Source organism: Scyliorhinus torazame, chromosome 25 (assembly GCF_047496885.1).
Source record: "Scyliorhinus torazame isolate Kashiwa2021f chromosome 25, sScyTor2.1, whole genome shotgun sequence".
Classification (NCBI taxonomy): Eukaryota; Metazoa; Chordata; class Chondrichthyes; order Carcharhiniformes; family Scyliorhinidae; genus Scyliorhinus; species Scyliorhinus torazame.
This window is the reverse complement of record NC_092731.1, coordinates 19,655,965-19,727,788: the sequence shown is the minus strand read 5'-3', so window position 1 is coordinate 19,727,788 and position 71,824 is coordinate 19,655,965. Positions and strand designations below refer to the sequence as shown.

General features: G+C 51.8%; 1 protein-coding gene across 1 annotated transcript; it reads left to right on the top strand.

The window, feature by feature from the left end:
• Nucleotides 1-16,482: 16,482 nt before the first annotated feature.
• On the top strand, nt 16,483-60,204 carry LOC140402386 (RNA-binding protein Nova-1-like). The gene is made up of 2 exons (XM_072490126.1): nt 16,483-16,650; nt 58,919-60,204. Exons 1-2 carry the CDS (start codon nt 16,570-16,572, stop codon nt 59,921-59,923), a joined length of 1,086 nt encoding a protein of 361 aa, XP_072346227.1. The 5' UTR covers nt 16,483-16,569; the 3' UTR covers nt 59,924-60,204.
• The last annotated feature ends 11,620 nt before the right edge of the window (nt 60,205-71,824 follow it).

Here is a 71,824-nt window from a genome sequence, read left to right as displayed (position 1 = left end):
AGAGTCCCAATATATCAAGCCCTCTCCTATTCTATAGAATCCCAATATATCAAACCCTCTCCCATTCTATAGCATCCCAATATATCAAACCCTCTCCCATTCTATAGCATCCCAATATATCAAACCCTCTCCCATTCTATAGCATCCCAATATATCAAACCCTCTCCTATTCTATAGAATCCCAATATATCAAACCCTCTCCTATTCTATAGAATCCCAATATATCAAACCCTCTCCCATTCTATAGCATCCCAATATATCAAACCCTCTCCCATTCTATAGCATCCCAATATATCAAACCCTCTCCCATTCTATAGAATCCCAATATATCAAACCCTCTCCCATTCTATAGCATCCCGATATATCAAACCCTCTCCCATTCTATAGCATCCTGATATATCAAACCCTCTCCCATTCTATAGCATCCCAATATATCAAACCCTCTCCCATTCTATAGCATCCTGATATATCAAACCCTCTCCCATTCTATAGCATCCCAATATATCATACCCCCCCCCCATTCTATAGCATCCCAATATATCAAACCCTCTCCCATTCTATAGCATCCCAATATATCAAACCCTCTCCCATTCTATAGCATCCCAATATATCATACCCCCTCCCATTCTATAGCATCCCAATATATCATACCCCCTCCCATTCTATAGCACCCCAATATATCAAACCCCTCCTATTATGTAGCATCCCAATATATCAAACCCCCTCCCATTCTATAGCATCCCAATATATCAAACCCCTCCCATTCTATAGCATCCCAATATATCAAACCCCCTCCCATTCTATAGCATCCCAATATATCAAACCCCTCCCATTCTATAGCATCCCAATATATCAAACCCCCTCCCATTCTATAGCATCCCAATATATCATACCCCCTCCCATTCTATAGCATCCCAATATATCATACCCCCTCCCATTCTATAGCATCCCAATATATCAAACCCCCTCCCATTCTATAGCATCCCAATATATCAAACCCCCTCCCATTCTATAGCATCCCAATATATCATACCCCCTCCCATTCTATAGCATCCCAATATATCATACCCCCTCCCATTCTATAGCACCCCAATATATCAAACCCCTCCTATTATGTAGCATCCCAATATATCAAACCCCCTCCCATTCTATAGCATCCCAATATATCAAACCCCTCCCATTCTATAGCATCCCATTATATCAAACCCTACCCATGCACAGCCTACCCATATAGCCTACCCATGCCCTCGCTCTCTGCAGGCTGGTTGGCCATGTGCTTGAAGTCCATTAACCGCATCCCAAAGCATACCTGAAGCTGCAGAAGAAGAGTCGGTGGTGGTGTTGGAGGGGATGGGGGGGGGGGATATTAAAGAAATGGGGAGGAGGAAATTGGAACAAATTGTGAGGGGCCAGAAATATGATGTCTGGGAGGGAAAGGGTTAAATAAATGATGGTACAATTTTCATTTATAGAGCAATGTATGAAACTGCAAAGCATTGCCAATGATGTACCTTTAACGTGCAGTCACCGTTGGAATACACAAAACACGCCAGCTAATTTGTGCATGGTGAGATCCCACAACTAGAATCATGACAGTGAGCAACGAGTTTGCACTTTCTCCCCGTGTCTGCGGGGTTTCCTCCGAGTGCTCCTGTTTCCTCCCAGGGTCCAAAGATCTACAGGTTGGGTGGATTGGCCAATGAGCGGGGCTACGGGGGTGGGGACGGTGAGATGAACCCCCCCTGCGCATGCGCTGGGATGACGCCAGCGCACGCTAGCGCTCCCTCGTATGCGCCAACTCATGCCGATCGGCGGAGGCCCTTCGGCACCGGTTGGTGTGGCGCCAAGCCCCTTCCCCGCCGGCTGGCACGGCGCAAACCACCCTGGTGTGGCCTAGCGCCTGAAGGTGCGGAAGGGGGCGGTCCGACGCCAGTGTGGTTCACGCCACTCCCCGGCGCCGGAGTTTCCCGGGGCCGCCGATTCCCATGATGTCTTTGGCTGGGTAGGTGACTATTTCTCTCACAAGAACCTCTCGGGTCAAGAGTGGGACCTACTGAGCCACAGCTAACTCCAGCTTAATGCAGGAACTCAACTGAATTCACCAGACCACTGGATAATCGCCCGGGAGAAGGGGGCTGCAGAGTCTCCCATTCAGGGGCAAAACCTTAGCTCATGGGCTTGTAACAGGGAACCACAGGAGAGATAAAGAGTTTCTATTCTTGCTTGGAGGTTCGTTGAGCATTGTTCGGCCTGGAGGACAATCTTTATGACACAGAAAGGAGGCCACACAAATGCAGAATATGACTAATAATGCTCGATTTTCCATGAGGGTTCTCGGGTGTCTTTAATAGCGAAGCCATAAGAAGCTTTCACAAACCAACAAAAGAGACAGAGCTTTGATTTTAAGATGGAATAAAGGAAATATAGCGACAGAAACCTTTTAAGGTCAATGTGAGCCTGAGGTGGAATGATACTTTATGCCACTCGTTTGTGGCTTGATGCTATCCGCCACTGCTTAAATCAGCCCGAAACATAAACTGTAACTGTCGTTAGACCAAGTAAGATGGAGAATGCAGATCGCTCTCTCTTTCCCCTCCACATCATTCCTGCTCCCGCACCTCCCTTCGGCCTAGTGTCCAGACCAACAAAACCTCCTTGTCCATCACTGCGGGAACCATGCCAGCTCGTCATTTATTCCTTTACTCTTTTTCTCCGCCAGGTGGGTCTTCACGATGCCCTTGAAGCTCGTACCCCAGTGAGAGTCAGTGGGCGGGGTTCTCCGACCCCCCACCGGGTCGGAGAATCGCCGGGGGGCAGCGTGAATCCCGCCCCGCCGCTCCGACGCCGGCTGCAGAATTCTCCGGCGCCGGTGTTTTGGCGGGGGCGGGGATCAGGTCACGCCGGTCGGGGGCCGTTGGCAGTGGCCCTCCCGCCGATTTCTCCGGGCCCTGATGGGCCGAGCGGCCGCCTGTTTTTGGCTGCTCCCGCTGGCGTGAAATACACAAGGTCCATACCGGCGGGACATGGCTTGGAGGGCGGTTAGTGGGGTCCTCGGGGTGATCGGGGGGGGGGCCACGGTGGCCTGGCCCGCGATTGGGGCCCTCCGATCTGCGGGCGCGCCTGTGCCGTGGGGGCACTCTTTCCCTCCGCGCCGACCTCTGTAAGGCTCGGCCATGGCCGGCACGGAGAAGAAACCCCCTGTGCATGCGCCAGAACATGCTGGCGCTCCCGGCTATGCGCCAACCACTCCAGCGCCGGCCTTGCCCCCGGAAATGTGGAGGATTCCGTAACTCTATCTACCTATCTATTCTGTATCTATCCGTGCCCCTATCACCCCCTGAGCTCGCTGACCTACAACTGACTCCCGGTCAGAAAACATCCTGGGCGGGATTCTCCACTCCCGCGCCGAAGTGGCCGCGCCGTCGTGAACACCGTCGAGGTTCATGACGGCGCGAAACGGCCCCGATCCCGACCGATTCAGGCCCTGACAGTGGGCCAGGATCGGGGCCGCGTCGTCTACACGCGCCAGGCATTGACGCCCACGTAAAGGCGGCGCCGCATAGATGACGCGGCCGGCGCCGCATAACTGGCGTCATCCGCGCATGCGCGGGTTGCCGTCCTCTCTAAGTCCGCCCCGCGAGAAGATGGCGGACGGATCTTGCGGGGCCGCGGAAGGAAGGAGGTCCTCCTTCAGAGAGGACAGCCTGACGATCGGTGGGCACCAATCGCGGGCCATGCCACATTTGAGGTACCCCCCGGTGCAGGATCCCCCCTCGCCCCTCCGCAGGCCGCCCCCCCCCAGCGTTCCCACGCTGTTCCCGACGGCAGCGACCAGGTGTGGACGGCGCCGGGGGGGAACCCGCCGTTTTGGCCTGGCCGCTCGGCCCATCCGGGCCTCACAATAGCGGGGGTGCTGGAGAATCGCCATTTTGTGTGCCTCCGGCGATTCTGCGGCCCGCGGAGCACGACGGGGCCGTTCCCGCCGCTTGGGAGAATCGCGGGAGGGCGTCGGACCGACGTCCCGGGAAACTTTGGCGGCCCAGGCGATTCTCCCAACCGGCGTGGGAGTGGAGAATCTCGCCCCCTGAATTTAAACTTCTCGCCCTTTTTTCCATCCCTGCGCTCCCTGGCCTCGCTCCCTCCCTATCTCTGCACTCTCCTCCAGCCCCTCCGAGATCTCTGCACTCCTCCAATTTTGGCATCTCTCCCGATTACAATGGCTCCGCCGTTGGCTGCCGTGCGTTCAGCTGCCGACGCTCCCCGCTCTGGAATTCCCTCCCCTCAACCTCGCCGCCTCTCCAACGCACTCTCCTCCTTCCAGACCCAAATCCCACCTATTTGACCAATCGCTGGGTCGCTGACTCTCAATCTCGTCATGTGTCTCGGTGTCACACTTTGTTTTGTGACACTCTGTGAAGGACCCCAGGATGTTCCATTACATTGACGGTGCCACATAAAGATATCTTTGCCACTTCTTATCCCAATTGGCTTTGCGGGAGGAAACCGGAGCGCCCGGAGGAAACCCACGCAGACAAGGGGAGAACGTGCAGACTCCGCACAGACAGTGACCCAATCCGGGAATCGAACCCGGGACCCTGGAGCTGTGAAGCAACTGTGCTACAGTGCTACTCTCTCTGCCTCAATCTTTCCTGGGTTTCCTCCGGGGGCTCCAGTTTCCTCCCAAAAAACGTGCTTGTTAGGTGAATTGGACATTCTGAATTCTCCCTCTGTATACCTGAACAGGCGCCGGAATGTGGCGACTAGGGGCTTTTCACAGTATCTTCATTGCAGTGTTAATGTAAGCCTACTTGTGACACTAATAAAGATTATTATTATATTATTTCTCTTTCCTCCCTCCCTGTCTCTCTTACTTTCTCCCTATCTCTCTCTCTCTCCATGTCTCTCTCACTCTTTCTACCCCTGTCTTTCTCTCTCTCCTCTCTCTATCTCTTCCTGTGTCTGTCCCCCCATCTCTATCTCTCTCCTCTCTCTCTCTCTCTCTCTCTCTCCCTCTTGCTCCCTGTCTCTCTCTCTCCCTTTGTCGCTCTCTGTCTCTCCCTCTCTCTTTTCCTGTGTGTCTCTCACCCTGTCTATCTCCCTGCGTCTAACCCTCCTCTCTGTCTGTCTGTTTCTCTCTCTCTCTCTCTTCCTCTCTCTCTTCCTCTCTCTCTATCTCTCTCCCTGTCTTTCTGTCTCTCCTCAATCTTTTCCAGTGTGTCTCTCTCTCTGCCTTTCGCTCTCTCTATTCCTGTCGCTCTCGCTCTCCGTCTCTCTCTCTCTCTCTCTATCCCTCTCTCTCTCTCTTTGTCTCTCTCTCCTCTGTCTCTTCCAGTGTCTCTCTCTCTCTCCCTTTCGCTCTCTCTATCCCTGTCGCGCTTGCTCTCCCTGCCTCTCTCTCTCTTTCCTTCTCTCACTCTCTGTCCCTGTCTGTCTCTCTGTCCTCTCGCCTCTCTCTCTCTCCCCACTTCTCTCTCTCTCCCCCCCACCCTCTCTCTCCTCATCTCTTTCTCTTCCTGTGTCCCTCCCTCTCTCCCTCTATCTCTCTCACTCTTTCTGTCTCTCCCCCCCGCCTTCAAGCTCGCTCTCTCTTTTCCCCTCTCTCTCTCTATCTCTCTAGGGGCTGGTTTAGCACAGGGCTAAAGAGCTGGCTTTTAAAGCAGACAAGGCAGGCCAGCAGCACGGTTCAATTCCTGTACCAGCCTCCCCGAACAGGCGCCAGAATGTGGCGACTAGGGGCTTTTCACAGTAACTTCATTTGAAGCCTACTTGTGACAATAAGTGATTTTCATTTCATTTCATTTCTCCTCGTCTTTCCCTCTCTAACTCTTCCCGTGTCTCTCTCTCCCCATTTCGCTCTCTATCCCTGTCACGCTTGCTCTCCCTGTCTCTCTCTCTCTCTCTCTCTGTCCGACTCTCTCTTCTTGCCTTTCTCTCTCTCTCTCCCCTCTCTTTCTCTCCGTGTCCCTCCCTATCTCGCTCCCTCCATCCCTCTCACTCTCTCTGTCTCCCTCCCCCTTCCTTTCTCTCTCTTCCCGTGTCTCTCTCTCCCTGTCTCTCTCCTTGTCTTTCTCTCTCTCTGCCTCACTCTCCCCCTCCCCCCCCCGCCTGTCTCTCCCAGTACACCCTCTCTCCCTGCCTCATTCCCCCCCTCCCCCGCCAGTCTCTCCCAGTCCACCCTCTCTCTCTGCCTCACTCCCCTCCCCCCCGCCTGTCTCTCCCAGTCCGCCCTCTCTCTCTGCCTCACTCCCCCCTCCCCCCCCCGCCTGTCTCTCCCAGTCCGCCCTCTCTCTCTGCCTCACTCCCCCCTCCCCCGCCTGTCTCTCCCAGTCCGCCCTCTCTCTCTGCCTCACTCCAACCCCTCCCCCCGCCTGTCTCTCCCAGTCCGCCCTCTCTCTCTGCCTCACTCCCCCCCCTCCCCCGCCTGTCTCTCCCAGTCCACCCTCTCTCTCTGCCTCACTTTCCCCCCTCCCCCCGCCTGTCTCTCCCAGTCCGCCCTCTCGCTCTGCCTCACTCCCCCCCCTCACCCCGCCTGTCTCTCCCAGTTCACCCTCTCTCCCTGCCTCCCCCCCCCCCCCCCCCCCGCCTGTCTCTCCCAGTCCGCCCTCTCTCTCTGCCTCACTCCCCCCCCCGCCTGTCTCTCCCAGTCCGCCCTCGCTCTCTGCCTCACTCCCCCCTTCCCCCGCCTGTCTCTCCCAGTCCGCCCTCTCTCTCTGCCTCACTCCCCCCCCTCCTCCGCCTGTCTCTCCCAGTCCGCCCACTCTCTCTGCCTCACTCCCCCCCCTCCCCCCGCCTGTCTCTCCCAGTCCGCCCTCTCTCTCTGCCTCACTTCCCCCCCTCCCCCCGCCTGTCTCTCCCAGTCCGCCCTCTCTCTCTGCCTCACTCCCCCCCCTTCCCCCGCCTGTCTCTCCCAGTCCGCCCTCTCTCTCTGCCTCACTCCCCCCCTTCCCCCGCCTGTCTCTCCCAGTTCACCCTCTCTCCCTGCCCCCCCCCCCCCGCCCACCCACCCCCCCGCCTGTCTCTCCCAGTCCGCCCTCTCTCTCTGCCTCACTCCCCCCCCCCTCCTCCGCCTGTCTCTCCCAGTCCGCCCACTCTCTCTGCCTCACTCCCCCCCCCCCTCCCCCCGCCTGTCTCTCCCAATCCGCCCTCTCTCTCTGCCTCACTCCCCCCCTCACCCCGCCTGTCTCTCCCAGTTCACCCTCTCTCCCTGCCTCCCCCCCCCGCCTGTCTCTCCCAGTCCGCCGTCTCTCTCTGCCTCTGTTCAAAGTGCCACTTGTGGGCTGAGAGTTTAACGTGCTTCTTAACTCAATGGACTGTCTCTCTCCCCCACCCCCCTCCTCAAAGAGCTTTTAACAAACACTTTGAGATTGCATTACAAAACAATGATTCAGCTAAGTATTCCCCAGATGCTTGTTCCTGAGCAGCCTGGCAGGGCTCCGTGACAGATGGTGTCCCAGAGGAACTGGATGGCGATCGAGGGGAGGTGTGAGAAGGCGGGGGGGGGGGGGGGTGGAGTGGAGATGGGGAAGAGAATGCTGACACGATCAGAAAGCAGGGTTTTGGCTGCCGTTGTTTACCTGAGGGGACGGAATCCCGGAAGTCTGTCAGGAAGATCTCTTCAACTCCTTGAGAATCTACAGCGAGAGGAAGCGGGCCTAAATTGAAAATAATCTGAGAATAGATCTGCTCCTTAAATCTCTGAACATATCTGGATCTGGGATCGAATGTTCCCATCGGGACGATGGCTCTTTACATGACCGGCGCTAGATAAATGCAGTGTCATTCATGTGGTAAACCACTGTGTTCCTATATTAAGGGTTGTACGGTAGAACCTGCACTACAGGTTCACCTGGGCCCCTGCATGCTAGCTCCGCCCAGGAGCCGGGTTATAAATATGCGTGTCCTCCAGCTCGCAGCCATTTCGCTAGCTGCTGTGGGAGGCCACACATCTGAGACTAATAAAGCCTCAGTTTGGATTCAACTTCGTCTCCAGCCAAATTGATCGTGCCGCAATTCATTCATGGGATGTGGGCGTCGCCGGGCCGGGCCAGCATGTGTTAGCCATCCCTAATTGCCCTTAAACTGAGTGCCTCAATTCCGGCCTTGGGCGACTGGCCGCGCGGAGTCTGCACGTTCTCCCCGTGTCCGCGTGGGTTTCCTCCGGGTGCTCCGGTTTCCTCCCACAGTCCCAAAGATGCGCAGGTTAAGTGGATTGGCCGTGATAAATTGTCCCTTAGTGCCCAACGGTTAGTCACGGCTACGGATTTAAGTGGGAGATTGGGCCTTGGTCGGGTATTTGTTGAAGGGGTGCTGCAGACTGGATCGGCCGAATGACCTCCTTCTCACTGTAGGGATTCTGAGATAAGGGGGCCAATCATTTCGGACCGAGTTGAGAAATTCCTTCACTCTTCAGTGTTGTAAATCTTGGGAATTCTCAACCCCAGAGCACTGTGGATTCTCCGTCATTGAATATATTTAATGGGCGGGATTCTCCCATCCCGCGGCAGAGTTTCAACGTGGTCGCGTTTTACGACGGCGTGAACGGGCCGGTGCCAGGAGTAATTCTGGCCCCTACGGGGGGCCAGCACGGCGCTGGAGCGGTTCATGCCGCTCCAGCTGCCGATCCCGGCACCAACTGTGCGCCGCGGGATCCGCGCATGCGCTGTGGCGCCAGCGCCAACACGCGCATGCGCAGTGGCTGCCTTCAACGCGCCGGCCCCGACGCAACATGGGGCAGGGCTACAGGGGCCGGCGCGTAGGAAAGGAGGCCCCCAGCCAGAGAGGCCGGCCCGCCGATCGGTGGGCCCCAATCGCGGGCCAGGCCACATCAGAGACCCCCCCCACCCTCCCCACAGGCGGCGCCCGACTCTTCAGCGCCGAGGTCCCGCCGACTCAGAGCAGGTTAAACGGCGCCGGCGGGACTCGGCATAGAGCGGCCCGCGACCGGCGCCGCGCCAACCGCGCCTGCACCGACGGCGGGGAGAACCGCGTGCCGACGTCGGGGCCCGTCGCGGGGATTCGCCGGCCCGACCCAGGGCTGGGAGAATCCCGCCCAAGATCTTTGCTCTCTCACCGTTATGCCGTTAATTTATTTGGAAAGAACTAATTGTTAGGAGAATGGGGATGAGAAAAATATCAGCCATGATTGAATGGCGGAGCAGGCTCGATGGGCCGAGTGGCCTAATTCTGCTCCTACGTCTTATGGTCTTATTACGACCCCATACCAGGGGCTAGAACACTAGACCAAAACCCTAATATTTTAGTTAATTTGCAAGACTGTGGAAAGAATGATTCACTCCAGGAGTGAGTGCATGAAGAAATAGGGCATTGGTATTTCAATACTAAATTTTATTATGAATACAATATTAAACTCTTTAACTTTACACCTAAAAATAACAGCTTATAATTACCTCTTAAACACTCCTACTCAATTCCCCATTAAACAACAAGAAAGGAAACATACAGCTCCCAATCTATCTTAAAATTAGCATGGCTGTGGGCGGCATGTGGCGCAGTGGCTAGCACAGGGACTGTGGCGCTGATGACCCAGGTTCAAATCCCGGCCCTGGGTCACTGCCCGTGTGGAGTTTGCACATTCTCCCCCGTGTCTGCGTGGGTTTCGCCCCCACAACCCAAAGCTGTGCTGGGTAGGTGGATTGGCCACGCTAAATTGCTCCTTAATTGGAAACAAAAATATTTGGCCGCTCTAAATTTCCTAGAAAAGAAAAATTAGCATGGCCTAGAGTAATTCTTGCTTTGTCAAATAGATTTGGCTGAGTTTGGAACCCCTTCAGACTCTGGCTGAATATCTTCAAATAGGTTTGAACTGGGTTGTTTTAGCCTCTTCCTTGTCTGGTCCGCTTTAAAATATTATTACTCTTTTTTAAACTATCCTACTGGGAAAGAGAACTGCCTTTACTTGTGGACTCTGCTGTAACCAGATCAGACGTCTTCAAAAGCTTTCTCAAAAAAAAAAAAAATCTCTCCCTCTCTTAGCTCCACCCAGCACTGACAACATCTCCCCAAACTGAAAACAAATTAACTTTCCGGGGACTGGAAGCACATTTACCACCCCCCCCCCCCCCTAACCCCCCCCCCCCCCAACACACCCCAGGGAATATCCCCAGTCAAACCACAGTGCATTAGCCCAGACTGAAAAACACCTTCCTCTGGTCAATTCCACAATCTGGCTGCTGAAAGCTCCCAAGCCCTGTAAAACAGAATTATTTTTGGAGAAGGAAACATGACCACAGCAGTCAAACACACTCTAACCCCAGACGAGTAGCAACGCGCCAGCTTACCCGCCCACTGGCCTCATGGAGAGCAGCACAAAATATGCTCGCGGGGACCTCCAGCAAATGTGAAATTATTTCTACCTCATTGGAACTCGAGGCTGAAAACCATAAGGAACAGGAACAGGAGGACGCCGTTCGGCCCCTCGAGCCTGCTCTGCCATTCAATAGGGTCATGGCTGATCCGACATTCCTCACGCCCATTTTCCTGCCGTTCTCCCTCACCCTTGACCCCCTCTCACTGATTAAGAATCTATCTCAACCTTAAATATACACGAGGCTCTGCCACCACAGCTCTCTGTGACGAGGAGTTCCAAGGACTCTCAACACTCTGAGAGAAGAAATTCATCCTCATCTCAGCCTTGAATTGGCTCCCCTTCAATCTGAGACTCTGCTCTCTGGTCCTAGACTCCCCCACGAGGGGAAACATCCCCTCAGCATTTACCCGGTCAAACCCCGTAAGAATCTGCCATGTTTCAATGAGATCATCTCTCATCCTTCTAAATTCCTATGAGTAGAGTCCCAACCTGTTTAACCTGTTGCTCATACGACAATCCCTCCATTTTGGGGTCACCCTTCTCTGAACCTCCTCTAGCGAAATAATGGACGGGATTCTCCATCCCCCCCCCCAACCCCCCAGCCACGTTTATCGGCGCGCCCCCGTCGGCAGCGGGAGTCTCCGTTCCCACAGCCGGCCAATGGCATTTCCCATTGGCTACCCCACGCCGTTGGGAAGCGCGCGGGCGTGAGTGCACCGCCAGCAGGGCGGAGGATCCCGCTGACTACCTTTTCTTAAATAAGGGGACCAAAACCGCTCGCAGTTTTCCAGATGCGGCCTCACCAGGGCCATGTACAGTTTCAGCAAGACTCTCATACTCCACCCCCCTTGAAATAAGCGCCAAGAACTGAGATGGGGAGGAACTACTTCTCGCAGAAGGTTGGTGAAGTTGTGGAACTCCCTGCCCCATAGTGCGGTGGAATCATTTCAAGGAGATAGATATGTTTTTGATCAAAAAAGGGGTTAAAGGGATATGGGGGGGGTGGACCTCCGGTGACGGCGGTTGGGAGGCAGCTGCACACTGGAGGGCTCCCGTTCGGGAACGGAATTTTCGGGGTCTTAACGCTCGGTCCCAGGGGCAACGGAGGCGGCAAAAGAGGTGACATGTCCAAGTTGGGGAAAAAACGGCCGTGAAAAAAGAGGTTAATGAAAGTCCGCTGAGGAGTGGAAAGGTCAGCGTGGGGAGTGCAAGGAAAGTGGAGGCTGGGGCACCAGGGGGAGGCCGCATTGTTCACGGCAGAAGAAATGACCAAGGTGATGGCCGTGGAACTTGAAAAACAGTTCACAAAGCACATGGAAGCGATGACGAAGGAGGTGGGGGCGGTATTGAAAGTGCTGGTGGAGGAGGCGATTGCCCCGGTGAGAGCGGCGGTATTGAGCGCAGTGGCGGAGGTGCGGGAGCAAGGTGAGCCACTGAAGGAAGTGGAAGAGGCATTATCGCAGCACAGCGATCAACTCACCTCGATGGGGAAGGAGTTGCGGAGGGTGATAGAGATCAACAAGGGTCTGCGAGCCAAAATGGAAAACCTGGAAAACAGATCCAGGCGGCAGAATCTAAGGATTCTGCGTCTGCCCGAAGGTGTGGAAGGCCCGAGGCCGACGGAGTATTTTGCCACGATGTTGGCAAAGCTATTGGGGAGGGGGACGATCCCTCCCAATATGAACTGGATCGGGCTCATCGATCGTGGAGGCCTGTACCAAAGGCGAGTGAGCCGCCAAGGGCAGTGACTCTGTGTTTCCGTAGGTACAGGGTGAAGGAGAAGGTCCTGAGCTGGGCCAAGCAGAAGCGGGTGGTGCAGTGGGCTGGAGCTGGTATACACATATACCAGGACTTTACGGTGGAGCTGGCGAGGAGGCGGGCTGCCTACAGCTGGGTGAAGAAGGCACCGTACAGCAGCAAGGTGTCGTGCGGCATTGTATATCCAGCTAAGTTGAGGGTGACCTACAAATCCAAGGACTTTTATTATGGGACGGCAGAAGCAGCGGAGGAAAAATGAAATGAAAATCGCTTATTGTCACAAGTAGGCTTCAATGAAGTTACTGTGAAAAGCCCCTAGTCACCACATTCCGGCGCCTGTTCGGGGAGGCGGGTACGGGAATTGAACCGTGCTGCTGGCCTGCCTTGGTCTGCCTTAAAAGCCAGCTATTTAGCCCAGTGTGCTAAACCAGCCCCAGGCGTTTGTGAAGGCAGAAGGACTGTGGCAGAATTGAGAAATGGTCGTGTACCGATGTAGCCTCTCATGTAACTTTAGTTTTTCACTGCGTGTTGGTGTATGGGCTAAATGAGTCAACGCCGTATATATTTGGACAAGGGAAGAGATGGGACTTTTATTTGCAATGATGGTTCTTTGGGGCTTTAGTGTGTATGTGGGGTTTGTGTGCTGAAGGGGATTTCTTGGTTTTTCTGGGACCGGAAAGGGGGAAGGAGACCCGGGCAGGGGTCTCCACGCTGGCCTGTTTAAGTCGGCCAGTGAACGGGAGCAAGGTGGGGGGAGGGGCTGCGACCATCGGAGCCTGGTAGAACAGGTCTCGAAGAGCCTAGCCGGGGTGAAAAGTTGGGGAAGGAACCGAGGTTGGGGGTAGGAGTTTACAAGAGGAAGTGGAGGGGAGGAGTCTGGGATGGGGTGGGGGGGGGGGGGGGGGGGGGTCTACAATTCATGGGTGTCATTCACAGTACTCTTTCGGGGATTGAATGGCATTGAATATTAGGGGGGGTTTGGGGGTGGACCGAATATGTCAATGGTGACCATAGGCGATTCCTGATTCCTTTTTCTTTTTTCCTTTTTTTTTTTCTTTTTCCCACCTTGGGAGGTTTTATTGGATGCTTATATTGTCAGGTGGGCCGCTGTTTGGGACGGTGGGAGGATGAAATGAAAATGAAAATGGCTTATTGTCACAAGCAGGCTTCAAATGAAGTTACTGTGAAAAGCCCCTAGTCGCCACATTCCGGCGCCTGTTCGGGGAGGCTGGTACGGGAATTGAACCGTGCTGCTGGCCTGCCTTGGTCTGCTTTCAATGCCAGCGATTTAGCCCTGTGCTAAACAGCCTCTAAACAGGATGGGATCGTTGTTGTTGAGAAGGGGATTGACTTTGTATTTGTTACCGTTTACTGTTTGTTGGTGGGGTGTAAACTCTGAAGAAAATGCGAAAATGGAGAATAAAAATATTTTTTTAAAAGGGATATGGGGAACAGGTGGATTTGAGACCAGGAAGGGATCAGCCACGATCTGATTAAATGGTGGAGCAGGCTCGAAGGGCTGGATTGCCTAATTCTGCTCCTAATTCCTATGTTCCCATGTAACACTCCGTTAACTTTCCTGATTACCTGCTGCCCCTGCGTGTTAGCTTTCTGTGTTTCGTGCACAAGCCCCCCACGTCTCTTTGTGTTGCAGCTTCCTGCAGTTTTCCTCCATTTATATAATACTCTGTTCTCCCTTCCAAAATGGACAACTTCACATTTTCCCATATGCTGGGTGCAATTCTCTGAAATGGAGACTTAGTGTTCGCGCCGTCGTTCGCGCCCCCCGCCGGCCGCCGAATTCTCCGGCACCGAAAATTCGGCGGGGGCAGGAATCGCGCCGCGCCGGTCGGCGGGCCCCCCCCCCCCCGGCGATTCTCCGGCCCGCGATGGGCCGAAGACCCGCTGCTGTCGTGCCAGTCCAGCCGCCGTGAATCAGACCACCTCCCTTCCCGGCAGCACGGGCGGGCTCTGGGGTCCCGGTGGGATGCAGTGGCGGGAACCTTTAGGGGCCAAGCCTTCAGCTTGAGGGGCTAGGCCCGCGCCAGAGTGTTTGGCGCGCCGCCGACCGGCGGGAAAGGCCTTTGGCGCCACGCCAGCCGGGGCCGAAGGGACTGCCCCGGGCGGCGGAAGTCCGCGCATGCGCGGGGGGGGGGGGGGGGGTGTCGGAGAATCCCGCCCCATAATATATTACTCAGACATGATAATAATAATCTTTATTGTCACAAGTAGGCTTACATTAACAGTGCAATGAAGTTACTGTGAAAAGCCCCTAGTCGCCACACTCCGGCGCCTGTTCGGGTACACTGAGGGAGAATTCAGAATGTCCAAATTACCTAAAAGCACGTCTTTCGGGACTTGTGGGAGGAAACCGGAGCACCCGGAGGAAACCCACGCAGACACGGGGAGAACGTGTAGACCCCGCACAGACAGTGACCCAAGCCGGGATTCGAACCTGGGACCCTGGAGCTGCGAAGCAGCAGTGCTACCCACTGTGCCACCGTGCCGCCCCCCCCCCCCTTTATGATATCCCTTCATGAAGCCATGCTGACTCTGCTTGATTAGATCAACACACAACATTCAGGCAATTGAGGGACCTGGGGGTGGGCGGGAAACTGGAGCCGAGTCAGAAAATCACTGTAATCATTTGGGGGAATGGCGGGACAGGCTCGAGGGGCCGAATGGCCTTGCTCCCGCTCCTATTTCTTATGTTCTGACATCCAGTGTATTTGCGTGTGCAATTTACACAAAGCCTTTACATTACTTGGGTCCCCCCCCCCCACCATACACACAAAATACATCAATGTCACCCCTGCCCTAGCTGGGGAGGTGGTGACATAGTGGTATTGTCACTCGCAATCTAGAGACGCAGGATAATGTTCCATGGGTCTGGGTTCAAATCCCATCACAGGAGATGGTGGAGTTTAAACTCAGTAAAACATCCAGAATGAAAAGACTAATGGCCCCATGAAACCATTGCCAAACCCGTCTGGTTCACTAATGCCCCTTTGGGGGAGGAAATCTGCCGCCCTTACCTGGTCTGGCCTACACGTGACTCCAGACCCCCCCCCCCCCCAGCAATGAGGTTGACCCTTAAATGGCCCCACAAGCAACTTAGTTGAATTCAGCCGCTAACAGGAAACCGGACACCTCGGCCATTCGAGAAGGCAGCTCACCACCACCACCACCTTCTGAAGGGCAGCTCGGGACGGCCGATAAATGCAGGCCGAACCAGCGACGCCCACATCCCGCCACTGAGTTTTTCAAGAAGCTGCTTTGGGTCGGATAACTTGTTTGGTCAATTAATCCGAACCCAAACGCCAACCAACCTTGATCAATGCAAAACTCTGCCCTAGTTTGTCCTGTCCCACTCGTTTGTGGGTCAGTATCGTGGACAGATTTAGGCCAAAGGAATTGAGATCATTTGAAATTAAAAACGGAGCAAAGCTGGGAGAAAGTCTGCAGCAGTGCCTGTGGAGAGCAAAGCAGAGGGAATGTTTCGAGTCGGTATAACTCTTCAGAGCTGAAGAGATGGAGAAATGTGATGGGTTTTATACTCCCTACAGTGCAGAAGGAGGCCATTCGGCCCATCGAGTCTGCACAGGCCTTCTGAAAGAGTACCCTACCTAGGCCCACTCTCCTGCTCCATCCCTGTAATCCCACCTAACCTGCATATCTTTGGACACTTAAGCGGCAATTTAGCATGGCCAATCCACCTAACCTGCGCATAATAATAATAGTCTTTATTGTCACAATAAAGGCTTACATTTACACTGCAATGAAGTTACTGTGAAAGCCCCTAGTCGCCACACTCCGGTGCCTGTTCGGATACACAGAGGGAGAATTCAGAATGTCCATTTCACCCAACAAGCACGTCTTTCGGGAATTGTGGGAGGAAACCGGAGCACCCGGAGGAAACCCACACAGACACGGGGAGAACGTGCAGCCTCAGCACACAGACGGTGACCCAAGCCAGGAATTGAACCTGGGACCCTGGAGCTGTGAAGCAACAGTGCTAACCACTGTGCTACCATGCTGCCGCAAATCTTTGGATGTGTTGAAGAGAGGGGGTTGGAGCAAATTAGAAGGTTCGGATAGGTGGGAGCTCAGGGGAGATTGGTCAAAGGGAGTGTTAATGGTGGTGTTAAAGACTAAGGCAGGTGTTAATAGCGGCATAAAGGTCGGATAGCTGAATGTGTTAATAGCAGAAGTAAAATCATTGCCCTGTGGAAGCAAAACTTAATGTTGATTTTGAATTGGGTTTTTAGCTCCATGGTCTGGGGTCAGGTCAGGTCAAAGTGGATGAAGAATCTGACCTGATGCTAATTATTTCTGAACATGTTTATGTCTCGTACGTGAGTTTTGATTTTTGCTCTTCTTTTTGGTTTCCTTTCCCAGGCACCACAGAACGGGTATGTCTGATCCAGGGGACGGTGGAGGCGCTGAACGCAGTCCACGATTTCATAGCGGAGAAGGTCCGGGAAATGCCGCAGAATGTGGGCAAGACTGAGCCAGTCAACATCCTCCAACCTCAGACCAACGTGAACCCAGACCGCGTCAAACAAGTTAGTTTTCCACTTTTACTTTTGTTCAGACAGGGATCTGAGGTCAGAATGGCGTCTTGGCTAAATAGTACCAGTGATATCAAAAGGGTTTGTGTGACTTTGTATTCATGTGTGTGTGTACATGAGTTTCTGTATGAGTCTGTGTGTATGTGTGTTTCGGTGTGTGTCTTGTGTGTGCATGTGTGTGCCCGTATGTGTGTGCATGCATGTTTGTATGCGCATGTGTGCGTGCATCTATGTGTGCCTTTGTGTGTGTGTGTACGTGCCTGTGTGTACACGTGTCTCTGTGTGTATGTGTCTATGTGCGTGTGTCTACATGTCTGTGTGTACGGTGTCTCTTTGTGCGTATGTGTCTGTATGCTTATGTGTGTGTAAGTGTGTATATGCGCATGTGCATATTTGTGTGTGTGTGTGCACATTTGTGTGTGTGTGTGTACATTGTGTGTGTATATGCACATGCCCAAAATGCGGCGAGGCAGATTGGGGAGGTGGGGGTGGTGGTGGGAAGGGCGATGGTGTAAAGTCTCGGGAGGTGGGTGGGGGGGGTGAGGGTGATCCTCTCCTGCGACTGGAGGTGACACAGGTGACTGGGGCAGGGTAGAGGTAGTTAAACTCAGCATTTAATCCGCGGTGTACCTCAAACAGTCTAGAAGGTGTCCTGAATCGTGCCTGGGGACGCTAGCAACGGGGAAAATGTCCCACTCGCTGACAATCGGTTCTCATTTTGGAATGCAGGTCGATCAGATATCTTCCCTGTCCAGCCAATGTGGCAGCTATTCGACTGACCTGAGAGGCTGGCCTCTTTCTGGGATTACTGTCAGTTTTACTTGCTCTTGGGGTGTAGGTGTCACTGGCAAAGCCAGCATTTATTGCCCATCCATAACTGCCCCTTGAGCAACAGAATGGCTGGCTGCACATTTCAGAGGGGCGGTTAAGAGTGAACCCAGCGCTGTAGATCTGGAGTCACGTGTAGGTCAGAGCGGGTAAGGGTGGCAGATTTCCTTCCCAAACGGGGAAATCAGAGAACCAGAGGGGTTTTGCTCCAATCTGATAGGTCTTAGATCACTATTAACCAGACTGACCTTCCACTGAATTTAAACCCCTCCGCTCAGATCCACAGAGTATTGTCCATGCATCTGGAATGACCAGTCCACTATCATAGCCCCAATTGCATTGCTTCAAAATGGATCTTTTGGCTGAAGAAATTAAGGTCTTGCCCTGTCAATGTTTTATTGGCTGTTTTTCAGTCTGTAGGAGGGTAGAAAGATGATTGGGGGGGGGTCAGGAATGCCACAGTGGGTTAGCACTGCAGTCTCACGGCGCCGAGGTCCCAGGTTCAATCCCAAGTCTGGGTCACTGTCCGTGTGGAGTTTGCACATTCTCCCCGTGTTTCGCCCCCACAACCCAGAGATGTGCAGGGTAGGTGGATTGGCCACGCTAAATTGCCCCTCAATTGGAAAAAATTAATTGGGTACTATAAATTTATTTTTTTAAAAAGGAATGCCACAGTTGGGAGTACTTGGAAAGTGAGGCAAGTCTTTGTATCAACACATTGAAGATGCCAGGAACAGAGGGACAGATAGAGGCCATTCAGCCCCTCGAACCTGCCCAGCCATTCAATTGGATCACGGCTGATGTCAACCGCCTTCCCTGATTCCCATTCCCAAGTGAAGCCTTGAAAATTCCGAGTATTGAGGAAGAAGAAGTTTGGAAAGTCATTTTTATTCTTTCATTGGGTTGTGGGCGTCGCTGGCTCGGGCCCAGCATTTGTTGCCCGTCCCTAATTGCCCCTTGAACTGAGTGTCCCGCTCGGCCATTTCAGAGGGGGGGGGGGCAGTTAAAGAGTCAACCACATCGCTGTGGGGTCTGGAGTCACGTGTAGGCCAGACCGGGTAAGGACGGCAGATTTCCTTCCCTAAAGGGGACATTAGTGAACCAGGTGGGTTTTTAGGACAATCGATGATAGTTGTCACGGTCGCCGTTACCAAGACCAGCTTTCAAATCCAGATTTTATTAATAATTGAATTCAAATGGTCGTCTGGTAGTGTAGAGCTTGAGTACTGCAGAGAAAAGGGACATATCGAATCTTTTTGTCTTACACTGCTCGGGAGAGCTCCCAAGAATATCGGCGTTTGGGGGAAAACAACAATTTATACTGCATGAGAAGAGAATGCTGATTGGTTGGCAAGCGGACACTGGTGGAGGTGTTCCCATGCCAAACGCAGCATGGAACAGTTAACTGCCCAGTTTTGTTCAAATTCAGGTTGACTCTGATGGGTCAAGGTATTGCCCTGGGGAATGAACCGGGGAATGGCTGGCCCCCCAAACTTTTGTTTCGTTGAAAAATGCGCAATACGTACACATGCTCCTTCTGTCCCCAGACAGGGCTCTGTGTGTGAACGTACGTGGTTCCTAGTAAACGTCAGCGAGCCACTCTGCAAGCCCCAGTTGTACAAATTGTTGTTCCCCTGTTACAATTAATTTATCGTACGAAGTCTTACAACACCAGGTTAAAGTCCAACAGGTTTGTTTCGATGTCACTAGCTTTTGGAGCGCTGCTCCTTCCTCAGGTGAATTAATTTATCGCGAGTGGTCTGGATGAGTGCACGGCGCAAAGACCATAAGACATAGGAGCAGAATTAGGCCACTTGGCCCATCGAGTCTGCTCCAACATTCAATCATGGCTGATATTTTTCTCATTCCCATTCTCCTGTTTTCTCCCCATAACCGCTGATCCCCTTATTATAGAACATATCTATCTCTGTCTTAAAGACACTCAGTGATTTGGCCTCCACAGCCTTCTGCGGCAAAGAGTTCCACAGATTCACCACCCTCTGGTTGAAGAAATTCCTCCTCATCTCTGTTTTAAAGGATCGTCCCTTCAGTCTGAGGCTGTGTCCTCTGGTTCTAGTTTTTCCGACAAGTGGAAACATCCTCTCCACGTCCACTCTATCCAGGCCTCGCAGCATCTTGTAAGTTTCAATAAGATCTCCCCTCATCCTTCTAAACTCCAACGAGTACAGACCCAGAGTCCTCAACCGTTCCTCATACGACAAGCTCTTCATTCCAGGGATCATTCTTGTGAACCTCCTCTGGACCTTTTCCAAGGCCAGCACATCCTTCCTTAGATACAGGGCCCAAAACTGCTCACAATACTCCAAATGGGGTCTGACCAGAGCCTTATACAGCTTCAAAAGTACATCCCTGGTCTTGTATTCTAGCCCTGTTGACATGAATGCTAACATTGCATTTGCCTTCTTAACTGCCGACTGAACCTGCACGTTAACCTTAAGAGAATCGTGAACAAGGTCTCCCAAGTCCCTTTGTGCTTCTGATTTCCTAACCATTTCACCATTTAGAAAATAGTCTATGCCTCCATTTCTCCTTCCAAAGTGCATAACCTCACACTTTTCCACATTGTATTTCATCTGCCACTTCTTTGCCCACTCTCCAAGCCTGTCCAAATCCTTCTGCAGCCCCCTTGCTTCCTCAATACTACCTGTCCCTCTACAGATCTTTGTATCATCAACTTAGCAACAGTTCCTTCTTCCAGATCGTTAATGTATATTGTGAAAAGCTGTGGTCCCAGCACCGACCCCTGGGACACACCACTAGTCCCCGGCTGCCATCCTGAAAAAGACCCCTTTATGCCCACTCACTGCCTTCTGCCAGTCAGCCAATCCTCTGTCCATGCCGGGATCTTACCCTTAGCACCATGGGCTCTTAAGCTTAAATAGAAGCAAAATACTGCAGCTGCTGGAAGTCTGAAAGAAAAACAGGAAATGCTGGATAATCTCGCAGGTCTGGCAGCATCTGTGGAGAGAGAATCAAAAGGTAATGTTTCCCTTATGACTCCTCTTCAGAGGTGAAGAGAGGGAGAAATGTGATGGATCATATAGATAGAGAATGGGGGTGGAGGAGGTAGGAAATGGATAGATCTGAGCAAAGGAGAGATTGATAAAGGTGTTATGGACATAAGACCAAGGGAGCGTTAATGGTACCATAAGAGTGAAGAGTGCTAATAGTGGCAAAGGTCAGAGTGCAGAATGCGTTAATACGAGAACAGGTCAACGCTCAGTGAAAGCAAAGCTGAGGAACAAGTGACAGATGGCCCTGTGGGGGAGGGGTTCGCTTTATCTTTTTTTTTCAGCAGCGTCAAATAAAAATTTTACCCGCTGCCAAGGTACGATGTGAATCAGCGTCCCCAGAATATTACCCCGGGTCTCCGGACTGCTAATCTAGTGACATTAGTAGCTCAATGGTGGGGCGGCACGGCGGCACAGTGGTTAGCACTGCTGCCTCACAGCACCAGGGACCCGGGTTCAATTCCGGCCTCGAGTGACTGTCTGCACCTTCTCCCCGTGTCTGCGTGGGTTTCCTCCGGGTGCTCCGGTTTCCTCTCACAGTCCAAAGATGGGCAGGTTAGGTGGGATTGGCCGGGCTACATTGCCCCTCAGTGTCCAAAGATGTGTAGGTTAGATGGGGTTACAGGGGTTAGGGCTGGGAGTGGGCCAAGCTTAAGTGGGATGCTCTTTCGGAGGGTCTGTGCACACTCTTCTTTCCTTTTAAAAAATAAATTTAGAGTACCCAATTCATTTTTTTCCTAATTAAGAGGCAATTTAGCGTGGCCAATCCACCTACCCTGCACATCTTTGGGTTGTGGAGGCGAGATCCACGCAAACACGGGGCGAATGTGCAAACTCCACACGGACAGTAACCCAGAGCCGGGAGCGAACCTGGGACCTCGGCGCCGTGAGGCAGCAGTGCTAACCCACTGCGCCACCGTGCTTCCCTGTCGGTGCAGACTTGATGGGCCGAATGGCCTCCTCTGCAGTGTATGGATGCTACGAAATGTTCCCCTATTCCACTCACTCCAACCAATCCGCGTATCAGTGAGCTCCACATTCCATCCCGCACCACTCCCTGGATAGTGAAGCAAAGGTGAAGAGGTTTCAACTGGATGGAAGAGGTGGAGGTTGAAGGTCAAGAGGTGACAAGTCCACGCTGTTAGGTTTATCGTGTGATTCGCTTGCCCCGACACAGGCCGCACACAGCGCCCCTTTCCGCGTTTCCATTGGTTTTCAGATTGGGCCCACCAGCCCTGGATAATGGCACAGCACGCAAGCGAACATCCAGACCCCATAGCTCGGGGAACCGATCAGCCAAACAGACCAGTGCCAAACTAGTTGCCAAGGCAACAACCTCTTGTAGGCCAGGTCAGTGAGGCAGCGCCTCTCATCCATTCCCAATTAGCCAGGTTCAATTGAAGGTGAGTGAGGGAAGGATGGGGGAAGAGAGAGAGAGAGAGAGAGAGAGACAGGGAGAGGAAGCCGCTCGAGGTGATTGTGAATCGTGTGTCGAGCGTGACAGGCCGGACAGGATTTATTCCGCTGCTGCCTGATTTGGTTTCCTGCCCTCGCTCCCTCGCTGCACATTTTCCTCTCGGGAGGTGTCACTTCCTCTGAGCTGCAGGCTTTCCGCTCGATCTCTGACCCCAGCCACACCAGCCCCGCACAGCCGGCTTCCCCGCGTCGCCCCTTCCCACAGGAAGTGACCATTATCCTCACAGGAAGCGGCGGATTCTCCTATCAGTGGACGCAAATTGAGCTTTTCCGGTGAGATAGGCCCGGCTCGTTTCCCTTCGTTTCCCTTCCCTACCTCGGAGATGCCTGCACAGATTTAGCTCTCTGCCGCTTGGAGCTTGAATAAAGCTGCAAAACCCATCAGTCACTCTGTTGTCAGCGGTGTTTTGATCCATTCAATTAAGGGAGGTGGGGACCACCTGGGTTCCGGGGGTCAAAGTTGGCCCTGATGGTTTTCCTCTCGCAATGGCTCCTGGAAATGAGGCCATTTGGCCCGACGGGTCTATCCCAGTGTTTATATCCCCCACACAGTTGCAGGGACCGAGTTTATTCAACCGCTCCTCATAGCTAATGCCCTCTTTACCAAGCAACATCCTGGTAAATCTCTTCTGCACCCTCTCTAAAGCCTCCACATCCTTCTGGTAGTGTGGCGACCAGAATTGAACACGATACACCATTCGGCCCGACCTATCTGCCAATGAGCAATTCATTTGGTGCCATTCTCCCGCCTCCTGCCCCTCACCCTCTCCCTTCCCAGATAACAGTCCAATTCCCCCTTTTCGATTGAACCTGCCTCCGCCACGCTCTGGGGCAGCGCAATCCAAAGCACCAATTACGCCGCGTGAAAAAGATCTTCCTCGTTGTCACTTTTGCTAATTATTTACAATCCGTGTCTCTCTCGTTCCTAATGACTCAGGCGGGGGTTAGAGGGTTACAGAGAGGTTGGGGGGGGGGGGTTGGGGGGGGGGGGGGGGTTGGGGGGCGGGGGGCGGGTTGGGGGGCGGGGGGCAAGTGCGAGGCTGGCCAGACACATCCAGGCCTGGCGGTGACAGAAAAAACATCGATGGGCAGGGCCCCGACATTTCAGGGACCCTGGGCTCGGTGGGAGGAGTGGATTCTGAGGAGATTTTATTCGCGGAGGATAATAATAATAATCGCTTATTGTCACAAATAGGTTTCAGTGAAGTTACGGTGAAAAGCCCCTAGTCACCACATTCCGGCGCCTGTTCAGGGAGGCCGGTTCGGGAATTGAACCCGCGCTGCTGGCATTGATCTGCATTACAAGCCAGCTGTTTAGCCCACTGTGCTAAACCAGCCAGGCGGATTTGGGGGGGGGGGGGCGGGGGGCATTTTAGAGAGGGAACGCCAAAAGGTCAGGAGGAAATCTGCCGCAGTGGGGTTTGTGACTGAGTTCAGTTGAGAGCAACTGGGGAACGATGAGGAAATTGTTGCAGTGAGGGGAAGGGGTGGTGATGGTGGGAGAACAAGAAGAATTAATGCCTTTTCTCAGCTAATCTTGGGAATAAACCTGGATTAAGGAAAAGACTGGCCTCGGATTCAGGCCTTCCTTGGTGTACAAGCACTGAGCTCACCTGCCTATTAAGCTGGAATTCCGACCATGCACGACGACCATCGTCGTCCCTTTCTTAAGATCTGCGGTGTCGTTTTCCATTTTTTATTCTCTGTTTCCTCTCAATTGGCGACCCTCGCAGCGATGTGGCCGGAGGGAAGAGAACGGGCCTGCACTGGGCTTTGCTGGCGAGCGTTCTCCCCCCCCCCTTGCCCACACACACACACACACACACACAAACACACACACGCGCTCCTTCACTCCCCACTGCAGGTGCTGCATTGTGTGCCTCTGAATAGTCAATCATGCCCAGGTCACCAGGGTCGCATCGCCAGCTATCGATTCAATGAGAGAAGCTGGAGCCAGCAGCCGCTGGAAGGGGGCAGCGTTCTTGGAGAAGCCTTCTGCGGATTCCGCCTCCCGATATCCGCAGTGGAACAGATTCGTCAACCCCCCGCGCCATTGCCGCGCCGGACAGCTTCGGAGACTGGACGCCGGCCCACCCGGTTTCTCCCCGTCCTTCTCTCCTTCCTCCACCCACCCCTCGCCCCCCCCCCCCCCCCCCCCCCCCGCCCCCTCCCCACTTCCATTCCCAGCATTTCTCTCCTGTTAATCATCCGCCCACCATTGGTGAGATCTTCCGGAGCGGTGGGTCTGTCATGGGCAACGCCGGGAAATCCCCCCGTCGGGCAGGGTGGAGAATATCGCCCGCTGTCTTTCTTTCACCCTTTCGGGGAATAACGTTGAACCGCGTTCCCGAACTCTCCTTGCGAGGCCAACATGTCCTGGCACTGGTCTTGAACCCGGAGCTCCTGGTCCTCAAGAACATCTCAACAATAACCTGCAATTCGTATGCCGCCGCCGCCGGGTTTCTCAGAATCCCTACGGTGCAGAAGGACGCCATTCGCCCATCGAGTCTGCACCAGCCCTTGGAAAGAGCACCCCACCTCGGCTCGCACCCCCACCCTATCCCAGTAACCCCACCTAACCTTTCGGACACTAAGGGGCAATTCATAGAATTTATAGGAGGACATTCGGCCCATCACATCTGCACCGGCCCTTGGAAAGACCACCCGACTTAAGCTCACGCCTCCACCCTATCCCCATAACCCAGTCACCCCACCTAACATTTTTGGACACGACGGGGCAATTTAGCACGGCCAATCCACCTAACCTGCACATCTTTGGACCGTGGGAGGAAACCGGAGCACCCGGAGGAAACCCACGCAGACACGGGGAGAATGTGCAAACTCCACACAGACAGTCACCCAAGGCCGGAATTAAACCCGTGTCCCTGGCACCGTGAGACAGCAGTGCTAACCACTGTGCCACCATGCCGCCCGTTAATTAGAGATGTGTGCAGTTTTGGTTCCCTTGTCGAACAAAGGACATACATCCCCAGAGTGAGTATAACAAACACTCAGTAGACTTACGCCAAAGATGAGGGGGGGTTGTCCTATGACTGAGGGGACGAGGCCCATATTCCCTGGGGCTTAGAGGAATCTTCATTGAAATGTACAAAATTCTTTGAATTCTTTGAAGTGTTTGACAGGGTAGAGGCCGAGCGATTGTTTCCCCCTATCCTGGGGAATCTAGAACACTGCGGTCACAGTCTCAGAGAGCTCGGCCATTTTGGATGGAGATGAAGAGAAACTTCCGAAATCACACCGAGTGCGGTGAATCTTTAGAATTCTCTACCCCAGAAGATACGCAGTCATTGAGCATATTCAAGCTGAGGTCAATAGATTTTGGGGTATTAAGGGAATTACGGGCTATAGGAACAATGTGAGAAGATGGGGTTGCTCTCACTTCTTCGGTTTACCTTCTAATGTCAATGCCGGCCTTGTCAGGCACATCCACATCCCACGAATAATTCTTTTCATAAAGCAAGGTCTTTCCGGAGTGTTCTTAGATATTGAACCACAAGAGGAGATCGGAATTAAAACAGAAAATGCTGGATAAACGTGGTGGATATTGGCGGCCTTCTGCGGAGAGAGAGAGAGAAACCGAGTTAATGTTTTGAGTCTTACGACCCTTCTACAGAAATGAAAATGGACATAATCAAAGAACCCCTCCCACCCGGCTTACTCACTCTTCCAACTTCTTCCATCGGGCAGGAGATACAGGGGCGGGATTCTCCGATATCGGCGCGATGTCCGCCGACCGGCGCCAAAAACGGCGCGAATCAGTCCGGCATCGCGCCGCCCCAAAGGTGCGGAAGTCTCCGCATCTTGAGCGGCCGAGCCCTCACCTTGAGGGGCTAGGCCCGTGCCGGACAGATTTCCGCCCCGCCAGCTGGCGCGAAACTGACTTTGCCGGGCGGCGCATGCGCGGGAGCGTCAGCGGCCACTCACGGCATCCCCGCGCATGCGCAGTGGAGGGGGTCTCTTCCGCCTCCGCCATGGTGGCGACCATGGCGAAGGCGGAAGGAAAAGAGTGCCCCCACGGCACAGGCCCGCCCGCGGATCGGTGGGCCCTGATCACGGGCCAGGCCACCGTGGGGGCATCCCCCGGGGCCAGATCGCCCCGCACCCACCCCCCCAGGACCCCGGAGCCCGCCCGCACCGCCGTGCCCCGCCGTCCCAAAGGTGGTTCAATCCACGCCGGCTGCCGTGGGTTGACAGCGGCGGGACTTCGGCCCATCGCGGACCGGAGAATCGGCGGGGGATTCCCGCCGACCGACACGGCGCGATCCCCCCCCCCCCCCGCCGAATCTCCGGTGGCGGAGAATTCGCGACACGGCGGGGGCGGGATTCACGCCGGCCCCCGGCGATTCTCCGACCCGGTGGGGTGGCGGAGAATCGCGCCCCAGAAGTCTGAGAACACGCACGAACAGACTCAAAAACAGCTTCTTCCCCACTGTCACCAGACTCCCAAATAACCCTCTTATGGACTGACCTCATTAACACTACACCCTGTATGCTTCATCCGATGCCGGTGTTATGTAGTTACATTGTATAAGTTGTGTTGCCCTGTTATGTATTTTCTTTTATTCCCTTTTGTTTCCATGTACTTAATGATCTGTTGAGCTGCTCGCAGAAAAATACTTTTCACTGTACCTCGGTACACGTGACAATAAACAAATCCAATCCAATCCAAATTTAATGCGTTAGACAGTTGAAGAGGGGGTGGGGTAGAATGGGAAGGTCAGGGGTAGGTCGAACCTAAGGAGAGATTGACTGAGATGTCATGGACATGGGGCAAAGGGGATGTCAATGGTGGCATTAAGGACTGAGGGAGTGCTAATGGTGGCACATTCTGCTCTCTTACCTATATGCCACGATTAGCACTTCCTCGGTCCTTAATGCTACCATAAACATCCCCTTTGCCTCATGTCCATTACATCTTACTCAATCTCTCCTCACTCACCTGATGAAGGAGCAGTGCTCCAAAAGCTAATGATGGCAGGCTGTTCAACTATGGGAGGCATCGCCGGTCCTGTTTTCAACAATTCTTCCGTGGGTCGTGGGCATCACTGGAAGAACCAGCATTTGTTGTCCGTCCCCAATTGCCCCTTGGGAAGGTGGTGGGGAGCTGCCTTCTTGAACCCACAGCTGTCCCTGTGATGTAGAAACACCCACCGTGCTGTTAGGGAGTGAGCTTTTGGATTTTGACTCAGCGACAGTGAAGGAACGGCGATGTGCTTCCAGATCAGGATGGAGAGAGGCTCGGGGAGAGAGGTTTGCTGCTGGGGGTGTTCCCGCGTGTCTTTCCAGATGGTAGTGGTCGGGGGTTTGAAGGAGCCTTGGCGAGTTGCCGCAGTGCATCTTTTAGATGGTACACATGGTTGCCACTGTACGTCGGTGGTGGAGGGAGTGAATGTTTGTGGTTGGGGTGCCAATCAAGCGGGGCTGCTTTGTCCTGGATGGTGTTGAGCTTCTCGAGGGTTGTTGGAGCTGCGCTCACCCAGGCAAGTGGAGAGTCCATCACACTCCTGACTTGTGCCTTGTAGATGGTGGACAGGCTTTGGGGAGTCAGGAGGTCCGTTTTCCAGTCTCTGACCAAGTATCTGCACCCAACAGCTGGATGAGTGGTCACTGAATGAGTGGGATTGTGATGTCCTTTATCCCCTTCCCCTTTAGACTCCCCTCCTCCAGCCCAACGCGTTTTAACAGGGAAGATTTCTCAAAGAGCAAAGTCATGGGGTGCCTCTTGTGAAAATCCCTGCGAAAATCTGGGAAGTATTCACACTGGACTAATTGAAGTGAATGTATGTATTCTACCCAATCTTCTTCTCTAATGTCCCTTTCCTCTCGTTTTCTGAGTTTCAATGACCGACCCCGTCCGTGGGATCGTGTCACTCCCCCCCCCCCCCCCCCCCCTGATCAGCTGGAGAGTCTGGAAACACCCATGGAGGGCGGGGGGGGGGGGGGGGCAGACTATCCCAGCAGTCAGTGGGACAGGGAAAGATCTCCATCTACGGGGCCTTCCTGGCTACTCTGAATGCTGGGATAGTGTCACCTCCATAGAGACACCAGAAAAAAATGTGAGGTGGCTGTGGTGATATACATCACTGTCAGCACACAAAGGGTTAATGTACGTACACTACACCTAGCTAGACACTAGAGGGAACACCAGAGACATGACACACAGGCAGTCAACCAATAGGTCAGTAAGATAGGACACGACCAATGGGCATTCACGATACACCCAGAGGTGACACTACCACAGGAGGGCATTACACCAACCCATATAAAAGGACACATCACACATGCTCAGTCTCTTTCCAGTGGAGAGTCTCAGTGAGTACAGGCACAGGGTTGATTGAACATCACACCCACCACGTGGATTGTAGCAGACTGGTTCGTCAGTCTGAGTAGCTATAGCAGGATTAACGGTAGCGTCGAATCCAAGTAGGAGAATTGTTAATAGTTTAATAAACGTGGTAAAGCTATCTCCAAGTCTGAACCTTCCTTTGTCAGAGAGCACATCAAGGAAGCAGCTTATGCTACGACAAGAGCACAACACAACAGTGGCCTAGTGTAATCACTAGGCTTCTTGGGCCTGCAGGACTTCAGTGCCTGGTAACCTTGAGGGTGGAGGGCACTTAAAAACAGAGGCCAGATTTTACTGGGCCAATATTTGGGGGGTATTGAGAATGGCAGGGTGGGGGGGGGGGGGCACAGAGGGCTCTCCCAAATCTTCTTTCTCCCCTGAAATAAAGACATGCATTTAGAAAGCTCCTATCATGACTTTGGGATGCCGCCAGAGCGCTTGACAGCCAATGAAGTGGTTCTGAAGTAAAATACGAGAGGTGGCGGCCATTTTCCCCAAACTGCAACGTAACCCTGACCCAGATCATCCGCGTTTGGTGACATTGAGGGCTAGATTTTGGGTTGGGGTGGGCACAATGGGAAACCCCATTGGCCGGCTGGCAGGACAGAGATTCCCGCCCAGCAGCTCCGACAGTGCAGCGCTCCCAGGTGACTCCATAGTCCCAGGGGACACGGGGAGGAGGGGGGGGGGGGGGGTCTCCACAGTTGTTCAGAGTGCGTTGACTGGCCCCACTTTCACTTGCCGTCATGAAACAAAACTCAGCAGAATTCATGGCGACTTTCTCCATGGCAACGCGTCCACCAATCAGAACTGACTTGCCAACCAATCAGCAGCCTTTTTCTTTACTGCGGCGTAAATTGTTCTGCCTTTGAAATTTGGTATTCTTGCATTTATGATGTAAGGAACTAGGAGCAGGAGGAGGCCATTCAGCCCCTCGAGCCCGCTCTGCCATTCAATTCGATCATGGCTGCTCTCATCCTGGCCTCAACTCCACCATCCTGCCCATTCACCATAACCCTTCAACCCATTACCAATCAAAAATCTGTCTAACTCCTCCTTAAATTTATTCACTGTCCCAGCATCCACCGCACTCTGGGGTAACGAATTCCACAGATTCACAACCCTTTAGGAGAAGTGGGGGATGATTCTCCGATATGGATGCCAAGTGTTCGCGCCGGCGCGAACAGGGCCCGGGCACGACCTATTCTGGCTCCCACAGGCGCTGGAGCGGTTCACGGCGCTCCAGCGTCCTAACGTGGCACCAAATGGGCGCCGCGCCATCCTGCGCATGCGCGGGGAACGTCTTACGCACGCCGGCCCCTCACCAACATGGCACCGGTGTTCTGGGGCTGTGCACAGAAGGAGGTAGGCCCGGGGGGGTGGGGGGGAGAGAGGCCGGCCCGCCAATCGGCGGGCCCCGATCGCGGGCCAGACCCCATCGGAGGCCACCCCGGTGAAGGAGCCCCCCTCCCTCCCCCGCAGGCCCCCCCCCCGCCGAGTCCCACAGAGTTCCCGCCGGCAGCGACCAGGGGTGGACGGCGCCGGCGGGGAACCTGCCGTGTCGTAGCGGCCGCTCGGCCCATCCGGGCCGGAGAATCGCCGCTCGCCGGTTCTCCGAGCGGCCCGGTGCGAGTCGCGCGCCGCTGGTTTCCGGGGGGGTGGGAGAATCGCGTGCGGGGGGCGGGGCGGCGTGGCGCGATTCGCGCGGCGCCCCGGCGATTCTCCCACCCGGCGTGGGGGGGGGGGAGAATAGCGCCCGTAATTTCTCCTCATTTCTGTTTTAAATCTGCTATCCCTTTTCCCGAGACTATGGCCTCTTGTTCTAGATTGCCCAACAAGAGGAAGCATCCCCTCCATGTCTACTTTCACAGAATTATAGAATTTACAGTGCAGAAGGGGGCCATTTGGCCCAGCCAGTCTACACCGGCCCTTCAAAGAGCACCCTTCCTAAGCCCACACCTCCACCCTATCCCCGTAACCCAGTGACCCCACCTAACCTTTGGACACTAAGGAGCAATTTAGCGTGGCCAATCCGCCTAACCTGCACATCTTTGGAATGTGGATGAGCGGCACGTCCCACAGTGGTTAGCACTGCTGCCTCACGGCGCCAAGGTCCCGGGTTCGATCCCGGCTCTGGGTCACTGTCCGTGTGGAGTTTGCACATTCTCCCCTTGTCTGCGTGGGTTTCACCCCCACAACCCAAAGATGTGCTGGGTAGGTGGATTGGCCACGCTAAATTACCCCTTAATTGGGAAAAATAATAATTGGGTACTCTAAATGTAAAAGAAAAACTTTGGAATGTGGGAGGCTCTGGGCCTCGTGGGTGGTTGAAAGACCGGGGGCGAGATTCCCCGACCCCCCCCCGCCGGGTCGGAGAATCGCCGGGGGCTGGCGGGAATCGCGCTGCGCCGGTTGGCGGGCCCCCCCCCCCCCCGCGATTCTCCGGCCCAGATGGGCCGAAGTCCCGCCGCTAAAATGCCTGTCCCGCCGGCGTAGATTAAACCACCTACCTTACCGGCGGGACAAGGCGGCGCGGGCAGGCTCCGGGGTCCTGGGGGGGGCGCGGGGCGATCTGGCCCCGGGGGGTGCCCCTGCCCGCTATCGGGGCCCACCAATCCGCGGGCGGGCCTGTGCCGCGGGGGCACTCTTTCCCTTCCGCCTTCGCCACGGTCTCCACCATGGCGGAGGCGGAAGAGACTCCCTCCACTGCGCATGCGCGGGAATGCCGTCAGCAGCCGCTGACGCTCCCGCGCATGCGCCGCCCGGAGATTTAATTTCCGCGCCAGCTGGCGGGGCACCAAAGGCCTTTTCCGCCAGCTGGCGGGGCGGAAATTCGTCCGGCGCCGGCCTAGCCCCTTAAGGTTGGGGCTCGGCCCCCAAAGGTGCGGAGCATTCCGCACCTTTGGGGCGGCACGACGCCCAATTGACTTGCGCCGTTTTGGGCGCCAGTCGGCGGACATCGCGCCGATACCGGAGAATTTCGCCCCGGATGTTCTCCAAAGGGGCCATCTTTCACGCCCCCCACCTCCCCCTCCCTTGCTGCCGGCCTGAACACTCAGCTTCATCGCGAACCTGTTCAAGAGCATTGACCCCGTGTCCCTTTTTGTTCTGTGTGTGGGAGGGAGAGCTATATTTAGGAGCTGGGTGCCGTATCTGGGCCTCTGGGGATAAGGCCGAGGCCTGCGGGCTCTGGATTTTGGTTGGCTGCCAGTTTTGAGGAACGAGAGCGGGAGTTGTTGTGAAAAGTGACAAGGCCGACCCAACAGTGCCTGATCTTATCTCATCCGGTCTGAGAGTTGGAAACCAGAGGGGCTGTTAATACAGTCTTTGTGGGCCGATGATGGTCTAAATTAATGACCACAGATGATTTTCTGTGTGCGCGACAGCCCGTGCTGTGGAGAAATGGCTTCCTATCTCCCCAAGGACACAGCACCAAGGAGGTGAGGCTGCAGGAAGCTGATATATACATTAAAAAAAACCGACATCATCCTTAACAAAACTTCAATCACGACCCCAGAATCTCCTGTTAACCCTTTCCCACCCAGACACTTCCCCAGTCGCTCCACTCACAAGGAACAAACAATTGGATCCAGTCTTCCTATTTCCCCGTCTTACTGTTTTTTGTTCTTTCCCGCGTCCTATTTCTTTTCTCCTGAGCTTCTGCCGCCAAATTCTATCGGCGCTGGTTCCTCTGCCTGAGGGACCGAGGCTCGATCGCCGGCGCACAAAGATCGCGGGGCGCCATTTTGAAGAAGAGCGCTGGGAATCGTCCTCAATGCCTTGGACAGTAGTTGAACTTAAATGAAATGAAAATCGCTTGTTGTCACAAGTGGGCTTCAAATGAAGTTACTATGAAAAGCCCCTAGTTGCCACATTCCGGCGCCTGTTCGGGGAGGCTGTTACGGGAGTCGAACCGTGCTGCTGGCCTGCCTTGGTCTGCTTTCAAAGCCAGCGATTTAGCCCTGTGCTAAGCAGCCCCTCCCTCGATCCTCATCACTAGAACCAGGTGACTCCGATTGCCATTTGTGGGATCTTGCTGTGTGCATGCTGGCTGCCCCTTTCCAATCTGTCAAAAGCCTGTGCGTAAATGAAACCCCATTCACTGTTACCATGACACCGCTATTGCCTCCTCCATGAGAGCTGTTTAGAATCCTCGTGGACGCAACCTCCCTGTGGCACTCCTCGATGGTAATTCAAAAAATCGGAATTCATGTTAAATCTGTATTGATCCTTAGTTAGTCCGCACTTAGAGAACTGGTGTGCAACTCTGGCTACCACAGGATATAGAGACCCGGAAGAGGGTGCAGAGATAGATGATCAGGAGCATGGTCAAAGAGAGAGGTTTTAGGAAGCGCCTGAGACGATGGGGGTGAGATAATGTTACATCTTGTGTTGCCGAAAGTTCAAAATAATCCTACTGGCCCTTAACTTGGGCATCGTAACTCAGGGGTGAAGGTACCCCAAAGACGCACTGGGAACACTGTCCCGGGAAACCCCCGGTTGTCGATTGCCCGGGAAGTTCAAGCCTCCGTCAGGGCGATGGCACTGGAATGGGAATCGTCTGTAAGTACGATTTAAACCGTAAACTTGGGATGGTTCCAAATCTCCCATGGGAATAGTTGCCCAGAAGAAGCTGGAACAATTTGAACCACTTCTAGAATCACGGAATCATACAGTACAAAAGAGGCCCTTCAGCCCATCAAGTCTGTACCGATTTAAAACATAAACAAAATCCTGTGTAACTCTAGTACTGAGCCCTCCGTACTCCCTGCCGCCAACAAAATGACTGACCACCTGCCCACTCTGCCCAACCACCCACTGACCTTGCAGGGGGGGGGGGGAAACGGCACTCGACGCGGCATCAGGGCGGCATGCTAGCACAGTGGTTAGCACTGCTGCCTCACAGCGCCAGGGTCCCAAGTTCGATTCCCGGGTGAAGCAAAACCTCCCCACTCCTTGTAATCAATTCCTGTCACAATAAAGGATAACATTCTATTAACTTTCCTAATTAATTGCCATAATGCACACTGTCCTTTGGATACAGAACTGGCTCGGTCATAGAAGGCAGAGATAGCAATGGAAAGGTGCTTTTCTGATTGGAGGGCTGTGACTAGTGGTGTTCCGCAGGGATCAGTGCTGGGACCTTTGCTGTTCGTAGTGTATATAAATGATTTGGAGGAAAATGTAACTGGTCTGATTAGTAAGTTTGCAGACGACACAAAGGTTAGTGAAATTGCGGATAGCGATGAGGACTGTCAGAGGATACAGAAGGATTTAGATTGTTTGGAGACTTGGGCGCAGAGATGGCAGATGGAGTTTAATCCGGACAAATGTGAGGTAATGCATTTTGGAAGGTCTAATGCAGGTAGGGAATATACAGTGAATGGTAGAACCCTCAAGAGTATTGACAGTCAGAGAGATCTTGGTGTACAGGTCCACACGTCACTGAAGGGGCAACACAGGTGGAGAAGGTAGTCAAGGCATACGGCATGCTTGCCTTCATTGGCTGGGGCATTGAGTATAAAAATTGGCGAGTCATGTTGCAGCTGTATAGAACCTTAGTTAGGCCACACTTGGAGTATAGTGTTCTATTCTGCTCGCCACACTACCAGAAGGATGTGGAGGCTTTAGAGAGAGTGCAGAAGAGATTTACCAGGATGTTGCCTGATATGGAGGGCATCAGCTATGAGGAGAGGTTGAATAAACTTGGTTTGTTCTCACTGGAACAAAGGATGTGGAGATGCCGGGGTTGGACTGGGGTGAGCACAGTATGAAGTCTTACAACACCAGGTTAAAGTCCAACAGGTTTGTTTCGATGTCACTAGTTTTCAGAGCGCTGCTCCTTCCTCAGGTGAATGAAGAGGTCTGTTCCAGAAACACATATATAGACAAATTCAAAGCTGCCAGACAATGCTTGGAATGCAACCATTAGCAGGTGATTAAATCTTTACAGATCCAGAGTATCCAGATCCAGAGATCCAGAGGAACAAAGGAGGTTGAGGGGCGACCTGATAGAGGTCTACAAAATTATGAGGGGCATAGACAGAGTGGATAGTCAGAGGCTTTTTCCCAGGGTAGAGGGGTCAATTACTAGGGGCATAGGTTTAAGGTGCGAGGGGCAAGGTTTAGAGGGGATGTACGAGGCAAGTTTTTTACACAGAGGGTAGTGGGTGCCTGGAACTCGCTGCCGGAGGAGGTGGTGGAAGCAGGGACGATAGTGACGTTTAAGGGGCATCTTGACAAATACATGAATAGGATGGGAATAGAGGGATACGGACCCCGGAAGTGTAGAAGATTTTAGTTTAGACGGGCAGCATGGTCGGCACAGGCTTGGAGGGCCGAAGGGCCTGTTCCTGTGCTGTACTTTTCTTTGTTCTTTGTTGTTCTTTGACGCAAATGAAGACAGGGGCAGCGGAATCATGGGTAACCACGGAGAGCAGAATGTGGGAGAGTAGCTCGGAGTGCATTGGGAGTGGTCAAGTCCTGAGGTGAGAAAGGAAGGGATGAGGTGGTCAGCAGCAGATGGGCTGAAAGAGACGTGGAGTCGGGCGATGTTACCGAGATGGAAATAGGTGCCACATAGTTGCCGTGGGTCTAGAGTCACATGTAGGCCAGGCTGGGTAATTAGGCAGATTTCCCTCCCTCGAGGAACATTAGTAAATCAAGTGGGTTTTAAAAAAATTAAACAACAATCAATAATGGCACCATTACCGAGATTAACTTCCAACTCTAGTGTTTTTAATTAATCGCTTGGGTTCACGTTTCACCAGCTGCTGTGCCCCCCGGGGTATTAGCCTGGGGCCTCACGATCACCGGCTCAGTGACGTCACCAGTACACCTCCCTCACCAACAGCAATGGTGTGCAGGTGGGAAATAGGAGGATGCCAAGGAAAGAGACAGCAAGAATAGCAGTGTGAGGACAGAAGGAGAAGCCATCGCATGTGATTCCCGGGCTATGATTGGACGGATCAGATATATCCGGATCAAGAGCAGTCTGTCTTAGCTGGACCACAGTGGAAAGGGATTGGAGGAGAATTGTGTGGTTAGCATTCTTTAAACCGACCGTGACCAAATCATACAAGCCCTGCAGTGCAGAAGAGAGGCCATTCGGCCCATCGAGTCTGCACTGACCCTCCGAAAGAGCGCCCCACCTAGGCCCAATCTCCCGCCCTATCCCCGTAACCCCGCCTATCCTATTGGACACTAAGGGGCAATTTAACGCGGCCAATCCACCTAACCTGCACATCTTTGGACTGTGGGAGGAAACCGGAGCACCCGGAGGAAACCCACGCTGACACGGGGAGAACGTGCAAACTCCACACAGACAGTCACCCGAGGTCGGAATCGAACCCGGGACCCTGGCGCCGCGAGGCAGCGGTGCCAAGTCACCTAGTTTCTCCTTCTGTGACTCCGTGTCAATTTATATTTGATAGCACCCTCGTGACATTTTACTCTGCCAAGAGGGCGATACAAATGCCAATCGTTGCAGGGCCTGCGCTGCGCTGGGAGCACATTCTTGAAGTCTCTTATCAAACTCGGTCAGCGAGCTGTGTATAATGAACACTTGTACTCATTAAGTTCCTCCGGCAGAAGCCTGGGCGAGTTGTGAGTACGGAGTGGTGGTATAAATAGATAAAACAGTGAGCGTCCTTGTAACAGGCGGCCAATTACTGTCTTTAAGCAACACTGCTCTTCGTGTCATATGTCACAGCCAGTAGAGAAGCAGTCACTTGTGAGGTTGGGAATCTGTCAACAGCAACTCCCGTTGTACCCAGAGTAAATCTGGTCCCAAACCGTGCCGGGAGGAAGGTTGAACCCGGCCATGGGGGGGGGGGGGGGGGGGGGGAACAAACAAACATTGGGAGCCTGAGCTTCTTCCTACTCCTTTGTCTCAACCTCGAGTATCTCTTCCCCAGGGCAACACGGTGGTGCAGTGGTTAGCATTGCTGCCTCACGGCGCTGAGGACCCGGGTTCGAATCCCGGCCCTGGGCCACTGTCCCGTGTGGAGTTTGCACATTCTCCCCGTGTCTGCGTGGGTTTCACTCCCACAACCCAAAAGATGTGCAGGGTAGGTGGATTGGCCGCGCTAAATTGCCCCTTAATTGGAAAAAAATAATTGGGTACTCTAAATTTAAAATAAAGTATCTCTTCCCCCCCTTCCCCTCGCCTCCTCTCTTGTATCCTCTATTCCATTTCCTGCTCTGCATCCAATTCTCTTTCCTTCCATAATTGACGTGTTATTTCCTATTCATTTCTTCAACAATGCACATTTATATTCCATCATCACGATAGAAACGTGATTGACAGAGTAGGCAGGATAAGTAGACACTGCTGTTAGGAAAAGAAAGGTAGTTTTAAGGCAATTCATATCTGTATTGGTAAACATTAGAAATAGGGTATCATTTTAGGTGGGGTTAATTTCATTTCTCTGTCCCTGGAAGGGTAAAACATATAGTTGGGTTCATGCTGGACAAAGGTGTTTGTACATGTGAGAGTTGGTTAAGTTCCAACTGTGTTTCCATTGTGCTACGGCGTGAAGAACAAATAAGCCAGCAGTGGTTGCTCAGCAACTGGGGCCTTGTAAGGTAGAGAAGCTTTTCAATTTTAGTTTAGTTAATTTGACGGCTGTTGAAGATAGGTAGTGGGAGAGAAGGGGGCTCTCACAGCTCTGCTAGAAGCAGCTGGTTTAGAAGACTAGGGAGGGAGCTAGAAGAAAAGCCATACCTTGCAGTAACGGTTCAGAAAATAAGTGCAGAGATCTGAAGAGCAGCCAGTTAAGGAAACTAGAGATATGAAGAGAAGTGTCCAACAAGTTTGGAGTTCAATGAACACCGACCAATGTATTGTTCAGAAGAATTCAAGGAGGAGTAAACAAGGTGTTCTTTGTGAAAGAGCAGCAACCAAATTTAAAGTGGCATTTTAATACAGTCTTGGAATTGAGAGTTAAAACAATTGTGAACAGTTTGCACAGCAGTCAAGACCAGGAAATCCTAAAGGGGTTGGTGTAAAATCCTGGACTGGATTAACTGTTGAAAGCAGAGTGGAAGCTTGGGTGAGAAGAGACATTTGTAAAGCCTGGACTAGAGTTTGGAAAACAGAGCTCGAAGAGAGAATTATTCTGAGACAATATTTTAAAGTGTGTTTTTGGGAGTGGAGTTTGCAAATTCTCATGTGATCATCATCTTGGAGGATTCTGAGTAGAAATCTACAGACATTCACTTGGGTTTCGAGAGGAGTGTGTCTTACCAAAGTCGCCTTGTGTGTTAATGAGACCATTGTAGTTTAAGATGTAATTTGTAATCCATTTTAATCTTAAAAATCTGTGTATAATTGTTCAGCCAAAGAGTGAATATACTATTAAAACCCACTTTTTCATGTTCAATAAATATTTTTTTTCTTGTTGATAAAACAGATTAGCAGTCCTGAGACTCTGTTCCTCCACGAATTATATAAAAAAGTAAATGATATGGTCTTCTGAGCCAAGGTCCATTCAATCATTGGGCCAGCCCATCCAGCTATAACATCAACTGGGATTGAGACACAGCCCACTGTCATTTATGAGGTTCACATTCATCAACATAGCTATTAAAATGAATGGGTTAATGGGCCAGTGATTTCAGAAAAGAATGGGTTAATGTGTCAGTGTGATCCCAGTGATGAATGTGTTAATGTGTCAGTATGATCCCAGTGATGATTGGGTTAATGGGTCAGTGTGATCTCAGTGATGAATGGGTTAATGGGTCAGTGTGATCCCAGTGATGAATGGGTTAATGGGTCAGTGTGATCTCAGTGATGAATGGGTTAATGGGTCAGTGTGATCTCAGTGATGAATGGGTTAATGGGCCAGTGTGATCCCAGTGATGAATGGGTTAATGGGGCAGTGTGATGCCAGTGATTAATGGGTTAAGGGGTCAGTGAAATCCCAGTAATGAATGGGTTAATGGGTCAGTGTGCTGCCAGTGATGAATGGGTTAATGGGTCAGTGTGATCCCAGTGATGAATGGGTAAATGGGTCAGTGTGATCGCAGTGATGAATGGGTTAATGAGACAATATGATGCGAGTGATGAATGGGTTTAATGGGTCAGTGTGCTGCCAGTGATGAATGGGTTAATGGGTCAGTGTGATCCCAGTAATGAATGGGTTAATGGGTCAGTGTGATCTCAGTGATGAATGGGTTAATCAGACAGTGTGATCCCAGTGATGAATGGGTTAATGGGTCAGTGTGATGCCAGTGATGAATGGGTTAATGGGTCAGTGTGATGCCAGGGATAAATGGGTTAATGTGTCAGTGTGATCCTAGTGATGAATGGGTTAATGGGTCAGTGTGATCTCAGTGATGAATGGGTTAATGGGTCAGTGTGATCTCAGTGATGAGTGGGTTAATGGGTCAGTGTGATCTCAGTGATGAATGTGTTAATGGGTCAGTGTGATCCAAGTGATGAATGGGTTAATGGGTCAGTGTGATCCAAGTGATGAATGGGTTACTGGATCAGTGTGATCCCAGTAATGAATGGGTTAATGTGCCAATGTGATGCCAGGGATAATGGGTTAAGTATCAGTGTGATGCCAGTGATAAATGGGTTAATGGGTCAGTGTGATCCCAGTGATGAATGGGTTAATGGGTCAGTGTGATCTCAGTGATGAATGGGTTAATGGGTCAGTGTGATCTCAGTGATGAATGGGTTAATGGGTCAGTGTGATCCCAGTGATGAATGGGTTAATGGGTCAGTGTGATGCCAGTGATGAATGGGTTAATGGGCCAGTGTGATGCCAGTGATGAATGGGTTGATGGATCAGTGCGATGCCAGTGATGAATGGGTTAATGGGTCAGTGTGATCCCAATGATGAATGGGTTAATGGGCCAGTGTTATGCCAGTGACGAATGGGTTAATGGTCAGTGTGATCTCAGTGATGAATGGGCTAATGGGTCAGTGTGATGCCAGTGATGAATGGGTTGATGGGTCAGTGTGATGCCAGTGATGAATGGGTTAATGGGTCAGTGTGATCTCAGTGATGAATGGGTTAATGGGGCAGTGTGATCTCAGTGATGAATGGGTTAATGGGCCAGTGTGATGCCAGTGATGAATGGGTTGATGGATCAGTGCGATGCCAGTGATGAATGGGTTAATGGGTCAGTGTGATCCCAGTGATGAATGGGTTAATGGGCCAGTGTGATGCCAGTGATGAATGGGTTAATGGGTCAGTGTAATTGCCAGTAATGAATGGGCTAATGGGTCAGTGTGATGCCAGTGATGAATGGGTTGATGGGTCAGTGTGATGCCAGTGATGAATGGGTTAATGGGTCAGTGTGATCTCAGTGATGAATGGGTTAATGGGGCAGTGTGATCTCAGTGATGAATGGGTTAATGGGGCAGTGTGATCCCAGTGATGAATGGGTTGATGGGTCAGTGTGATCCCAGTGATGAATGGGTTAATGGGTCAGTGTAATTGCCAGTAATGAATGGGTTAATGGGTCAGTGTGATGCCAGTGATGAATGGGTTGATGGATCAGTGTGATGCCAGTGATGAACGGGTTAATGGGTCAGTGTGATCTCAGTGATGAATGGGTTAATGGATCAGTGTGATCCCAGTGACGAATGGGTTAATGGATCAGTGTGATGCCACTGTTGAATGGGTTGATGGGTCAGTGTGATGCCAGTGATGAATGGGTTGATGGGTCAGTGTGATCCCAGTGATGAACGGGTTAATGGGTCAGTGTGATCCCAGTAATGAATGGGTTAATGGATCAGTGTGATGCCACTGTTGAATGGGTTGATGGGTCAGTGTGATGCCAGTGATGAATGGGTTAATGGGTCAGTGTAATTGCCAGTAATGAATGGGTTAATGGGTCAGTGTGATCTCAGTGATGAATGGGTTAATGGGTCAGTGTGATCTCAGTGATGAATTGGTTCATGGGTCACTGTGTTCTCAGTGATCAATGGGTTAATGGGTCAGTGTGATCTCAGTGATCAATGGGTTAATGGGTCACTGTGATCCCAGTGATGAATGGGTTAATGGTCAGTGTGCTTCCAGCAACAAATGGGTTAACATTTCAGTGTGCCCCCAGCAATGAATGGGTTAGTGTGTCAGTGTGATCTCAGTGATTAATGGGTTAATTGGTCAGCGTGATCTCAGTGATGAATGGGTTAATGGGTCGGTGTGATCTCAGTGATTGATGGGTTAATTGGTCAGCGTGATCTCAGTGATGAATGGGTTAATGGGTCTGTGTGATCCCAGTGATGAATGGGTTAATGGGTCAGTGTGATCTCAGTGATGAATGGGTTAATGGGCCAGTGTGATGCCAGTGATGAATGGGTTAGTGTGTCAGTGTGATCTCAGTGATGAATGGGTTAATGGGTCTGTGTGATCCCAGTGATGAATGGGTTAGTGTGTCAGTGAGATCTCAGCGATGAATGGGTTAATGGGTCAGTGTGAATAGGTTAATGGGTCAGTGTGAATCCAGTGATGAATAGGTTAATGGGTCAGTGTGAGCTCAGTGATGAATGGGTTAATGGGTCAGTGTGATCTCAGTGATGAATGGGTTAATGGGTCAGTGTGATCTCAGTGATGAATGGGTTAATGGGTCACTGTGATCCCAGTGATGAATGGGTTAATGGGTCAGTGTGATGCCAGTGATGAATGGGTTAATGGGTCAGTGTGATGCCAGTGAAGAATGGGTTAATGGTGGGTGTGATCTCAGTGATGAATGGGTTAATGGGTCAGTGTGATCCCAGTGATGAATGGGTTAATGGGTCAGTGTGATCTCAGTGATGAATGGGTTAATCGGTCAGTGTGATCTCAGTGATGAATGGGTTAATGGGTCAGTGTGATCTCAGTGATGAATGGGTTAATGGGCCAGTGTGATGCCAGGGATGAATGGGTTAATGTGTCAGTGTGATCCTAGTGATGAATGGGTTAATGGGTCAGTGTGATCTCAGTGATGAATGGGTTACTGGGTCAGTGTGATCTCAGTGATGAATGGGTGAATGGGTCAGTGTGATCCAAGTGATGAATGGGTTACTGGATCAGTGTGATCCCAGTAATGAATGGGTTAATGTGCCAATGTGATGCCAGGGATAATGGGTTAAGTGTCAGTGTGATGCCAGTAATAAATGGGTTAATGGGTCAGTGTGATCCCAGTGATGAATGGGTTAATGGGTCAGTGTGATCTCAGTGATGAATGGGTTAATGGGTCGGTGTGATCTCAGTGATGAATGGGTTAATGGGTCAGTGTGATCCCAGTGATGAATGGGTTAATGGGTCAGGGTGATCTCAGTGATGAATGGGTTAATGGGTCAGTGTGATCTCCGTGATGAATGGGTTAATGGGTCAGTGTGATCCCAGTGATAAATGGGTTAATGCGTCAGTGTGATCTCAGTGATGAATGGGTTAATGGCTCAGTGTGATCCCAGTGACGAATGGGTTAATGGGTCAGTGTGATCCCAGTGATGAATGGGTTAATGGGTCTGTGTGCCCCCAGCAATGAATGGGTTAGTGTGTCAGTGTGATCTCAGTGATTAATGGGTTAATGGGTCAGCGTGATGTCAATGATGAATGGGTTGATGGATCAGTGTGATGCCAGTGCTGAATGGGTTAATGGGTCAGTGTGATCCCAGTGATGAATGGGTTAATGGGCCAGTGTGATGCCAGTGACGAATGGGTTAATGGTCAGTGTGATCTCAGTGATGAATGGGCTAATGGGTCAGTGTGTTCCCAGTGATGAATGGGTTAATGGGTCTGTGTGATCCCAGTGATGAATGGGTTAATGGGTCAGTGTGATCTCAGTGATGAATGGGTTAATGTGCCAATGTGATGCCAGTGATGAATGGGTTAATGGGTCAGTGTGATGCCAGTGATAAATGGGTTAATGGGTCAGTGTGATCTCAGTGATGAATGGGATAATGGATCAGTGTGATGCCACTGTTGAATGGGTTGATGGGTCAGTGTGATGCCAGTGATGAATGGGTTAATGGGTCTGTGTGATGCCAGTGATGAATGGGTTAATGGGTCAGTGTGATCCCAGTGACGAATGGGTTAATATGACCGTGTGATCCCAGTGATTACTTTTGGTGAGCAATTTTTCACATCTATTAAAATGTGCGCTGGGTTTTCAGAGCAGGTTGTTGGAAGTGGTTCGGCCTGAAGACGGAAGCTCCTCATAAAGGCAGGGGAAAGCCTCAATGGAGAGCTGGGTAACTGTGATACCGTTGAGTTTACCCACCCTGCGGAGTGTGCGATCCATTGAGTTCCCCTGTATTTGTGATGAAATTGACTTTCATATTCCCTGACCGACTTCACATTTCATTAATAAGTTTGTGCGCCCATGGTTCTTTTTCTGTCTCTTCTTACTGTGATTTATATGAGCGCATAAGCAATAGAAGCAGGAGGAGGCCATTCAGCCCCTCGAGTCTGCTCTGCCAATCGAAAAGACCATCTCTAATCTGATTGTAGCCTCAAGTCCACTTTCCTGTCCGTTTCAATAAGATCGCCTTCTAAGATCGTTTGTCTAAATCCCAATGAGTATCGGCCCTATCTGATGAAACGTTCGCCCTAAAATTACCCCTTCATCCCAGGAATCATCATGGTGGACCTTCCCTGAACTCCTTCCAAACCAGACATATCCCTCGTTTGGTTATCTCATTATGTGTGGGATCTTGCTGTGCTCAAAATGACTGCCACATTTCCTACATTGCAACAGTGACTGCACCTCACAAGTTGGCTGCAATAAAGCAGTTTGGGATTGAACGGTGCTGTTCTACTGCTTCAGAACGTGCTGTCACATCTCCTTCAGTACCTTGTTTTTGTTCCCATCATTGTCTTACCTGTGACTATTTGACTACTGAGGCATCACAGTAAGACATTCCCCAGTATTAACATTGAGGTTCATTCCCAACACACACACACCATACAACCATAGAATTTCTCCAGTGCAGAAGGAGGCCATTCAGCCCATCGAGTCTGCACTGACCCTCTGAAAGAGCACCCGACCTAGGTGCAGTCCCCCGCCCTATCCCCACCTAACCACATCTTTGGACTGTGGGAGGGAATCGGAGCAGCCAGAGGAAACCCACGCAGAGACGGGGAGAACGTGCAGACTCTGCACAGACAGTGACCCAAGCTGGGAATTGAACCCGGGTCCCCTGCTGCTTTTCCCCTTGCAGTGGCTTCCTAATTACTTGCTGTACCTGCTTGCTCACCCTTTGTTAGTCATGCACAAGGACACCCAGATCCGTCTGCACTGATGCACTCTTTCTCTACTGTAGTGCCTTGCCCTCTCATTCTCAACTTCCTCATCACCTTGACGTGAAAGCCCCTCCTGCCTTTTTCATTTGGCTCAGCCTTTATCTTCTGCCTCCCTCCCTTTTGCCCTGGCCGCATTTTCCTCCACGTAGGGGCTGGTTTAGCACACTGGGCTAAATCGCTGGCTTTCAAAGCAGACCAAGGCAGGCCAGCAGCAAGGTTCAGTTCCCGTACCAGCCTGCCCGAACAGGCGCCGGAATGTGGCGACTAGGAGCTTTGCACAGTAACTTCATTGAAGCCTACTTGTGACAATAAGCGATTTTCATTTTTCATTTCATGGCCTCCTGCCCTTATTTCTTTCCCTTCTCGCAGGCTGTGTGTGTCTCTCTCTGTCTATCTCTCTCTCTCTCTGACCCCATTCCCTGTTTCTAGTTTGCTCTCACTGCCTGTAACCTAACCCAGGTTGAACCAAGGGTGGCTAATGAATTATTTACAAGCACGTGTACATGGGGGGGGGGGGGGGGGGTGGGGGGCAGACAGAGATAGAGGCGCTGTGGATATTGATGTTGACACTGTCTGGACACTCCCGACAACCTTTTACACGGGGCCCAGCAGACAGAGGGGATGTTTGACAGGCCCGCAATGGTAAATAAATTGACTGCCAATGGAGGGATCAGGTTCCAAGCTGCACAGTAAGAGTCACAGCAAATGAGATTAAAATCTTTCAGAGTCAATAATACAATTGACTTCCCTGATTGCCGTTTCATTTTCCCCGAGTAATTCCATCCCTTCCTTTCTTTCCCATGTTGCCGATCTTCCGATGCGGGTTCACATGGGTGGGGTGCCCTTTCCAGGGGCCGGTGCAGACTCGATGGGCCGAACGGCCTCCTGCTGCCCTGTAAATTCTATGATTCACCTTTGCCAGGGTGTCCCCCGGCCCTCTGGCCAGCCCTTCCCTTCCAGTCATTTCCATCCCTGCCTTGGTCTTCACCAGCATCCCTCCCGTGTCCTCGCCGTTGGGCACCGTCTCCAGCTCGTTACCGTCCCACAAAGTTTGGAAGTCATTTTTTTTTTTTTTTGTGGCCACCGTTGGCAAGGCCAACGTTTGTTGCCCATCCCCAATTGCCCTTGAGAAGGGGGCGGCGAGCGGCCCTTTTGCGAACCGCTGCGACCGTTGGGGATTCCAGGTTTTGCGGCAGTCCTCGCGCGACGGAGTGGCTCGCGAGGTCAGTGAAGACACCTTCGCTGTGGGCCTGGAGACACGTGTAGGCCAGACCGGGTAAGGACGGCAGATTTCCTCCCCCGAAGGACATTCATGAACCGGATGGGGCTTTGCTGCGACAATCCCCTGGTTTCACGGTTGGCATTGCCTTCTTGGGCGTTGTCGGGGCCTTGGCTCATCCAGGCACGTAGGGAGATTTCCATCGCTCTCCCGGCTTGCGCCTTGCCGTTGGTTGTTTGTGGGAGCTTGCTATGAGTACAGTTGCTGCCTCGTTACCCACACTTCCTCGACTTTAGAGCCAATGTCGAGGAGAATGGGAAGCGGGTATGAATATAGTCAAGTAAAATCGCCTCAATCACAGATGACCAAAGGCTGCTTTCCCCTTTGAGGGGGGAAGAGCTGACTGGTGGTGATTTAACCTGAGGGTCACCACACCTCAGGAGAAGGGGGGGGGGGCGAGGTTGAGAAGGCGGGGCCTTCATCAATAACCTCAGCCGGTACGGGGAATTGAACCCACGCTGCTGGCCTCGCTCCGCATCACAAACCAGCCGCCCAGCCAACCAGATCCCTGGAATGAAGAGCTTGTCGTATGAGGAACGGTTGAGGACTCTGGGTCTGTACTCGTTGGAGTTTAGAAGGATGAGGGGGGATGTTATTGAAACTTGCAGGATACTGCGAGGCCTGGATAGAGTGGACGTGGAGAGGATGTTTCCACTTGTAGGAGAAACTAGAACCAGAGGACACGATCTCAGACTAAAGGGCCAATCCTTTAAAACTGAGATGAGGAGGAATTTCTTCAGCCAGAGGGTGGTGAATCTGTGGAACTCTTTGCCGCAGAAGGCTGTGGAGGCCAAATCACTGAGTGTCTTTAAGACAGAGATAGATAGGTTCCTGATTAATAAGGGGATCAGGGGTGATGGGGAGAAGGCAGGAGAATGGAGATGAGAAAATATCCGCCATGATTGAATAGTGGAGCAGACTCGATGGGCCGAGTGGCCTAATTCTGCTCCTGTGTCTTATGGTCTTACATCGGCCGCCATGTCTGGGATGAAGGGACGAGGGGAACAGGAAGTGGGTGAGAATGTACAAGATGGAGGATTGCAAGGCTGAACAATGCAGCCCCACGTGGAGAAGACGGCGGCACGGACGCTTGGGCGAAGGATGAGGAAGAGAATCCGGCTTTGAGGTTGAAAATGCCCCCGTTCGAATGCCTGTCCCCTTTGTCGCTCAGCCTCTCGAGCGCCGCACAATAAACTCGATGCGCTGATTCTCTGGAGCCTTGTGCAGCATGGCTACCCAGCCCCCCCCCCCCCCCTCCCCAACCCCAGCACACACACGCAGGCCCCCTCCCCTCGTAGCAGCATTATCCTCCTGCCGAATTCAATCTTCCAGGCCCATTCTGCTCTGTGTGAAAAAGCAGCTTAGTCTCCACGGCAACAGGGACTCATGGGAACCAATGCTTGCGCGCAATGTTCCAGTTTCTTCTGAGGAGATTAGACAAAAAAAAAGGCGAGGACCTGCTGGCCGCATCCTCTCCCCCACCCCCCCCCCCCCCCCGCCACGCTCACCCCCACCACCCACGCTCCCCACCAACCTTGTATTCGCTGATCTACAATGGCAGCCCGTTCATTCAGCAGCCCCTCCATTTTAAAATCCTCGTCTCATCTTCAAATTCTCCCCAACCTCACCCCCACCCGTCCTCCTTCCCAATTCACCCCTCCCCCTCCAGCCCCCACAAGCTTCCTAGAGTCCGGCTCCCCCCACCCTGGAAACCTGGCCTCGATTTTAATAAGTCGGCCATTGCCCTAAACTGTGGAATTCCCTCCCAAAACCCGATCCCTATAACCCGCTTCTGAAAACCGAAAACCTATCTCGCCGGTGAGATGTTTGACCATTTAGCTTAATATCTTCTCTGCGGTTTGTTGATTCGTTTTATAACGCTCCTGTAAACCCCCATGACATTTTTTTTTACCGTGTCAAAGGCTCCAGGGAAATGGAAGTTATTGTTCAGACAGCGGGGTCACGTTGACATTGTGGTATGCTCACCCCTAGGTGGACAGAGACAGCGGGGCGAGGAATCCCTGCTTCTTCTGTTCGCCCTTTCAGAATGTGACCAACCAATAGCTGAGCCAGACCAGCGTCCAACCCATGACCTGTTCACAGTTTACTGATTCCAACCAGTGGCCTCTGCACCCGTGAGCCCGGGAGGACAAATAGATCGGGGGTGATCCTGGTCCAGGATATTATCCAGTCGCCCTCACCCCTACAGGAAAGTGTGTCTGTATGTGTGTGTCACTGTTTGTATGTGCACCTGTATGTGTCTGTCTGTATGTGCATGTGTGTGCGTGTCTGTATGTGTGTGTGTGTGTCTGTATGTGCATGTGTGTGTGTGCCTGCCTGTATGTGTCTGTATGTCTGTCTGTCTGTCTGTATGCGTATGTGTGTCGGTCTGTATGTGTGTGTGTCTGCCTGCATGTGTGTGTCTGTATGTGTGTGTCACTGTTTGTATGTGCATCTGTATGTGTCTGTCTGTATGCGTATGTGTGTCGGTCTGTATGTGTGTGTGTCTGCCTGTATGTGCATGTGTCTGCCTGTATGCATACAGGCAGACACATGCACATACAGGCAGACACACATACAGACAGACACACATACGCATACAGACAGACATACACATGCACATACCGACCGACACACACACATGCACATGCAGACACACACAAATGCACATACAGACAGACAGACACACACATGCACATAGATAGACACACACATACAGACAGACACACATACAGACACACACATACACATATAGACAGATACACACACGCACATATAAACAGACACACATACACATACAGACAGATGTCTGTTTGTATGTGCATGCGTGTATCTGTCTATATGTGTATGTATGTGTGTGTCTGTATGTGTGCGTCTGTCTGTATGTGTGTGTCTATCTATGTGCATGTGTGTGTGTGTGTCTGTCTATGTGCATTTGTGTATGTCTATGTGCATTTGTGTATGTCTATGTGCATTTGTGTGTGTCTGTATGTGCATGTGTGTCTGTATGTGTGTGTGTGTCTGCATGTGCGTGTGTGTGTCAGTCGGTATGTGCATATGTGTGACTGTCTGTATGTGCATGTGTGTGTCTGTCTGTATGTGTGTGTGTCTGTCTGTATGTGTGTGTGCCTGACTGTATGTGCATGTGTGTGCCTGACTGTATGTGCATGTGTCTGTGTCTGTTTATATGTGCTTGTGTGTCTGTCTATATGTGCTTGTGAGTGTGTGCCTGTCTGTATGTGTGTGTGTCTGTCTGTATGTGCATATGTGTGTGTGTCTGTCTCTATGTGCACATGTGTCTGTCTGTGTGTGTGTGTGTCTGTCTGTATGCATGTGAGTGTCTGTCTGTACTTATGTGCACATGTGTGTCTGTCTGTACGTGCGCGTCTCTGTATGTGTGTGTGTCTGTCTGTACGTGTGTGTGTCTGTCTGTCTGTATGTGCACGTGTGTGCCTGTCTGTGCGTGTGTGTGTCTACATGCGTATGTGTGTGTTTCTGTACATGCGTGTGTATCTGTTTGCCTGTATGTGCATGTGTGTCTGTCTGTAGTTGCATGTGTGTGTGTCTGTACATGTGTGTGTGTGTATGTGCATGTGTGTGTGTCTGTACATGCGTGTGTGTGTATGTGTGTGTCTGTTTGTCTGTCACATACACAGCAGATGGTGAAATTTCAATTTGATGTAAAAAAATAAGCTGGAATTGATGATCATCATAAAACTATCGTCGATTGTCGTAAAAACCCATCTGGTTCACTAATGCCCCTTTAGGGGAGGAAATCTGCCGTCCTTACCCGGTCTGGCCTACACGTGACTCCAGACCCCACAGAAATGTGGTTGACTCTTAACGGCCCCTCTGAAATGGCCGAGCGAGACACTCAGTTCAAGGGGCAAATAGGGATGGGCGACAAATGCTGGGCCCGGCCCAGCGACGCCCACATCCCGCGAAAGAAAAGAAGAAAAAAACCTCATCGCGGCAGCTGGGGGAATTTAAATGTAATTAATTTGGTAACAATTCTATATTAGATTGTTTCTATGTGCAGGGGCACAGCCAAATGGCGCTACAGTGTAATGCTCATTTGGAGGGCTGGTGCGGCCACGATGGGCGGCATAGCGTCCTGCCCCAATTCTGAATGACAGGAGGCGGAATGAAGGGGCTGATCACTGCCCTCCTCCTAGTCTGTACCCAGAAGTGATGGGCCGGCATCCTGTGTACCTTACTGAAACTTGCAGGATACTGCGAGGCCTGGATAGAGTGGACGTGGAGAGGATGTTTCCACGGGTAGGTGAAACTAGAAGCAGAGGACACAATCTCAGACTGGAGGGACGATCCTTTAACACAGAGATGAGGAGGAATTTCTTCAGCCAGAATGTGGTAAATCACGGCAGCACAGTGGTTAGCACTGTTGCTTCACAGCTCCAGGGTCCCAGGTTCGACTCCCGGCTTGGGTCACTGTCTGTGCGGAGTCTGCACGTTCTCCCCGTGTCTGCGTGGGTTTCCTCCGGGTGCTCCGGTTTCCTCCCACAAGTCCCGAAAGACGTGCTGTTAGGCGAATTGGACATTCTGAATTCTCCCTCCGTGGGGCGCCGGAATGTGGCGACGAGGGGGGTTTTCACAGGAACCTCATTGCAGTGTTTATGTAAGCCTACTTGTGACAATAAAGGTTATTCTTAGTATCTGTGGAACTCATTGCCGTGGAGGCCAAGTCACTGAGTGTCTTTAAGACAGAGATAGGTAGATTCTTAATCAATGAGGGGATCAGGGGTTATGGGGAGAAGGCAGGAGAATGGGGATGAGAAACACATCAGACATAATTGAATGACGGAGCAGACTCGATGGGCCCGATGACCTAATTCTGCTCCCATGTCTTATGGTCTTGTGGATATAGGCATGGATCCTGCCACCTTGACAATGCCCCCCTTATAATCGGGTGAGGGAAGTGAACATCTGGATAGCTTGTGAGTGGCAAGCAAGTCTGTAACTAGCCTCTGGTGAAGCAGCATTAATTGGTCCCGGGCTCTCTTCCGACTGGGAACACCGTGCTCCTTCCACTAGCAGTTCCGTGTCTTCGACTGCCGTGTCTTGACAATCCCTGGTGAGGTTGCAAACCTACATTAGGTTAACTGTTTGTAAGCCTTTTCTGGGACAATGTCCTGTGCATGGAAAGTTTCTCTGACCTTGACAGCGAGAGAGAGAGAAACTATTTCTATTTCATAAACCCGAGGGATTGTCGGACTTGTGGAATCGGCAACAAGAAGCCTTTGCTTCCTGCGCCCGGATCTTTACTGGGATTTATTTAGCGATATCAGTTTACTGTCAGACCCCAGCACCAGGTAAACAATTCTTTTGCGTTCAATAGGAACCATGTGTTGTCTTTCGCCCTCTGTTCATTCCCAGCACTGCTCACGCTGGTGAGTAACAGGTTGCGATGGAGGCATCGCTATCCCGACGTTCACAGCAATAACGAAAGCCCTCTCTCAAAACAAAAACCTTCGCCCTGATGACCAGTACGTTCAGCCGCTGGCCTGAAACTGTGGGAGAAAGCTGCAGATGGGATGTGAAAAGAGAGAGAGAAATGGAGGGATGAAGAAAGGTCGTAAGCTCTGGATTGCTCCCCGCGCCACACACACTTGCCAGGGTAGAGAGAGGGACAGTGGATGCACGGGTTTGAGGCCTAGTACAGGATGGAGGGCTTAAGATTCTCGGGGCATTGAGACCAGTTCTGGGGCAGGAAGCGTCTATTTAAAAGGGATGGGTTGTATCTCCGTAGGACTGCGGCTGATATCCTCGTAGGAAGGTAAACCAGTTTTGGTTGGGAACCGCTTAAACTAAAATGAGCACCATTTTAGATAAGTTTATCAGAGGAATAAAATGGATAAAATGAGTGTGTTGGAACAGTACTAAGGAATGATATTAGGCAGATGTGAAATGAAATGAATGAAAATTGCTTATTGTCACGAGTAGGCTTCAATGAAGTTACTGTGAAAAGCCCCTAGTCGCCACATTCCGGCGCCTGTTCGGGGAGGCCGGTACGGGAATTGAACCGTGCTGCTGGCCTGCTTTCAAAGCCAGCGATTTAGCCTAGTGTGCTAAACAGCCCCTGCCGTTTATGAGACTATGGGACTATGAGAATACAGAGACAGGTCGACAATGCACATAAACTCACAAAGTGTCAAGGGTGGTGAGCTACCCAATCGTATTGTGGGAATATGATGCAGTAGAAACTAGGTGCAGGAGGAGGCCATTCAGCCCTTCGAGCCTGCTCCACCATTCAACATGATCATGGCTGTTCCTGTCTCAGCGCCCGACTCCCAGAGATCTCCCCAGGCCCGTTTGATGTGCCGTCAACTACAACAAAGACGAGTTGTGGAACGAAACTGTGGCTTTAATAAGCTAAACGGGAACCTGCTGGTAACTGATCCTGAACTGGGGCAGGGCCAGAGGTCGGCCACCTTTATACAGAGCCTGAGGGGAGGAGCTACAGGCGGAGCCAGCAGAGACAACAAACAATATATACAATACAGTAACAGCGGTTTACCACACCCTTGACACCTCAGCGAGTTTAGAAATCTATTTACTTCTCAGGGCGGCACGTGGCGCAGTGGTTAGCACTAGGACTACGGCACTGAGGACCCGGGTTCGAATCCCGGCCCTGGGCCACTGTCCATGTGGAGTTTGCACTTTCTCTCCAGTGTCTCACCCCCACAACCCCAAAATGTGTGCAGATTAGGTGGATTGGCCACGCTAAATTGCCCCTTAATTGGGAAGAAATCTATTTCCTTCTTAATTATATTCAGTGACTCGGCCTCCACAGCCTTCTGTGGTGGAGAATTCCACAGCTTCACTACCCTCGGAGTGAAGAGGTTTCTCCTCATCTCAATCCTAAATGGCCCACCCTGTATCCCGAGACTGTGACCCCTTGTTCTAGACCCCCCCACCCCCGAGCTCCCCTCTCATTCTCCTAAATTCCACTGAATACGGGCCCAGTCGATGGAAAAGGGGTGAAGAAAAGGTGAGGACTGCGGTTTGAACACAGGGAAAATAAAAAGGGATGTTGGGCCGGCACAGTGGTTAGCACTGCTGCCTCACAGCGCCAGGGACTCGGGTTCAATTCTGGCCTCGGGTCACTGTCTGTGTGAAGTCTGCACCTTCTCTCCTGTGTCTGCGTGGGTTTCCTCCGGGTGCTCCGGTTTCCTCCCACCATCCAAAGATATGCAGGTTAGGTGGGGTTACGGGGGATAGGGCAAGGCAGTGGGCCGGGGTGGGGTGCTCTTTCAGAGGGTCGGTGCAGACCCGATGGGCAGAATGGCCTCCTTCTGCACTGTAGGGATTCTATACTTCTATTTTATGGGCTGGCAAGTACTTATGTTGGAGTAAGAGATTGTAGTGATGAAGAGGGGATGGCTTGAGGGGGCGGGGACAGAATCAATTTGGTTAGATTTGAAAGAACGATGTGCATTTGTAATAATCTATAATGATATTTATTAATGTCACAAGCGGGCTTACATTAACACTGCAATGAAGTTACTGTCAAAATCCCCTAGTCGCCACATTCCGGCGCCTGTTCGGGTACATGGAGGGAGAATTCAGAATGTCCAATTCAACTAACAAGCACGTCTTTCGGGACTCGTGGGAGGAAACTGGAGCACCCGGGGGAAACCCACGCAGACACGGGGAGAACATGCAGACTCCGCACAGACCGTGATCCAGCGGGGAATCGAACCTGGGACCCTGGTGCTGTGAAGCCACAGTGCTAACCACTGTGCTACCGTGCCGCCCACGGAGGATAAATATTGGTCAGGAGACCAGGTCTGTTCTTCTTTGAAATAGTTTCATGGAATCTTCCACCCGAAAGACGGCACCTCCAACAGTGCAGAGCTCCCTCAGTACCGCACTCGCCGTGTCGGCCGTGGACTTGGTGCTCAAGTCCTGGAGTGGGACTTGAACCCAGAACCTTGTGACTCCGGGACGAGATGACTGAGCCATTGCTGACATTCAGAGAAGAAAAAAAAGGTGCAATCGTGTTACTGGGAGTATTCTATCGGTCTGTGCGTAGCGAGAGTGCCTAATTATCGATTGAGATAATGTGCGCATAACTGGTAGGAGGAGGAGGTATTTCTGAAATGTGTTCAGGAGAATTTCCTTGGTCGATATGTTCTCAGTCCAACCAGAAAAGGAGGCATTGCTGGGACTGGGAAATGAGGTAAGCCAAGCGTCAGTGGGGGAGCACTTGGGTAAGAGTGATCACATCATAAGGTTCACATTAGGGCTAGGAGCAACCTAAAGTCGAACATTTAAGTTGGAAGAGGGCTAATTTCACTGGGATGAGAAGCGACCCAGACTGAGACGAAGGTCTGGGCGAACTTTAAAGAGATGCTTCAGATACAGGCTGGGTTCATGCCAACAGGTTGAAATGTAAACCAGAACTCCTTGGATGCTGAGAGAGATGGAGATTATAATGGAACAAACAAATGCAAGTCAGGTCAATTCTTTGAGTGAGAACCTGGCCGGCCAAATTCAATTAGCTGAGAGGGGAAGCGGAGGGCAAACTAAATTAGCGCAGAGAGAGAGCACGAGAAGAGAATGGCAGTCAACAAAAACATTCTATGAGCTTAGGAGGAACTTCTTCACTCAAAGGGTTGTGAATCTATGGAATTCCTTGCCCAGTGAAGCAGTAGAGGCTCCTTCATTAAATGTTTTTAAGATAAAGATAGATAGTTTTTTGAAGAATAAAGGGATTAAGGGTTATGATGTTCGGGCCGGAAAGTGGAGCTGAGTCCACAAAAGATCAGCCTTGATCTCATTGAATGGCGGAGCAGGCTCGAGGGGCCAGATGGCCTACTCCTGCTTCTAGTTCTTATGTATCCTTACCTATTCTACCCAGGATGTAAATAGTAAGTGGGTATTAAGAAGTGAATGTGGGTCCTGTTTCCGACAGAGAGTGGCATATCGGGGCACAGGGCAGGCTGGAATAGTTCATGAGCACTTTGTATCAGTGTTTTCCAAGAAAGAAGGGTCTAACATATCAGGAAGAAATGGGGCGGTTAGGGTGAACATTGAGAGATGGGGACTGGATTCTCCGTTTGGGAGACTTAAGTGCTGATGCTAGCGGAGCATGCGTGGACTTTCACGGCCAAATAATCGGCGTGAAACCCTCACCGATTCCGGTACCGGTGATGGGCGAGCACTGGCACCGACTGAAACTCCCGCCACCCACGGCAAAAATAGCCAGGAAATGGCTGGGCCGCGCACGCGCACGGCTGACGGCCTGTACCGGTCGTGCCGTACAACATGGCGCCGGCCGTGTGCCACCCCAACCCACCAACCGCGACCCCACAGCCCACCCCCCAGCCAGCGGCATGGATCCCGGCTAAGTGTGGCGGCGCTGGACACAGTCAGCTGGCCGGGTTGCCGAGCGCTGAGACCACACGCGGCCCGCGCCATCGGGAACTCGGCCCGTCGGGGGCGGAGCGCCGGCCGATGATGCGGCAGTGCCGTCGAAACAGCGCCGCTGGCGCGTGTCGCGGTGACGCCAGTTTGGAGGGGGCGGGGCGTGGCTGACTGCGTCAAAACGCCGCCGGCCCCGATTTCGGCGTGGAAATCCATTCTCCGCCCAATCGGCGAACAGGATTTCGACATCGGGCTACGCAGAATCCCACCCAGGATGTATGGGAAAGGCTGGCTCTGCTGAGGGTAGATAAGTCACCTGGTCCAATATGGCTTGCGGCCCAGGTCACACCTGTGGCAGGTAAGGTTTCATAAACCGTAATGAGGGAAAAAAGTCAATGTTCACTCGGGGAATTCTGAGTTAGTTAAGGAGAGCCAGCATCGGATTTGCAAAAGGCTTGCTTAATCTAATTGCTGAAGTAACAGAGAAGATTGGTGAAGGGGATTCAGTGGGAGCTGTATTTAAAGACTGGCCGTAGAACTGTCACAGGAACAGGAGGGTCAGTATCAACTTAGATTAAAAATTGACTGAAGGGCAGCGAACGAGGGGTCGTTTGTCAGACTGGAGGACGGTGGTGACTCCCGAGGGTCAATGCTGAGAAAGAACTTTAGGAAGAACGTGACTGACGGTAAAGCTGTCATGAAAGGCGCTATCTAAATACAAGTCTTTATAGCTCACTGCTGCTAATCCAGTTGCTTCCCTTGGCTAAATTCAGTAAGCTCTCTCCCAACACTCCTGATAATCCTGTCTTCCCGTGTTGTTTGCCTGTGGCGTTCCCGGGGTGGTTAAATAATCTAACGCAATTTCTGGAGCTCCATCTGCCTGGGAGATTCAAAATGCCAGCTGCTCCCTCCAGTGGCCGCAGTCGTTACAGGCAGAGCTGCTCCACCAGCTCCTGGGTCAAAGGGCAACGTCCGGCCCTGAGAGCTCCAGACCCATTTACTACAGACAGACACATTTGGTCATTTCACTGCCGCGGTGCATCGCCAACCCCCCCCCCCCCGGTGAGGTCCCCGCCCTCTAACCCAATCAAATCTGCCGCTAGAATGCACATGGAATGACCTTCCCAATCCGTCCAGAAATTGGGCAACTAATGCTTGCTTAAGGGCCTCATCCCGTAACTAATGGGTGCCAGGCCGATTCAGGGAGGCAGTCGCAATTCGGAACTCAAAAGGCAAACATGATTGGGGTAACATAGGCTCTGCAGGGGAACTGGGGGGAGACACCCTCGCTCAGGAGGGGAACTGGGGAAGCCCCCTTCCTGCAATCTAATTAAGTACCTGATTGCCATGTACAGCACGGGGTTAGATACAGAATAAAGCTCCCTCTACACTGTCCCCATCAAACACTCCCAGGACAGGTACAGCACAGGGTGGGATACAGAGTAAAGCTCCCTCTACACTGTCCCCATCAAACACTCCCAAGACAGGTACAGCACGGGGTTAGATACAGAGTAAAGCTCCCTCTACACTGTCCCAATCAAACACTCCCAGGACAGGTACAGCATGGGGTTAGATACAGAGTAAAGCTCCCTCTACACTGTCCCCATCAAACACTCCCAGGACAGGTACAGCACGGGGTTAGATACAGAGTAAAGCTCCCTCTACACTGCCCCATCAAACACTCCCAGGACAGGTACAGCACGAGGTTAGATACAGAGTAAACCTCCCTCTACACTGTCCCCATCAAACACTCCCAGGACAGGTACAGCACGGGGTTAGATACAGAGTAAAGCTCCCTCGACACTGTCCCCATCAAACGCTCCCAGGACAGGTACAGCACGGGGTTAGATACAGAGTAAAGCTCTCTCAACACTGTCCCCATCAAACACTCCCTGGACAAGCACAGCACGGGTTTAGGTACAGAGTAAAGCTCCCTTTACACTGTCCCTATCAATCACTCCCAGGACAGGTACAGCACGGGGTTAGATACAGAGTAAAGCTCCCTCTACACTGACCCCATCAAACACTCCCTGGACAGGTACAGCACGGGGTTAGATACAGAGTAAAGCTCCCTCCACACTGTCCCCATCAAACAATCCCAGGACAGGTACAGCACGGGATTAGATACAGAGTAAAGCTCCCTCTACACTGTCCCCACCAAACACTCCCAGGACAGGTACAGCACGGGGTTAGATACAGAGTAAAGCTCCCTCTACACTGTCCCCATCAAACACTCCCAGGACAGGTACAGCACGGGGTTAGATACAGAGTAAAGCTCCCTCTACACTGTCCCCATCAAACACTCCCAGGACAGGTACAGCACGGGGTTAGATACAGAGTAAAGCTCCCTCTACACTGTCCCCGTCAAACACTCCCAGGACAGGTACAGCACAGAGTTAAATACAGAGTAAAGCTCCCTCTACACTGTCCCCATCAAACACTCCCAGGACAGGTACAGCACGGGGTTAGATACAGAGTAAAGCTCCCTCGACACTGTCCCCATCAAACGCTCCCAGGACAGGTACAGCACGGGGTTAGATACAGAGTAAAGCTCCCTCTACACTGTCCCCATCAAACACTCCCAGGACAGGTACAGCACGGGGTTAGATACAGAGTAGTGCTCCCTCTACACTGTCCCCGTCAAACACTCACAGGATGGTTAGAACGTGGTTTTTCTATGATGTGTTTCATTCTCGGGAATGCCCCTGACCAGAGTTGCATGTCATGAATCAGTTGGTCTGTAATTGCGATTTTCCAGATCCCCCCACATCGGGAAGGGTGGTGGGATGTGGTTGCGGAGGAGGGGGCGCGAGAAGGGGTGCTTTGTGCGATGAGCCATCGTTGAGGGATAAATATTGACAAGGTCACGAGGGATAACTCCATCTGCTCTTCTGATGCCTTTGGGGGTCCTTCCTGTCCATATGAGAGGGAAATGTAACATGGTATCTGAGGGTCAGCAATCGCGACAGTGCTGCCCTCCCTCATTACCGCACAGCTTCATTCTTGTGCTCGATCTCCTGGTGTAGGACCCCCCTCCCATGTTCCTGTCAACCCACCACTTTCTGACTCCAATTACGACCCCAAACCAGACCCGAACAGTGGCTCGGATACTGGACAGAAACCCCAATATTTTATTTTAATTTTGTAAGACTGTGAGGAAAGGATACTTCGCTCCAGGAATAATTTCACGGAGAAATTGGGATATGATAGATTAAAACAAACTTTATTACTAACACAGTATTAAAATATTTTTAACATCACACCAGAAAATAGCTACAATTACCCCTTTAACAATGTTGTCCATGTCTGGATACTCTACTTTGAGAAAGAGAGATCTTTTTGCACTGCTTTAAAGAAAAGATCTGACTCCTGTCAGAACCAGGCAGGAACTCTGGCTGTCTTTCTTCAGTAGGGTGCTCTTTCCAAGGGCCGGTGCAGACCCGATGGGCCGAATCGCCTCCTTCTGCACTGTAAAATTCTAGATTCAGAAGCTATTTCTCAGCGTGTTGCAGCTCATCGTCCAATTGCACAATTCTGAACTGCTTGGAAAGAAACTGCTAATCTGTCTACAGACAGATCTTTAACTAAACTGCAGTGGGAGCAGATGCTTGACTCTTTAACTGAACTGCGTTTCTGCAAAATGCCTGATACCTTAGCTCCTCCCATTAATTGCATCATTCTCCCAAGCTGAAATCTAATTAAGTCTACAGGGAACCCCCTTAATCCAGACAAAGCTCCATTAGCCTGAGCTTTTACGATGCTTTAATTGCACCCCAGCTCCAAAAATGTTTCAAACCCGGATTCCTTAAAGACACAAACCCAGACATTTAACCCTTACAGGACCAAATACCTTCAATGCAATGTTTCTGAAATTTCAACATACATCACACTCCGAAGCCAGGGTTTCCCCGCTGAGACCACATTGTGAAGGAGGAAACTGCATTTTAACCTGTCTCGCTCTTTGGGAAAAGGGCAGAATCGGGCGCGAAGCTGGTTGTTCAGCCTGCTGTATTTAACTTCCCCCGAGATTCACCCCTCCTGATTCCCCGACTGCCGATTTAGCTGAAGATAAAGTACCCCCGGGCTTCGGGGTGGTTCTTCCACCCAGGAAAGTAGTGGTTGAGGAGTCAATAGCCAGGGGGCGTAGGTTTACGGTAAGGAGCAGAGGATTTAGAGGGGATGTGAGGAGAAACCATTCTCACCCCGAGTGTGGTGGGAATCTGGAACTCGCTGCCTGAAAGGGTGGTGGAGGCGGGAATTTATGAAGCGTTTAGATGAGCATCTGAAGCTCTCCGGCACACAAGGCTGCGGACCAAGTGCTGGGAAATGGGATTAGAATGGATAGGTGCTGGATGGCCGGCACAGACACGATGGGCCGAACGGCCTCTATCTATGCTGTAAAACTCAATGGCCGGAATTTTCCGCCGTTCACACCAATGGCGCATCCCCGCCGCATAGTTTCCCCGGCACAGTGGGGTGCTTTAAAAGAGAAAACATCATTGACAATGGTGGGTCCAGAAGGCCCCGTCGCCTCCGCGGGGTCAGTGGGGGGGGGGGGGGGCTGCTCAGCGCATGGCCACACTCCGGCCTCTGGGAAGGAGTCACTTGGGGAATTCTAACAGGTGGTCTTTGTTGCTTTGTCTTCCAGGCGAAATTGATTGTTCCGAACAGCACAGCAGGTCTGATCATCGGCAAAGGCGGAGCCACAGTGAAGGCCGTGATGGAACAGTCCGGGGCTTGGGTCCAGCTCTCCCAGAAGCCGGAAGGGATTAACCTGCAGGAGCGAGTGGTGACGGTGAGCGGCGAGGCGGAGCAGAACCGCAAGGCGGTGGAGCTGATCGTCCAGAAGATCCAGGAGGACCCGCAGAGCGGCAGCTGCCTCAACATCAGCTACGCCAACATCTCGGGCCCCGTCGCCAACTCCAACCCCACCGGCTCCCCGTACGCCAACTCGACGGAGGTGCTGCCGGCCGCGGCCTCTGCGGCGGGCCTGCTGGGGCACGCCAACCTGGCCGGCGTGGCGGGCTTCACCACCGGCCTGTCCAGCTTCACCGGCAACGACCTGCTGGCCATCAGCTCGGCGCTCAACACACTGGCCAGCTACGGATACAACACCAACTCCCTCGGCCTGGGCCTCAACCCGGCCACCGCCACCGGCGTCCTGGCCGCCGTGGCGGCCAGCGCCAACCCGGCCGCCGCCGCCGCCGCCAACCTGCTGGCCTCCTACGCCAGCGAGGCCTCGGGCGGCGGAGGCGGCAACGCGCCCGGCAGCGCGATGGGCACCTTCTCGCTGGGCTCGCTGGCCGCCGCCACCAACGGCTACTTCGGCGCGGCCTCGCCGCTGGCGGCCGGCTCCATCCTGGCCGCGGAGAAGCTGGGCGAGGGCTCCAAGGACGTGGTGGAGATCGCGGTGCCGGAGAACCTGGTGGGCGCCATTTTGGGAAAAGGCGGGAAGACGCTGGTCGAGTACCAGGAGTTGACTGGCGCCCGGATTCAGATCTCCAAAAAGGGCGAGTTTATTCCCGGCACCAGGAATCGCAAGGTGACGATCACGGGCACAGCGGCAGCAACCCAGGCGGCGCAGTATTTAATCAGCCAGCGGATCACCTACGAGCAGGGGGTCCGCGCGGCAAACCTCCAGAAAGTGGGTTAAAAAAAAAGAGAGAAAGAAGAAGCTGAGAAACAGAAAGACAGGTTTCCGTTTTTTTTTTAAAAACTGAAAGGGGCTTATATAGTACTTGATTCTAATTAAAACGTCTTGTATTAATATATTATATGACAACGTCAGAGATCTGTGTATATGTAAATAATGTTTGCCACTCGTTTCCATGGAGACCACTTCAATTTTCTTTCCTGCTACCCCCAATTCTCTCCCACCCCCCTCACCTCTATTTTGTTTTCAGCCCCCCTTCCTCCCCGCCTCAGTCCCTTATTGCCCCCCCCCCCCCCCCCCATAGAGTATGGCTTGGCCTGGACTTGACCAAATCAGCCTCCGCCAAACAGTGAGCTGGTGACTCCATCCCTTTCCCCGCTTTTTGTTCCTCCAGGGGCGTCGCTGGCTCTATAGGCCCAGCATCCATTGCTCATCCCCAATTGCCCCTTGAGAAGGTGGAGGTGAGACTCTTGAGAAGGTGGCCTTGAAACCGCAGAGGTCCCCGAGGTGTAGGTACACCCGCCGTGCTGTTAGGGAGGTAGTTCCAGGATTCTGACCCAGCGACGGTGAAGGATCGGCCGATTATATTTTCCAGTCAGGATGGTGGGCAGGGGGGTTGGGGGAGTGGGGGGGGTGGGGGTGGGGGTGGGAGGTGGGGGTAGCTCCGCTCGGATGGGGAACCTCCAGGCGGTGGTATTCCCCATGTGTCCGCTGCTCCTTGTTCCTCTCGATGGTAGCGGTCGTGGGGGGTTGGAAGGGGCTACAAAAGGAGCTTTGCTGAGTTGCTTCAGTGCGTCGCGTGGACGGTACCCACGGCTGCCACTGTGCGTCGGTGATGGAGGGAGTGAGTGTTTAAGGTGGTGGGTGGATGGAGAGCCTATCAAGCGGGGCTGCTTTGTCCTGGACCCTTCCCCCTCCAACTCCAGAGCAGGGCGGGGTTGCCAGGTGAAACAGAAATCCCTCCCCCCCCCCCCCCCCCCCGCCCTCCCCACCTCACCACCTTCCCTTGGAGGGTTAGCGACTCTGGACGTATTCTTGAAGGTTTTGTCGCGCGACGTGCCATCTCAGGTGGCCCGCAAACCCTCTTCCGCCCCCACCACTCCCGCCATTCATCAGTTAGCAAGGCCTTCCTGCCCTTTGGCTCTCATTGGACAGGCGAACAGACTATTCCCTGCCCCGTTGGATGATGTCAGACTGCCCAGCAATCCTCCCCCCCCCCCCCCCACCCCACCCCCATCCCATCCCCGATATTTTTATGACGAATGAATTAAAGGGAACAAAACGAGACATAAAAGATGCAGAAACCCTGGGTGTGGTCCACGGTGAGGTTCAGGAGAACCGTCTTTCATTCCTGGAGGAGTTAGTTGGCAACCCTACTCTTCCTCCCAAATTAACCAGCAAGGGGAAAACACTTTGTGACATTTTCTCTTCAAAAGTCTGAGCCAGCCGCCACCTTGGTTCCTGTTGTTGTGTCTGGGTACCTCTTGCTTTGGAAATTCGGTGGTTTTTTTTCATGGAATAAACCTTTCTGGGAGATTTTTGGGGTCCTTGTTAGGTAGTCGGGCGACATGGGGCTCCCCAATGTAAGACAGAACCGAGCGATGACAACCATCAAGAGAAAATGACAAGGATTGGGTGCTTTTTCCTATTGAAGGGCAAGTGGGTTAGTGCCCTGATCGAGGTCTTAAAGATTGCGGAAGGATTTGATGTTCAGGAGTCCTAAATGTAGAAATGGAACATTGGACGTCACAGATGGTGATCATTTGTTCTATGAAAGAACATTTCGGTTTTGCCACATAATCTGCCCAGGGGTGGCAGTGGCTGCCACACAGGGCCAAGGACCCGGTGTGGCAATCGAGGGTTATGGGGATAAGACGGGAAAGTGGATTACCACATCAGATCAGTGATGATCTCATTGAGTGGCGGAGCAGAGTCGATGGGCCGAATGGCTGTTGTGTCTTCTGGTCTGAATACATGAGGGAGAGAGGAATAGAAGGTTGAGATGAGTAGCTTGGGAAGAGATTGGTTTGGGGGTCTGCACAGTTCCTCGGGACAGTTTGGGGAGGGGGGGACGATAGGCCGACAGTCCCCATCACAAAAACAATGGTGCAAATCCTGAGAGGGCAGGGAGAATTTTGGCAAGGGAAGGGTGAGCATCTTTCAGAATGTGTAAAGCCCGTTACACCTCTCTGTTTTTTGTGGATGAGTTACAGTCGAACCCATCGATTCCCTGAGTCCCTCCTATCATCAAACATCTGTTCAATTCTCCTTGAACTCATTCTGACCCCTTCAATACCCTCAGACGGTCAAGAAGCAAGACAACACCCAATAGACCCTACTGACAAGGAGTAAATTTAGTGTTACAACTGACACTCCGTAACACCTCACCCTCAGTACTAAACTCTGTTATAACACTCTCTCTGTAACACCCCACCCTCAGTACTAAACTCTGTTATAACACTCTCTCTGTAACACCTCACCCTCAGTACTAAACTCTGTTATAACACTCTCTCTGTAACACCCCACCCTCAGTACTAAACTCTGTTATAACACTCTCTCTGTAACACCCACCCTCAGTACTAAACTCTGTTATAACACTCTCTCTGTAACACCCCACCCTCAGTACTAAACTCTGTTATAACACTCTCTCTGTAACACCTCACCCTCAGTACTAAACTCTGTTATAACACTCTCTCTGTAACACCCCACCCTCAGTACTAAACTCTGTTATAACACTCTCTCTGTAACACCCCACCCTCAGTACTAAACTCTGTTATAACACTCTCTCTGTAACACCCCACCCTCAGTACTAAGCTCTGTTATAACACTCTCTCTGTTACATCCCACCCTCAGTACTAAACTCTGTTATAACACTCTCTCTGTAACACCCCACCCTCAGTACTAAACTCTGTTATAACACTCTCTCTGTAACACCTCACCCTCAGTACTAAACTCTGTTATAACACTCTCTCTGTTACATCCCACCCTCAGTACTAAACTCTGTTATAACGCTCTCTCTGTAACACCCCACCCTCAGTACTAAACTCAGTTATAACGCTCTCTCTGTAACACCCCACCCTCAGTACTAAACTCTGTTATAACACTCTCTCTGTAACACCAACCCTCAGTACTAAACTCTGTTATAACACTCTCTCTGTAACACCTCACCCTCAGTACTAAACTCTGTTATAACACTCTCTCTGTAACACCTCACCCTCAGTACTAAACTCTGTTATAACACTCTCTCTGTAACACCTCACCCTCAGTACTAAACTCTGTTATAACACTCTCTCTGTAACACCTCACCCTCAGTACTAAACTCTGTTATAACACTCTCTCTGTTACATCCCACCCTCAGTAGAGGACTCAGTTGTAACACTCTCTTCTCTCACACTGTCCCTCAGTATAAGACTCTCAGTTTTAACACTCTCTCTGTTACACTGTGTCTCAGTATTAAACTCTGTTATTACACTATCTTTGTTACACTGTCCCTCAGTATTAAACTCTCTGTTATAACACTCTCTCTGTTACACTGTCCCTCAGTATAAGACTCTGTTAAACACTCTCTCTGTTGCACTGTCCCTCAGTATAAGACTCTGTTAAACACTCTCTCTGTTACACTGTCCCTCAGTATGAAACTCTCTATTATTACACTATCTCTGTTACACTGTCCCTCAGTATTAAACTCTGTTATTACACTATCTTTGTTACACTGTCCCTCGCTATCAGACTCTCAGTTATAACACTCTCTCTGTTACACTGTCCCTCAGTATAAGACTCTCTGTTAAACATTCTCTCTCTTACACTGTCCCTCAGTATCAGACATTGCTATAATACTCTCTTATATTGTCGCTTAGTATGAGACTCTCAGTTGTAACACTCTCTCTGTTACACTGTCCCTCAATATTAAACTCTGTTATAACACTCTCACTGTAACACCCCACACGCAGTATTAGACTCTCAGTTATTTTAAAAATAATGTATTTTATTACAAACATGTATCAAAACAGGTTACAGCGAATAAACACCCCGGGAAATATACTTCGCAACAATCAACTATACAGATTGTCCCCCTTTTTCACCCCGAAACATGTGCGCGTGATTCGCTGACCTCCGCCCACACCTCTCACACTCATCTGCTACCCCCTGAAAGAACCCACTCATTCTCGCCCGAGTCATATGCACCCTGTGCAACACCTTAAACTGTATCAGGCTCATCCTCGCACAAGAGAAGGTCCCGTTTACCCTTCGCAGTGCCTCACTCCATCTCCCCAATCGATCTCCCCTCCCAACTCCGCTTCCCATTTCTCCTTGATCTTCACCACCCTCTCGCCTCCCTGCTCCCCCAGCCACTTATATATATCCCCAATTCTTCCCTCTCCTTCCACATCCGGAAGCAGGAGTTGCTCCAGCATGGTATCCCGGCAACCCCTTCGAGACCTTTCGCGCAAAGTCCCTAACCTGCAGCTACCTGAACTCACTCCTCCTCGGCAGCTCTACCCTCTCCCTTAGCTCCTCCAGACTGGCGAACCCTTCCTCCAAATACAGATCCTTCACCTTGACCAGCTGCACTTCCCTCCATCTCCTGTATATCCTATCCATTCCCCCCGGCTCAAACCCATGATACACGCACAGCGGCGTTCGCACCGACATCCCTTCGGTGGCATTCGATAATCAATGATAATCTATGATTAATCTAGGACAAAGGTTCGGCACAACATCGTGGGCCGAAGGGCCTGTTCTGTGCTGTATTTTCTATGTTCTATGTTCTAAAATGCCTCCTCAGCTGATTCCATATCTTCACCGTGGACTGCACCACTGGGCTCCCTGAATACCTACTCGGAGCCATTGGCAATGCTGCCATCACCATAGCCCTCAAACTAGACCCCTTACAACATTCCTCCTCCATCCTAACGCACTCTACCCCTTCTCCTTCCCTCCACCGCCGCTCCTTGTCCACATTCGCCGCCCAATAATAATGAAGCAAGTTTGGCAACGCCAACCCCCCCTGCTGCCTCTGCCTCTGTAGCCGGGTCCTCCCCACCCTCGGCACCTTCCCCGCCCATACAAAGTCAGAAATGATCGTGTCTACTTTCCGAATAAAGGTTGGGAGAGCCTGAAAGATAAACAAGAACCTCGGCAGAATATTCATTTTCACCACTTGGACCCTCCCCGCCAGCGTTAAGTGCAGTGTATCCCATCTCCTAAGATCCTCCCTGGCCTCCTCCTCCAGCTTCGTTAAGTTCCACTTGCGGAGCCCCGTCCATTCCCTCGCTACTTCCCTAGCACAGGGCTAAATCGCTGGCTTTGAAAGCAGACCAAGGCAGGCCAGCAGCACGGTTCAATTCCCGTAACAGCCTCCCCGAATAGGCGCCGGAATGTGGCGACTAGGGGCTTTTCACAGTAACTTCATTTGACGCCTACTTGTGACAATAAGCGATTTTCATTTCATTTCATTTTTCATTTCATTTCATTTCATTTTTCACCTGAATCCCCAAGTACCTAAACCTATCCCTCGCTACCGTAAATGGCACCCCCCCTAAATTAGCCCGCTGTGCCAGCTCATTCACTGGGAATACCTTGCTTTTCCCTACATTCAGCTTGTACCCTGAGATCCCTCCAACCTCCCCAGCAGGCCCATAATCCTTCCCAAACTCTCCAGCGGATCCGAAACATACAGCAAGAGGTCATCGTCACAGAGCGACACCCAATGCTCCCTCTGTTCCCTCATAAGCCCCTGCCACTCTCCCTGAGAGCCACCGCCAACGGCTCTATGGCCAGCGCAAACAGCAGCGGCGACAGCGGGCACCCCTGCCTCGTACCTCTGTGTAAGTCAAAGCTTCGTGAGCTCATATCATTTGCCCTCACCCTCGCTCTTGGCGCCACCTACAGCAACCGCACCCATGCCACAAATCTCGGCCCAAACCCAAACCTTCCCAAAACTTCGAACAAGTACCGCCACTCCACCCGATCAAATGCTTTCTCCGCGTCCATGGACACCACCACCTCCGGTACCAGAGCTCTCGATGGATTCATCACCGCATTCAACAGCCGTCTTATATTACTCGCGAGCTGCCTGCCCTTCACGAAGCCTGTTTGATCTTCTGCCACCACCCCCGGGACACAATCCTCCATCCTCCCCGCCAACAACTTAGCCATTACTTTCCCATCCGTGTTCAATAGTGATATGGGTCTATACGACCCACATTCCACCGGGTTCCTCCCTTTTTTGGGGATTAGTGTGATTACTGCTTGCTTCATCGTCTCTGGCAACTCCCCCTTCTCCAGCGCTTCATTAAACGCCCCCAATAGATGTGGTGCCAGGTCCGCCGCAAATTCCTGCTAAAATTCTACCGGGTACCCATCCGGCCCAGGGGTCTTCCCTGACTTCATACCCCTGATACTATCCAGCACCTCCCTCAGCCCCAGGGGCTCCTCCAACACCTGCCTCTTTGCTTCCTCCACCTGGGGAAATTCCAGCTCGTCCAGAAACAACCCCATGTCCCCCTCCTCTCCTCCTGGGACTGCCTCATCAAGTCCCTGGTAGTACACCCTAAATGCCTCATTTATCTTCCCTGGCCCCGACACCACATCTCCAGCTCCAGTCCAGATCTTCAATATTTCCCTCGACGCAGCCTGCCTCCGCAGCTGGTGCGCCAGCATGCGGCTCGCCTTCTCCCCATACTCGTATTGCACCCCTCTTGCCCTACGCAGTTGCCCTACCGCCCTCCCCGTTGTCAGCCTGTCAAACTGCCTCTGCAACTTTTTCCTCCTCGCCAATCCCTCCACAGTGGGCACCCTCGAATATTCCCTGTCCACCTCCACTATCTCGCTCACGAGACGGTCATGTTCCGCCCTCCTTTCCCTATCCGCCCGAGCCTTAAACAAAATAATTTCCCCCCAGACCACTGCCTTCAGTGCCTCCCACAAAATGGCCGCCGACACCTCTCCATTCTGATTCAACTCCACAAACTCCTTAATCGCCACCCGCCCCTTATTACAAAAACCTCCATCTGCCAACAACCCCGAGTCAAACCTCCGCCCCGGTCTCTGTTCTCGTCCCGTTCTAAACTGAATATCCAGCCAGTGGGGCGTATGGTTCGAGATAACTATCCCCGCATACTCTGCCCCCTCCACTCCAACCAAAATCTCCCAACTCACTGCAAATTAATCAATCCTCGAATACACCTTATAGACGTGTGAAAAGAAAGAATACTCCCTTCCCCCTGGGTTCTGAAATCCACCATACCCATCCTCTCCATAAACCCCCCCCCCCAGCTCCCTTGCCATTCGTACCCTACCCATCGACCTGGGGCTTGACCTATCCACCCTCGGCTCTGGGACACAGTTACAATCTCCTCCCATGATCAACTGGTACGTGGCCAAATCCGGGATTGCTGCCAGCAATCCCCTCATAAAACCCACATCATCCCAATTTGGGGCATACACATTTACCAACACTACGGGTGCCCCTTCCAATACCTCACTCACAATCACGTATCTCCCACCTGCATCCCTCACCTCCTTCGCACTCACAAATCCCATTTTTTTGCTAATTAAAATCGCCACTCCCCTCGATTTCGACTCAAACCCGGAGTGAAAAACCTGCCCGACCCACCCCTTCCTTAACCTAGCCTGGTCCTTCACAGGGAGGTGCGTCTCCTACAGAAAGACCACCCCCGCTTTCAAGCTCCTGACGTGTGCGAACACCCGTGACCTTTTAACCAGCCCAGCCAGTCCCCGGACGTTCCGGCCCCTTATGCCTCCAATTCCCTCTCCCATCTGTCATCCTCCCCACCTAACTCCCGCCCCCTTTAATTCCACCCAATACCTAACCCATCCCAGATGGCCCCTTTCTCCGCCCACGACCATGTCATCTCTCACCCTGCCACGTTGCAACAACCTCCACCACCCCTCTCGGCCTTCTCTCCCACCATCTCACTTCCGTTCACCAGCAGAACCTGCTAGCACAGCAGCCGGTGCCCAAAGGCACTGACCAATGACCTCCCCTCCCCCCTCCCACTCCTCAGCTCAAGGAGGAAGGCCCCCAGTTGACCTTACTCTCCCCCACCCAAACAAGGACTTCTCCTGAACTCCAGGCAGCCTTCTCCAAAAGCAAACAAACAGATGTTAAACACAAACAGTCCCAGAAAACAGGAGAGGGGATGGGAACATCCATCCCCATATAAACTTTCCACCCCTTATAATCCCAACAGTAAACAGCACACCCACCCCCCAAAAAACTTAACATTTCCCAATCCCTACCTCCACTTCAAACATGCTCCTGCCCATTACATAGTGCCAGCACCCCGGTAATATTGTCCACTCAGTTCTCCCCCAGTTTATGCTCCTTAATGAAGTCTTCGACCGCTTCTGGAATCTCGAAATAATACTCCCGGCCTCCGAATGTCACCCATAGTTTCGCCGGGTAGAGCACCCCAAAACTGATCTGCAGCCGGTACGGCACCGCCTTGGCCTTGTTGAAGCTTGCCTGCCGCTTTGCCAACTCGGCTCCAATGTCCTGATAAATTCGGACCCTATTCCCCTCCCATTCACAGGTACGCTTCTCCTTGGCCCAGCGCAGAATTTTCTCTTTCTCTTCAAATTTGTGGAGCTTCAGGATCACCGCCCGTGGCGGCAGCCCAGCTCGAGGCTCGGTCCGCTTCAGGGGCCTTATTTAGCACCCCTTCCACCACCAGCCCCGTCAGCATCTTCAAGATGTACCTTGTGGCACTTACACCTTCCACTCCTTCAGGCAGGCCCACTATTCGCAGGTTCTGCCTTCTCGAGGCGTTCTCCTGCTCCTCAACCTTTGCCCTCAATGTTTTATAGAGGTCTCCCAGGAGCCCCACCTCCGCCTCCAGAGCCACCACACGATCGCTGTGGTCCGAGATCACTCCTTCAATCTCTCGAATCTGTGACCCCTGCACCTCAAAACACTTCAACCTTTCCAAAGAATCCTTCAGGGGTGTCACCGCTCCTTCGATGGCCTTCAATGTGCTGTTTCTGCAGCACAGGTCTGCTCCAACTTTCCAGTCAAATTTCCCACTGTTTTCTACGGGTCTGGTAACCAGCAGATATACCACTCCCAGGGAAAAGTACGCCTCCAACATTCACCGACGTCTTTTCATCAAAATTCCACCCCGAATTGGGTAAAAAGAGCTCTTTTCTCTGACTTTAAGCAGGAGCTGCCCTGTATGTGACCACTCACTCCATGGTCAATATGGGCAGTCGATTCTCAGTTATCACACTCTCTGTTACACTGTCCCTCAGTTAGAACACTCTCTCTGTTACACTGTCCCTCAGTATCGGACTCTCAGTTACAACACTCTCTCTGTTACACTGTCCCTCATATCAGACTCTCAGTTATAACAATCACTCTCACATACTGTCCCTCAGTATTAGACTCTCAGTTGTACCACACTCTCTGTTACACTGTCCCTCAGTATAAGACTCTCAGTTCTAACACTCTCCCTGTTACACTGCCCCTCAGTATCAGACTCTCAGTTACATCACTCTCTGTTACACTGTCCCTCAGTATAAGACTCTCAGTTCTAACACTCTCTCTGTTACAGTGTCCCTCAGTATTACACTTTCAGTTATAACACTCTCCCTATTACACTGGCCCTCAGTATAATACTCTCAGTTATAACGCTCTCCCTGAGACACTGTCCCTCAGTATAAGACTCAGTTCTAACACACTCTCTGTACACTGACCCTCAGTATAAGACTCTCAGTTATAACACTCTCCCTGTTACACTGTCCCTCAGTATAAGACTCTCAGTTCTAACACACTCTCTGTTACACTGTCCCTCAGTATCATAGAATTTATCATAGAATTTACAGTGCAGAAGGAGGCCATTTGGCCCATCGAGTCTGCACTGGCTCTTGGAAAGAGCACCGTACCCAAGGTCAACAACTCCACCCTATCCCCATAACCCACTAACCCCACCCAACACTAAGGGCAATTTTGGACACTAAGGGCAATTTATCATGGCCAATCCACCTAACCTGCACATCTTTGGACTGTGGGAGGAAACCAGAGCACCCGGAGGAAACCCACGCACACACGGGGAGGATGTGCAGACTCCGCACCGACAGTGACCCAAGCTGGTATCGAACCTGGGACCCTGGAGCTGTGAAGCAATTGTGCTATCCACAATGCTACCGTGCTGCCCTGAATAAGACTCTCAGTTATAACACCCTCTCTGTTACACTGTTCCTCAGTATAAGACTCTCAGTTCTAACACACTCTGTTACACTTTTCCTTAGTAAAAGACTCTCAGTTCTAACACCCTCTCTCTCACACTGTCCTTCAGTATTAGACTCTCAGTTATAACATTCTAACTGTTATACTGTCCCTCAGTATAAAACGCTTGTGAGAACAATCTCTCTCTCTCTCACACACTGTCCCTCAGTATTAGTCTCTCAGTTCAAACACTCCCTCTGTTACACTGTTCCTCAGAATAAGACTCTCAGTTATAACACCTTCTGTCACACGGTCACTCAGTATCAGACTCTCAGTTATAACACACTCTCTGTTACACTGTCCCTCAGAATAAGACTCTCAGTTATAACACACTCTCTGCTACACTGTCCCTAAGTATAAGACTCTCAGTTATAACACTCTCTCTGTCCCTCATGATTAGACTCTCAGTTATAACACTCTCTGTTACACTGTCCCTCAGTATAAGACTCTCAGTTATAACACACTCTCTGTTACACTGTCCCTCAGTATCAGACTCTCAGTTATAATACTCTCTTTGTTACATTGCCCCTCAGTCTAAGACTCTCAGTTATAATACTCTCTCTGTTACACTGTCCCTCAGTATAAAACTCTCAGTTCTAACACTCTCTCTGTTACACTGTCCCTCAGTATCAGACTCTCAGTTACCACACCCTCTGTTACACTGTCCCTCAGTATAAGACTCGCTGGTCCAACACTCTCTCTCACACTGTTCCTCAGTATTAGACTCTCAGTTATAACAGTCTCTCTGTTACACTGTCCCTCAGTATTAGTCTCTCAGTTCGAACACTCTCTCGGTTACACTGTCCCTCAGTATCAGACTCTTAATTATAACACTCTCTCTGTTACACTGTCCCTCAGTATCAGACTTTCAGTTATAACACTCTCTCGGTTACACTGTCCCTCAGTATCAGACTTTCAGTTGTTACACTCTCTCTGTTACACTGTCCCTCAGTATTCGACACTCAGTAATAACACTCTCTCTGTTACACTGTCCCTCAGTATCAGACTCTCAGTTATAACACTCTCTCTGTTACACTGTCCCTCAGTATCAGACTCTCAGTTATAACACTCTCTCTGTTACACTGTCCCTCAGTATCAAACTCTCAGTTATAACACCCTCTCTCATGCACTGTCCCTCAGTATCAGACTCTCAGTTATAACACTCTCTCTGTTACACTGTCCCTCAGTATCAGACTCTCAGTTATAACTCTCTCTCTCATACTGTCCCTCTGTATCAGACTCTCCGTTATAACACCCTCTGTTACACTGTCACTCAGTATTAGACTCTCAGTTATAACTCCCTCTCTCACACTGTCCCTCTGTATTAGACTCTCAGTTATAACACTCTCTGTCCCTCAGTATCAGACTCTCAGTGATAACACTCTCTCTGTTACACTGTCCCTCAGTATCAGACTCTCAATTATAACACTCTCTCTGTTACACTGTCCCTCAGTATTCGACTCTCTGTTATAACTCTCTCTCTGTTACACTGTCCCTCAGTATCACACTCTCCATCCTATCACTCTCTCTGTTATACTGTCCCTCAGAATCAGACTCTCCGTTATAACACCCTCTGTTACTCTGTCACTCAGTATTCGAGTCTCAGTTATAACTCCCTCTCTCACACTGTCCCTCTGTATTAGACTCTCAGT

Coding starts and splice junctions, on each gene's coding strand:
- LOC140402386 (XM_072490126.1), top strand. CDS start 16,570: ATGCCGCAGAATGTGGGCAAGACTGAGCCAGTCAACATCCTCCAACCT. Junction 16,651..58,918: donor ACCCAGACCGCGTCAAACAA/GTTAGTTTTCCA, acceptor TTTGTCTTCCAG/GCGAAATTGATTGTTCCGAA.